Consider the following 60948-nt stretch of genomic DNA (forward strand, 5'->3'; position numbering starts at 1 on the left):
ATCACCTGTTTAAAAAATGAGCCATAACAGCAATGTTAGCACTAATAGTCAACTAGTTAAATAATATATTTGTTGGAGCAAATGTTAAAAATAATGTACAGTTATTGTGTCACTATTGCCTGCATTGAGAATTCAGTAACATGAAAATAACAGTGAAGCTTGACGAGTGAGCCACACAGATAGCATTAAACTGATAGCTTCAATACACCCAATGAGTTTCACATCAGGCTTATAAGTGTGTTCAATATGAGCATTAATAAGTAAGGGATGACTTCTAGTGTGCTGGTGGTTATGCCAGTTAGAGTCCCAACAGGGAAGGCAGGACTCTAACACCTTCTAACGAAAACCAGCAAGCCGAGGTGCATCGTACCAGACTTGGTATGACGTGCATGATCAGGTTTCCCCAGAGGTTGCTTTTAGTGTTGAGAATTACTCACGCTTACTATGGGGTTTTGACCCTTCAGAAACAAGTAAACATGAGCTGAGTAAAAACTACAACTAATATATGCATTTCATGTCTTACCTGTGATTCTCAAACCTGAATACACGCTAGAACATAACTGAATGCTTATGCATAGCTGCGCTCCGCATTCGTGGCTCTTGCAATGTGGCCACATTTATCCACTGGATTTTCACTATCAATTGTCTTTGTATTTTCTGTATAACAATAACAACATAAAAATGTGTCAGATTCTCAACATTTATATGATTTGAAACTACAGCAGCAAGACATGAAAATGACACTTGAGCTTCCTGCCGTGACATCACAGGAAAATGGCCACCCTCTGAATATGGTCCTTTGATTGTGGGGTGATCTCTTCTGTTTTAGCAGTTGTTTTGAGGATACAATATTCTTTCAAATACTTTGCATCTACAAATATATACCCTGTCACTGCAACACTTTTCAGGAAAGTCTCTGCACCAAAAAACAGAATAATACTAAATCTTATTATGGTAAAGTAATTATAAGGGTTTAATCTGTTGAGTGTATTAATTGGGTCTCCTTTATTTGTTCCTCTCTTTTCTATTAGGCAGTGTGAATGAACTTTAGGAACTCACTTTGCTGCAAAGTAGGAAATTCCTGATTAAGAAATAAAAAAACTGAACATTTGTAATACATGTTGTGAGGATTCATCTGAAAGAGGTCTGCTCTCTTTCATCTCCTTGAACTTGTGCCCAAAATAAACCGATTGCAGAAGGATTTAGAGCCATCACGAGTGTTGCTGAAAGCCACATATTAGCACTTATGGCTGGGTTACAAAAGCGCCCTGATTATGAGAAAAACATCTTCTAAAAACCTTAGAGAAGTATTAACATGCGATAGCAGCGACCCATTAATGAGCACAAGGTCACACAGAGTGCAGGAAGAAATAGAGACCTGTCATAATTTTCACTTCAAACGACATCCTCTGACACCTGTTCATTAACATGCACCTGCACACAACTCAAAAAACACACCAGCTCTGTTTCCAGGTGAGCAGCTGCTTAATCAGCTCTATCTTCAGATGTGTTGGTTCTGATCAGTGGGGGAATGAAACTTCTTGATATAACCGAGACCTTTAGGCAGTCCCTCCACCAGCTGGCCCCTGCCTACTGAATCACCCCCCTCCTCTTTCTTTCTTTCTCTGTCTCAGCAGCGAGCTGTGTGCAGCTACTGACCCTAATCCCAAACCACTGCTGTCACTTCTGCTTAGCCGCTGCCGCTGATTACTCTACGGGGGGACGCCATAAAAACCCACTTTCTCCATCTTCTCCAGCTCGACACATGCAGCAGGCTGCAGATGAAATGTGATATGGGGATTTCAAGAACATAGATTCTTTTTTTTCTTCTGCTGCTGCTGCCACTCTACCCTCACCTCCTCCTGAGCTGCGTTTGATGACAGCCTTTACAGCATCTGTGTGTGGAACAACAAATATAGTGTTCAGTCCACAGGTGTGGAATTGCTTCCTGTGTTTGTGTTGCTGTTTATTTTCAGTCTTTTCATTCACCTGTCTTTATTTCTCTCAGAGAAAGTCCTTTTACAAAATCAAGAGCAGAGAAATGAGAGAAAGGATGATGTGTACTAATATGTATCTATGTATGTGTAGATGTGTGGTTGAGCATGAAATGGTGTGGAAACTGATAATGGCTGGGGATAGGTGGGGTTGAGGAATGAGGGGTTAGTAGCTGTGGTAGTGGTATCAGAACTATATCAAAACCATCTCTGATAAGTGGAGCAAGATAATGTCCTTCAATACCGCAGCAGAGCTGATTTTATTACAGCACATTTATTTCTGTCAAATTCTACACAATAAAAGTCTCCATTTGTTAATTTGTTAAAACACCTTTATTCTTAAACAGCCAAGCCAGGAAATAGCATGTCTGCAGCGGTAGTAACTTAGCAGTTACATTAGGTAGATGTCTAAAAATGCAAACAGGAAAGAGGAGGAAAACTAAGATTCAGTTTAAAAAAACTTGCACTGAGAACTGAACACACAGGGACTTATGAAAACCTATTTGTCTGGTCTCAGGCACAGACATGAGTAGAGTACGGCATTGCAATCTTGCTATATGGGGTCAGCCAGTTAACCTGCAAACCAAATCAACAGTGTCCTTCTTATTGTTTAATAAAGTGTCCAGGTTGCTAATAGAAGGCATGTTACTATCAGTTATCAGTTTTGATGCATGTGTGCATTTAGCCTAATGGTTAAAGACTGATTTATACTTCTGCGTCAAATTAACGGCGTAGCCTACGCTGGAAGTCCCTGTAGCTCCCGTACCTATGCAGAGGCCTACTCACGTAGCTGACGTGCACCTCCTCCAAAATGTAACTACCCATAGAATCAACGCGGACCGCAAGCCCTGTGATTGGTCCGCTCGGTGGCATTGTGTTTCCCGTATTTACATCACTTTTGGGATCCCGGACATCGGCTGCACATCGGCCATGTATTTCATCTCCTCCTCTCTATTCTTCATGTAATCATGTCTGTATGATAAACAGCAACATGTATCAGCTGTAGATTAACATAACACGCTCTGAATCGCTGTGGTAAAGTAAACAAAGATCGTAGCAGGGCCGGAAGCAGGTGACCAGCTATCAGAGAGACCACACTGCCCTCAAGCGTTTTGCCGGAAAATAGCTGCTCAATACGGACACATCGACACACAAGTATGTGGTGCTCAAGTCCTCGTCAGCCCCTGCTGTGTAGGGGCGGCGCAGAAGTATAAATCAGCCTTAAGTTGTGTGCCCATATAGCAGGCGGCCCTGGTTTTCAGCCTCTGGACCCTCTCCCCTGTGCTGTTCCCCCACACTCTCCCAGTTTCCTGCTTTATCCACTATCCTCTCCTCTTTACCATAAAGGTGTATAAGCCCCCAAAATATAAATAGAAAAAGGAATCAGTTTTGATCCAATTGTAATAAATCACTCATTGTTCAGCATTTATCCTTTAATATAAAACAAACAAGAAAAGAATAAAATGCCCTCTTTGACAGTGGACTCAAGTTCAAAGACAACCAAAAAATAGCATGCGTAAAAAAAGTACCAAACCACTTTTGGCCTCTTCTAAGAAGTGTGCATTTTACTCAGAGTCTTTAAAGGGATTTCTTCCTTAAACATAATCAAACTATAAAGAGTTTGATGAATCTGGGAATCAAACAGATGAGGATCTACTCAGTAAACACTCAGAGCAGTTTACCACAGGACTCCTCCACTGAAAATCGTCATCTAGAGGAGCTCGACTCTGTGGACTCTGATTATCCCTAAGTTTGCTTCGTCTGAATCCATTACGTATACATCACTTGAGGCAGAGGATATAAGAAAATGTCTGTAAGTTTAATGGGAGGAATTGTCTGTTTGTGGGTGTGGTAGGAGTGTGTTGGTGTGTGTGCAGACTAAAAGAATATTCCCTTGATCTAATAAAGTATTTTATTATAATTGAAGTTGTCTAAAATGAATAATTCATATTTTTTGCTGCCAATTAGCTTAAGTAACATGGATTTGTTAGTTTTAAATGTTTTTTTCTTCTTCGACTCACACATTCTGCTGTGGTCGAATCACCGCAGATATCCAAAAACTCAAATACTTGCAGCTCACCTGCTTTTAATCAAATCTTAACTAACAAAACATCTTGGACTGTTATCGATAGCTGGCATTCCAAGTCAGAGCTACAGGAATAATCAATTGTGTTGGAAATGATAATTTATGCAAAAAAAAAGGGCCCGTTTTCACTCCAGAACATTTCTAGAACATTTCAGGACAAAAAGTTGTTACTTGTTAGTCGTTACTGACACATGTCCCTCACAGAAAGTGTCCCCTGTGTGATTAAAGTGAAAATAACAATGTGGTACTCACTAAGTTACTTTACAAGATGCCAAAATGGCGGGTGAAGCAGCAGAGTCTGACTATAATGGCAGACTTTTGTTTTCATATATAATTGGTACAAGTAATCGGACATATTCACCGTATCAAAAAGAGTGTTACTGTCCTGAATATTTTCTGCCTCACTCAGATGTCTTGCAGAACTGTTTCTTGGTGGCTCGCAGGGAAAAGTCTGAATACAGTTGGGGTAAAAATGTATCTCACGTATGCAGCTCATTCTAATGTTTAGGGAAATTTAACATGAGTGCACCAGCTGGATGTAACCTAAGTTGGTAGAATCTCTTATGTCAGACTTAGCTACCACAGAGTATTTTACTCCAACTAACACTGAGTGCATCAAGCCTCACTGAGAATGGTCATACCTGTGCCCAGTGTTATCAGGTGTGAATTTGCAAAGTGCTAATTTGGCTGAGTGTTTCCAAGTAACACACTTCTATCCACTCTCATCTGCTATGATAAAGAGGGTTTGCATATAGCACAAAGAACAACATATAATAGTGAAATCTGCAAACATATAGAGTTTTATGCAGAATATAACGCCTTATTACTACAAAACTAAACAACTCCCATACAAATAATCAGAAGCTTAGAACTATGGGAAAACCATCATCACAAAGCAGCAGTCACTGACATGTTTGTAGAGAGTTACCCCACTTTCACAGGATTGATCAGCATTGACAGTTCAGAGCTGACAGCCTCAATTACATGATGCTCTATAGAAGAGTTTAAGGAGCAGGACCACACCTCAACCTTACCTCTTTAGGCACTCTTATAAATTCAAACCTACCCAAATCGTCCCTTTTTTTGTCTCACATTCTGCACCCCTAACTTCCACCACCTTTTTTTCAATTTCTTCTTTAGATCTTTCGTCAGATCTCCTAATAAGCTTTGGCAAACTCAGAATCACTATTCCAATTAAATCAATAAATCATCAAACTGCATCCTGTTGATGGTGAGTTCCTTGATAAGGAAATAAACCTGAGAGCAATCAGCACCTGCAGAGCGAGGACAGCTCTGTGGTTCTGTCTGACACATGCTGTAGTTAAGGGGAGAGCTCTTTGATGAATTCAAATAGGGCTTACCAAACATAAGAAAGCCTTAAAGCAGCTCACTATCTGAATAGCATCCCCTCACTGATCACTATCTCTCATCTTTACACACTTTAATTAACCATCCTGGAGACAAGATGCTATGCTGCTGCATTTTTTTTTTAGTTTTGTGACAGTTACTTTTTCCCTTTGTTATTACCTTAAAGTCTGACTTTACAGACTTATGCCTGCTCCGTCATCAACCTAAAGTTACACCAAGGTGTAACAGAAACAGGGCCGAAGTCTACTCAACTTAACTCATTTGTATATATATAGCACCTTTCATACATTCAATCATGCAGACAAAAGTGCTTTACAAAAGAACAGAGAGACAAAATCAAATCAATGAAATAAATTCAGAGAAGTATCAGAAAAATAAAATTAAATCATACAAATACCAGAAAAATAAAGTAATATAAAAATAAAATATAATATGATAAGATAGAATAAAATAAAATAAATAAAAATAATGCTAAAACAATGGTCATAGTGGAAATAATGCAGCCCAGGGCTAAAAGGAAATAACTCCAAGTTAAAAGACAGATTAAAAAGGTAAGTCTTAAGTTTACTTTCAAAAACACCCAGAGAGCTCACAGTTTTAATGCCCAGAGGTAGAGAGTTCCACAGTTTTGGTGCATAAAAACAGAAAGCTCTTTGGCCGGTGCTTGTGAGGGACACATGAGGAACATTAAAAAGGGAAAAGGGATGCCTACCTGGTGCACAAGGTATAACTTTAAGTCTGTCATAACTTTCAGCTTAAAGTCAGATGTAAAGTTACACCCAAGCATATGCCCAGCTGGTGCACTGGAGTGCCTGTGTGAAAACAGCAGCAGTCTCTCTTTAACTCTGACTTTTGGTGCATCCAGAAGTTAAAGGGCTAGATAGTAGTTACTGAAAAGAAAACCTCTCATATAATGAAAATATTTGCGCTTGTTTTGTGATTCAGATTAGAAACTCTTTTTTATTCAGACACTGAATCAGAAAACAACCATAAAATTTTGGGTGATACATTTGAGTTCAATCTCTTGTCTTTCTTCACTCTGGCAGGAAATTCAAGGGATGTGATAAATCAGACCTGTCCGATCAGCTGCTGCACCTAAGCAACTGAAATCCAATAAGTGGCAGTATTGGCCAAATTACTTCCAATCAGACAGAGGTTTAAGGAGGAATAGAAGACTAATACAGAGTACCCGATTTATGTCTGATGTCTTCAGCAAGTTCAGAGGGAGTATGTAACAAAAAAGGGTTATCTATATCTTGGGCAGGAAGACTTTACATTTCAAAAGGCCTATAGCAACATGAAGTAAGAAGTTTGACATGTGGATGAGGATTGTGCTATAAAAATGCAACCAAATTGCATTATGGGACATACAATCTGTGGGCTTCAGTGTCTGGCTCACACTGGAGATAACCAGCTCAGTTGCTGCTGCATCAACTTTGACTGATCCTTTCTTCAATCTGTCTTTTTGCAAATTATTCAATGAATAATAGCTGGACAACCCTTTAAGAGTGTCCTTAAAACCACACTTGTGTCTCCAGGTGAGTCTGTGTGTGTGTGTGTGTGTGTGTGTGTGTGTGTGTGTGTGTGTGTGTGTGTCTGTCTGTCTGTCTGTCTGTCTGTCTGTCTGTCTGTCTGTCTGTCTGTCTGTCTGTCTGTCTGTCTGTCTGTCTGTCTGTCTGTCTGTCTGTCTGTCTGTCTGTCTGTCTGTCTGTGTGTGTGTGTGTGTGTGTGTGTGTGTGTGTGTGTGTGTGTGTGTGTGTGTGTGTGTGTGTGTGTGTGTGTGTGTGTGTGTGTGTGTGTGTGTGTGTGTGTGTGTGTGGTTCCAAGATTGAAATGTGAGAATGACATTAAAGTTTATTGCTTTCCTCCCACTGTGCAGTCATATTGCATTTTTCTGTTTCCCAGCAGAGCCCTGTGTTCTGCATGTTCAAAAACACCTGATTTGTTTAGTAAAAGCAGCTGTGAGTAGACCGCCCGGCATTATTCATGGACTGTTTTTGTTGCTGCAGGTCATGCTGCCGACTTCCTCAAGCCAGAATGTGTCAGAACTATGACTCATCTCTGTACTCTCTCTCTCACTGGAGGCCAAATGCATTCAAACTCCTGCTGAGGCTCACCTGGGGAAATAGGAGCCAGTTCTCTTCTTTGCACCTCCTTTATTCACTTCTGATGTGTGGTTCCACATCGCTCAAACCAGAGTCATTGATCAGGGGAGCAGCAGAAACTTGTTTAAGATGAAAAAGAGCCTTGCAGACGCTGGAGCTCTCCTGCTAAATATTTTTCAGCGTAGATGTCACGACTACAGCCACCACTGCAGCACATGAGGAAAGAGAGTAAAGAAGTAGAGTGGAAGAAAAAAATAAAAGGGGGGGGGGGGGGGGGGGGGGGGGTAAGATTGGGATTGCTGAAGGAAGTAGCTGAAATATACATCACAGCAGGCTGCTCTTTTGAGAACCTGCTGCAGTCTCGGGAGGTGCAGGGGTGGGAGAATTAAAACACACTCTTTAGTCACAGAGAGATGAAACTCAAACACTGCACGGTGAGAGATGGCAGGGATACAGCAGAGGAAGCTTTCTAAATGCAGCGGTGTATTAGGTAGCTGCATGAATTTCAATCACAGCTCTGAGTAAAAATTAATCAGGGACGTGGAGGGGCTCCTGACAATTCCGGCAAAAGTGAATAAGATGGTGGGAACGTCACAGTGCCATTTATTACAGGATCAGAGTTAGACAATAAGATAATCTACTGCCTGGAATGAGGCATTACGAGGAAAAAGCAACTCAAACCTTGAGAGCCACTACTCCTCCTGCTCACTCTTATATGCTCCAATGTTTCATATAAATAGCCTGTTTGTATTTGCAAGTATGCATGGCACCCAACATATTTAGATGATTATACCCAGGATTTTATTTTGTCTGATTTACATTTAACAATTTGAACCCTCTGTTTGTGCCATTTTTGTTAAAGCTACAACGCTCCTCCATCTCTTTCAATAGAGGAAATATGTTTCACCTGAAATACAAACAGGTGTCCACCAGGTGTCAGTAGAGGCTTTGGTAGCTGATTTACTGGTTGCAAAGATTTAAACAAAGACTGTGGATAAAAAGTGGATAGTCAATGAGTTCCCATCCATAGACCAGGGCTATTCAACTAGACTTGTTAAATATATGAAAAATATCTATAATGAAATAATTTCACAAGTACGACATATGAGGCCCCATTTGTAAACATTAAGATTTATATTCAACATTTATATTTATATTTAATATTTAGATTTTGTGACGTTTTGAAGCTAAATGTGGAGAAATGTTGCTGTTATTTTCGGTGTGCACAACTTTACAAACGGCGCCCCACAGATACACTCTAAACAGAGTTCAGTACGACAACTCACGTTCACCTAAGATAAAGTTTATTGCAGCATACAGTATTGTGTTTGGCGTATGGGCTCCGAACCTCATTACTCAGCATACATTATTTAAATTCAACATTTAGGAGCAATGAGATAGGACTAACCCCCTCGGAGCCAGCAGGTGGATGCCGGGGAGGAGGTGGGTACAAGTTTGCACACAGCACTGAGCAGGACAGCAGGAGCACTTGCAAAGCAGAGGCAGAGACGGGGAGACATGCAGCTTAAATAGACCGCCAAATGAGGATGTTGAGATAAGCTGATAGGGAGGATGATGATGTGTCAGTATGACTGAGGGCAGCTCGAGTTGTCAGCCTGAACTACCTTGCAGGCGGCGCTCCATTTCAGTACGACAACTCACGTTCACTTAAGATAAAGTTTATTGCTGCATACAGTATTGTGTTTGGCGTATGGGCTCCGAACCTCATTACTCAGCATACATTATTTAAATGCAAGGAACTAAAATGTGTAGACCTGGGTATGCCTCACCTTCAGGTCGTTTCCATAGTGCACCGTGGCTCTATGAGAAACATACTACCTAGTGACTATTATGTGTAGACCTGGGTATGCATCACCTTCAGGCCATTTCCATAGAGCACCGTGGTTCTATGAGAAACATACTACCTAGTGACTATTATGTGTAGACCTGGGTATGCATCACCTTCAGGCCATTTCCATAGAGCACCGTGGCTCTATGAGAAACATACTACCTAGTGACTTTTATGTGTAGACCTGGGTATGCTCACCTTCAGGCCGTTTCCATAGAGCACCCTGGCCCTATTAGAAACATACTACCTAGTGACTATTATGTTTAGACCTGGGTATGCCTCACCTCAGGCCATTCTTAAAGCAGAGTCCATATTAGAATATGCCAACTAGGTTACTGCAAGAGCCTTAATGAATAGTATTCAAACCCAGCAACCACCTGATATGCAATAAGCAACATATTCCGGCAAGCAATTTCTAGATTTCTTAGATTCAGGGGTTGCTAGAACTCATTAGCTTTTGCGCTGCCAGAATCTCTTTCTTATGAAATCTGACATATCCTCGGTACATGGATGATGACCATCACCCAAGTTATGTCAAGGTTGATGCAGGAAGAAGAAGAGCTGCAGTTGAGCGGCGCCACTTCTGGAGTGAGGTGAATAGCGATCCTGAGGCAGACCACATGTATGGCAAGATTGCGCAGCTTGGAGAAGAACCAGGATTTTGGCATTGGCTTGCAACCCTCGAGGACATTCAATGGAGCTGGCCCATAGTTGGGGCCAATGGTGCAGGAATTTCATCATGGAAGAGAAGGGACAAATACAGAGTTAGTCTTGCAATAAATCTGAGTACCTTGTCTATTTCAATTCCCCCGCTTATTTTACACTTATTGTCCACTTGATGGCGCAGTAGAGCAAATGGAGCACCATGAAGCTTCAGCCCATGAGTGAACCAATTGGATGGAAAGCCTCAATGCTTCAAGAAGCTTCATCTCGCCATCACGCTATGGAGATGTCTACTGGAAGAGGATTGAGGAAAGGCTGGCACAGAACGAAATAGAAATACCAGAAGAGTCATGGGCTTTAATAGTACTTTTGCTAGGTCAATTCTCATAATTTGGCCGAGTGCAAAAGATCCTGCAGGGGCTATACGATTCTCATGACCTAGAATATAGGCTGCCAGCAGAATGAAATTATTTAAAATGCATAGCCAGTGAGCCGATGCATAAGGCTGTTTATTAACGGTACTTCAGAGCGGCCTTATTGATTATTTCTACAGTTGCAGAATTGTCACGAAACACCACGATTGCTCCCTTGTCCAACTGGAGCCCCAAGCTGGCAAGCAACGACACGGTAGAGCTTGAATAGAGCTGTAGATTTGGATTCATTGAGAGACTGAATCTCTAAGGGACATTTATCTGCAACCACTCATTGCTGTAAACCCCCCAAAACCAACAGATGGGCAGCATCAGTGAAACCGGAGGGAATCTGAGGACTCAACAAATCATTATAGAAGAAGGAAACGCTTTTCCAGACGTTACACAGCATGGACCAGAACCGAAAATCTGAACGGCAGCCCTCATCCAAGACAACATGATCATTCAAATTCCCAACAGAATTAGCCAGAATTAGCAAGCCAGACAGAAAGACCTACCATGAGGTATGACACGCATTGCAATCAAGGTGACCTAGCAGGGACAACGCCCCTGCATCGTAACACTAGCAGTAGAGGAATAGGATCCGATAGCCTCTCAAATGTGAGAAAACCTATCAAGAGGTAGGAATGCCTGCATAAGCGCGCAGTAAGAGCAAAGACAAGAAACCCCGGTGTGCGGAAAGGCCTATGGTTTTTCTGGTGAAAGGAGGTACACCTAACTCCTGGACAGGACTTTTAACAAGGAGATGCTACGAGCCGGAGGAGTAGGAGAAAATCAACCGGCAAATCATCCAGGAGATGCAAGACAAAGGCAGTCTGCATAAGTTATAGAGAATCCAGCACAAGCTGCCAACAAGGTGTCGAAATGAGGACTACTGCAGCAGCCGAAGCCAATTCAACAGTAAAATAGAACCAAGACAGTCATTCGACGCCAAGAGATGCCGCTGGGACGTATGAAATGGCAGTACTTTGAAACATCTGTGATATCTGCCTTACCCATCCACGCGCCAACACCTGCTTTACCTGGGAGGGTAAATGACAGGTTGTGTGCTTCACCTACATTATCAACGGTACCACATGACAAGGAAAAGGCCCCGGAGGAATCAACTGTTTATACTTGGTATGGACGAATTGCGAGGGGCTGACAGATCCATGATAAGGTGTATTTTACGAGAATACTTCCTGGTAGCTACGCCGATGGGACTTACTCTGAAGATAGAAAAGGGGAGCTTGACAACAACCCATTATGTAGCCTTCACAACCCCCCTAGCCAGAGCTGGACTACAACCACTGGCTCTATGAGAGCTGATTGCACAGTCCTGGATACATGCGTCCCTTTGGAGCCAGCAAGACCCACTAGAAAACCTTGCACCAAACCGGCAATCATTATCGGTTATTTATTTATTTATTTATTTATTTATTTATTCATTTCCAGATAATGATAAAAGCAAATCACTCATCAGCTGGCTCAGTACTGCACAACAGAGCTACACCCGATTAATGCCATGGCCTGTCAATAAGAGCAAAGACAATTAATTCATACCAATATGCATCACATATGGAACAATATCAAGGAGACCGCTTTCACATCAATTGCAGTGAATTATCCTGGGTAAAGCAAAAGACGAAATTATACCTGCTAAGATCTGATTCCTAATTGAATCAGGGATCACCGCAGAAGGAGGCAGAAACAGAGGCAGTAGACGGAGCTGGACTGCATTTCCCAGGGTCCTTTGGGATGTGACGTCATGCGCAGAGGAGCAGGTACCGTCTATGGCAGGTACCAGAGTGACGCGGAAGTGGATGGCACCGGCATGTTGTGATCTATGGTTGTGATTGTAGACGTGGGACATCGCGTTGCTTCCATGGAATCCGTCCTGGCATTCATGGCAGAGCAGACCTCATCTCATGAAGAGCGGATACCAGCAGGAGTCCGTAGATTGACCGGGTCCGGAGGGCCCAGAACTTCCTCTAGGCGCGCTCGGAGCAACCGGCAGAGTGACGCTTCCTCGCCGGGTGTATACCTGTGGATGTAGCGACACAATGGACGGACCGAGGGAGATCAGTGGAACAGGAATGCTCCGCGAGTAGATCACCCCCAAAAATCTGGTGCACGCCACTCGGCAAGCTGTTGGATGGTCATGCGGGAGCTACAGCGTGTGCTCCGGCGAGCCACTCCATGCCAGAGGGAGCCCCACAGCTGGAGCCCGGTCTTTAAGAACAGAACCCCTTCTGCAGTCGAGGAATGAGACTCGATCCCCGAACGGAGACGGCAAACACGGCAACGTACACGAAGAAAAGTAAGACGCATATCGCAATCTAAAGATATTACAAGTTTGCACACAGCACTGAGCAGGACAGCAGGAGCACTTGCAAAGTAGAGGCAGAGACAGAGACGGGGAGACATGCAGCTTAAATAGACCGCCAAATGAGGATGTTGAGATCAGCTGATAGGGAGGATGATAACGTGTCAGTATGACTGAGGGCAGCTCGAGTTGTCAGCCTGAACTACCTTGCAGGCGGCGCTCCATTTGTTGATTTTCCAATGTATGGTAAATCTAGCAATGCTAATAGATGGCAGCCTCACACTTTCACTTTAGCCAAATGAAACAGAAGGTTTAGTTTATCAGGTACCAACAATTAAATCCTCTTTTGGTTATGATTTCTTAGATACATTTAACCTGCTTCGAGCGTAAGCAAGTCTTGTTGATTATACTCCTGCTCTACACCTCTGCAACACTGGTCTGCACTCTTATATTTTAAATCTTTGAGCCAATTCTGACATTGTACAATTGTTGTATAAATAAATATTTGTAACATAAATCCTCATGAAACACAACATCACATCTTTACAAAATAAAGGAAACAGGAATACTCACTGTTGTTATTTTATCATATTTACATGATGATCCTTGCTACTGAAAACTGTGCAGATGTGAGAACAAGTTTGCCTAAAAGAGGGATACACATTCAGATGATTCCTGAATAAGATGGCATAACTAACTACTTCAATACCCAGGTAAGAAAGTTTCATAGGTAGTGTGTTGGTCTACTGTATATGTGAGGGGTGGAAGGCTTCAGTGTAATGTTTCTGAAGCTGGCCTTCTTTGAGTGAGTGATATCATTGAGTACATCTGTTTAGTTTTTATTTTGTATCCACTCTTGGGGCTACTAATAAATCAGCTGGTTTGTGCTTCACCTCCAGAACCTCCATTTCAGAACTGCAAGCATATTTTTAATTGGAGCACTGTGTAATATGTTTATAATTCAATTTGTGCATCCCTGATGTCTCTACTTCTCTTTATGATCACGTCTCACTTCTGTGTGTGCACGTGGTACGACAGTCTCCTGCTCTTATTTGGGCGCTGGAGGGGCGTTCTGTGCAAATATGGAAAAACTTAGTTTCAAACTTATGAGGACGTGGCATTCACCGATTTAAGAACACAGGTGTAAAAACTTCTGAGGTTTAAGAACAGGTTCATGAAGCAGCAGTAAACTTCAGTGAGAAACCCTCTTAAGAACTGATTTAAGAAAAAAACGTAGATGTTGTTGAATGAGGCTTATTGTGTGGTAATAATATAGTATGGTATATCCATATTGATCCCATGTAAATGTTAAGATAAATATTTTGTACTGCATGGTACTAGCAGTATTTGTTGGTGAATAAACTGCACTAGTCAAGCTGTGTTTTGGTCATATTTTCGGAACATTGTTGACTAGATTATATTTGTATATGGTCCTGGACTTTAGAAGTAGTTAGGCCAGTCAAAAAAATATACAAACATATACAAATTTTGATTGCCATAGTCCTCATATGCATAGTGTATGTGAGGACATGTGAATCTGTCACGTTACAAATGAAACTGTCTCCTCTGTCTGTGCAAATGTTTGTATCTGTGAGTATTGGTAAAACGCCCGAGCTGCTCTGTATTCCCCGACTCCCTGCTGAGATGCTGCGGCTCTAGTCTGAGCTATGACTCATCATGGGCTCTCAGTGAGATCTCTGAGGTCAGACACAAAAGAATACAGGCAGACAGAGCGGCAGAGACACACCAAGAGAAACAGGCTTAACAAGAGCGTGAACACGAGTTTGAAATCCAGAGCCAGGTCGTAGAAACTCAACTAAAATAACTTTTGACATAAAATCCAACTAAAGAGGAAGATGAACATGCAGAGGGGAGGGAGAGACACACCAGCTGCTGAATCAAAGCTGCCTGACAAGGCAAAACCTAACTGCTTCAAATTCAGCTGTTTTTTGATACTCTACCTACAATGAATCATTTGTCCACCATTAAAGATCTGGACCATCCTACCTCCTTTAAGCATCACAGGCATTTGATGCAGAGTAAAGAGACGGACAGACCAGACAGCACACTATCACACAAAATGCATGTTATATAAACAAGCTCAGATCCTGCTTCCAATTTGAGCCCAATTACACGGTGCTCACAGGCCAAGGGGAGAAACACAGATCTTGGGGCAGATTAGGGATCACTGCAGCTCGCCCAGCACAGGGGGCTCTCAAAAAAGGCTAAACGCTGCAATTGTGCTGTGATCTCACAGACGGTTGTCGGGGGAGGGGGTAAAGGCAGGTGTGTGTGTTTGTTTGCATGTGAGTGTGTGCAGATGAAAAAAGTTTGTTCATGTTCTGCAGGTGCACCTGGCGATGAGCGGGGAGCTATGATTGATAAGGTTTTGTGCTAAACAGACTCATCTGATATCACTGTTGTGTTTGATTGTGTGTAACTGAACGGCTGAAGGCGAAGCGATAACCACAGCAGAGACAATGAAACCACTTCATCATCATTACATGCAGTAACCTGGTTATATCTACATTAGCTCTACATGATATGAGGAAACCTAAGATTTTTGCAGTGTAAGGCTGATAACATAACTCAACAGTTGAAGTGTTCCTATTAGCTTAAGACCTATATATAGTTGCCATATCTTTCAGGTATTTGATGTGTTTTACATTCCTCATATTGAAATAAGGTCCGCTGACAGGTGACAGTCTGGACAAGGCAACTCCAGAGTGAATTGAATTCTAGCCTTTAAATTTTTTTTTATTATCATCAGGTGAAAAACTAGATGAACAGCCCATCTTGTTATTGTGAACTGAGAAAGGAATACTTGTTATAAAAAGGAAAAAAAAACTTTCACGGTGTATCAAGTGCAGGTAATGTTGGCATTCTGGGGATTGAATTCATGCGAAACCAACTGGAATATAATCTAATCCTTTGGAATAAGACTTAAAGTATGAACCTCCTGCTGTTGTTAGTGTCAGTGTTGGATTTGATGTGTAAGAAATACAGAAATTAAAAGGATTATGTTTTCCAGGATGTAGCATCTAAATCCTTGCTTCAGGATCAGCAGGTAACTATCTTTACTGGCATAAAATCACTGCCTACAACAAGCTAATCTTTAACAGCACATTAGCTGACAAGCATTTAATGTCAGGATTACATTAGTAGCTTTTCCTTCTCTTCTCTAACATCTGCTGAGGTTAGTTTGTAGGCAGTTTTGTTCTCTTTAGGTTGACTGATGATTTCACTATTGTTATTCAATCTAAATAGTTGTAAATGACAAACTATTTTGACTTTGAGTAGGATATTTTCCTCTGTGGTGGACAAAAAACATTGCAATAACTTTCACATGTTGAAACCTAATGTTATGACAGCGGGTGTTTTCTCTCTCTTTTCTTTTACACAACATGCATGCAACAGGCGTCCAAGGTATGCCCAGTTCTACAGTTCCCCTCTAACAATAATTCAGAATATACTCGCAGCTGTTCATCTGAGTGGTTTTAGCAAGGCCAGCTTGAGGCACAGGTGACACAGGCATTTGCCTTGAGCACCAAGTTCTTGCACTGGCTTGAGCCCCAAATGTTTTGAGTTTAGCCTCGAACGTGATGTTAAATATAAATCCTCTGCCAGATTTTAAACTTCCCCTCCAACCTTCCCCTCTGCTCTTCTCATATTCACTGCTCTCACTCTCTCACTTGCCCAACACACTGCCCAACACAGGACAGAATCATGATGGGGTGTTCAGGTGCAGCTAGGAAAAGAAAGAACTCAAGTTATTCTACAAAAAGAGAAGGGAGGCTGGTAGTACATGTATGTAGTAACTACATCCCCTGATTTCTGACTCGGGTCTAGTTTATGCCTTTTAAAAAAGACCCCTTCGTGCCTTCCCACTACATTTTAGTTTGAGAGAATACAATCACAGTACTAACTCAATAAACTAGGTCTGTGATGGATTGTTGTTATTATGTTCTAGGACAATAAAGTTAGAGTTTATGATTTACACCTGCCATGGAGGTACATGAAACTATTAATCCATCATTAGGAATTATGTTGTAACTTAACTCCATGGCTGTGGGGAAGCATTGGTACTTGAAATAGTGAACCAAATCATGATCTCACCAAGGGCTCCAAAACTGCTAGAGGTGGACCTGGATTTATAGTTTTGTATTGTATTGTAGTGAATTTTAACATTATTTCACTTGACAACACAACAATAGAGAAGTAGAGACCACCTTTTCTGTACTATAAAACTATTAGGTTGAGGAAATGTGATGCATCATACATACATTAGTAATGGTAGAGGGAAGGCTTTCAGTTCCATTTGGCACCTACAAGCAGTGCTTAAAAATATGTTTAAAATAGCACTAGATAAAGTTATACTTTGCTAAAGTTTAACTAGTTCGTGAGTGGCTTTCTTAAAGTATTATTTGACTTGGTGGCTGATTGACGATTAAAATAATTCACTATCAAATAACGCGAAGACAAACATTAGGAGCCACTGTTAATGCTAAAATATCTTACTAAGACTCAGGGACAATTGTATTCCACCATTTGGCTTTCTTTGATCTTGATTTATATTAAAGCAGATTGATAGTAGCATCATTCACCAAAGAGACGCAAGGTTTATCTTAACTGCTCAAGTGTAACATCCAAACTAACAAAACTATTTTTGCAAAAATTACTCATATCTGTAGCAAATTAATATAAGCACCTTCTTAACACTGTGTTTGTTAGAGTGTTGACTCTTTGACATTCTTGCCTCTGAACAGACTAACGGTAATAATAAGCCTCTGTTTACTGATGTTAATGGACGACCAGCAATTAAAATGTATTTAAATATGACATAGCATTTTAATGAGAAACGACTTTAGAAATTAAACTGTAAAATAAAAGTCACACAAAGTGATGAAACCATATAATTTATGATTATTTAATATGGAGTAATGAAATTGTATCAATAAAAAACGCAATGATGGCCTTCTCTGTCAAATTGGCACAAATTAAGGAGTTATAACTCTTTAGTGTTGACAACTTTGTAATGCGACTTTTACTGTTCTACACAGTCGATTTATGCATTGAGTTAACATAAGCTGCATGAGTTTTAAAATGATCCAATCAAGAAATGTCTTAATGGAAGACATACTTGTAGCAAAGGAGGCCCCTTTTTTGTAATCTGTGTCATGTCGTGTGCCAACAGGTTGCTAAACCTCTGTATCTCCCCTAAAGAAAAACAAAAGAACAGTCATCAAACATTTCTCAAGGTAGCAGTCTATGTAGTGTGTTTATGACACAAAATGTCCCGTAAAGTCTTCTGCTCCTTCTCATCCTAATTTCACCTTTCAAAACAATGTGTAACAACCAGGAATTTGACCACTAGACTGTTAGTAGTGTGTAAATGTTGTCATTAATTAGGCTATGTTAGAACTTACACATGGCTAATGCAACCCAATGGATGGGCCAAGATGTGAGTGTAGCACATGGACCTTTACTGGGCGACAATCCATACTTAGCTCCGTCCATTCGTCCACTGGTAATAGTGGAAAATGTTACTATTGTGTTCTTTAAGCAATAACATCATGTTGACTTGAAATTAGTGCAAAATAAGTACCGGTCTATTCATTCATAAGTTTTGATAATGAAATGAATGATGGCTTACTTACCCTACTCTCTCGCAGCTTCAGTTTCAGGTCCTGGTGTTCTGCATGCTGCTAGCTCACTGTCACAGCGTCAGGGCTTACTGGAACACCTGAATGGATCCAAGGCGTCATTAATGAGATTAGCAACACCTGTGCTCAGTCAAATTATCTGCTGTGAAAAAGGTCTGTGTTGACAGTTCTGTGTTATTTGCACAGCAGCACTTGGCCCTCAGCTATGTGTTCTTCCTGGAGCCATTTTACTATCTCAAGTGATCCATGTTTGAACTGTCCTGTGATTTTAAAGACATGGTGAATATTTGAATCTTCAGGTAAGAGATCCTTACATTTGAAGATATTATTGCAAGTTTTAAACTAGCTTCAACATGTATACACATCATCCTAGAGTAAAGTCAAATGTTATTTCTGTCTTACTTTGAAGGGACCATTCAAGAGCTCCTGATGTATCCCCTGGGCGTCCTCAGACTACAGTTTACAGAGTGCTTTGCCTAAGAGGAAGTATATCTGTTATGAGGAGCTGGGGAGTGTGTTAAACATGGTGAGCTGAATGACTAGTGATTAAAAGGTTTGATTGAAATACAGTCTGCAGGGCATTGGTCCCACAGGTCCTGCTTGTCTATCACGAGCAGATCTGATTGACACAGATTGGGTCGTGAGAGGCGTGTAACATTAGTCTGAGCTAGCGCATTGCAGAGCAGTTATTCAGCACCTCATTCTTGACTTCTGTGCAGTTTTTGTTTTGCAAGATTTAATTTTAAATGTGTAAATTTGTTCTCAGTTGTATTAACACCCAGCAGCCAATAAATTAGGTGGGCAGAGTCATTTTCAAAGCAACCTGTCAGAATTGTAATTTAATAGTTTCCCCCTATTTAGTAAATGTCATCATGATTCATCTGATCTGAATCCCTAAGAAATGTTAACAGGATTAATTTACTCTGCAAGAATGGTGGTTTTGAAACCACATATCTAGAAAAAAATAGATACAAAAGAAGGTATTTTATTAATATATGTAAAGTTTTGTTTGTGTATTGTGAAATGTAAGCACACACAGCTGTAACACTCACTGCAACACTGTTGCAGCTGAGACTCACATGCACAGGACACTTGTAGGTCTTTGTAGTTAATTGTTCATGGTTTTTATTTTTTGTCTGTTGGAAATCTCTGAGTGATCTCAGGTAGTCTGGATATGAATATTACTTGAACTCACCAGCCATACATGACCACCCATGGCTTTGTAAAAAAATCATGAATTGTTACAATGACACCTATCAGTTAGGGTGGTTGGGTGTGTGTTGAGGTGTTGGAAGCTGGAAAAATGTGCAGGTGTAAAGATGTGAGCGACTTTGCAAGAGCCAAACGGTGATGCTATGGATGCCGACATTCTAGCTGTTGGAGCTAAAGGCATGCGCACAAGTCACCGGAACAGTCGCAGGACTGACATCACACCCGCAACGCTAACCAAAATACGTATTTAACTTGCCGATAAAACGTTGATGAGCCCTCAAGTGGCTACAGATCACAGCAGAACAGATTAATATGTTAAATTAAAGCAAACACTAATGGCTTTGGAAAGTTCAATGACTCCCATCAGACTTCCACCAGATCCTTGTACGGTCTGTCTCCGTGCTTTCTCGTCTGTAATCAGAGTCAGATAAGAGACGCAGTCAGATCGGGTGGAATTTTGCCATAATTCAAACTAAACTTCTGAAAAAAATCAGCATGAGAAGAACTAACTATCATGACTGAAACCGTGTTTGAGAAAAATGTAGGCTATCTGTATTTAATGTTTCATAATTTGACCCATGTTTCTTCTGGAATAACAGTGGAAGCAGGTTTAATGATGATAATAATTGTTTGAAGCACCTTTTGATTTTATTACAGCACTCTGTTTTGTTTTGTAGGACATAATTAGCGTGGCACATCTTGACGTGGCAATAGTTGCCCATTCTTCTTTACAAAAAAGCTCCAAATCCATCAGATAGTGAGGGCATCCCCTGTGCACAGCCCTCTTCAGATCACCCCACAGATACCAGACTGGATTCAGGTCTGGGCTCTGGCTGGGCCATTCCAAAACTTTAATCTTCTTCTGGTGAAGCCATGCTTTTGTTGATTTGGATGTGTGCTTTGGTTTGTTGTTACTTCCCTCCACCTTGACTAGGGCCCCGGTTCCAGCTGAAGAGAGCCATCCCCAAAGCATGATGCTGCATACACCATACTTCTCTGTGGGTATGGTGTTCTTTATGTGATGTGCAGTGTTGTTTTTATGACAAACATACCTTTTGGAATTATGGCCAAAAAGTTCAACCTTGGTTTCATCAGACCATAAAACATTTACCACATGCTTTTGGGAGACTTCATGTATGTTTTGGAAAACATTTGCAAGGCTTGGATGTTTTTCTTCATAAGAAAAGTCTTCCGTCTTGCAACCCTACCCATAGCCAAAACATATGAAGAATATGAAAGATGTTGTCACATGTAGTACACAGCCAGTACTAGTCAGAAATCCCTGCAGCTCCTTTAATGTTGCTGTAGGCCTCTTGGAAGCCTCCCTGACCAGTTTTCTTCTCTTCTTTTCATCAGTTTTGGAGGGATGTCCAGTTCTTTGTAATGTCACTGTTGTGCCATATTTTCTCCACTTGATGATGACTGTCTTCACTGTGTTCCATGGTATAACTAATGCCTTGGAATAGTATTTGTACCCTTCTCCTGACTGATATTTTTCAACAATGAGATCCTTCTGCTGCTTTGGAAGCTCTCTGTGGACCATGGCTTCTGCTGTAAGATGCAACTCAGGAAATGTCAGGAAAATCCTCCTAGAACAGCTGAACTACATTTGGGATTAATCAAAGTCACTTTAAATTATGACAGGCGTGTACTGACTACTATTTGTCTGGAGTTTGAATGTGATTGGTTAATTCTGAACACAGCCACATCCCCAGTTATAAGAGGGTGTGTACACTTATGCAACCACATAATTATTTTTTTTAAATTTTGTATTCTTCCCCCTAAAAGATTTAAAAAAAAAAAAAATCAATTGAATTGTTCACGTTATAGGTTACATTAAAGGTGGAAAAAGTTCTGACATGATTTATCTTGGCATCATTTCTTTATATCACAAAACATGGCATTTTGTTGAAGTTGTACATCTAATTTCCAAAATGCACCAGTAAAAACATCCAAAGAAGCATTTTCAGCAGAGAATTTTTGCAGTGCCTGTGGTGCTAAAAGTATGCTTTGATAATCATACTTAGAAGTCAGTGGTATGATTTTACTGTCTGAAACACTATCTACAATCTAAATCAATCAACCAATAAGTCAATCAATAAATCAATCCTGTAGTCTCCTCCATTCATTAAGTTGCTTGTAATTGCAGCTTTATAATTGACTCAAGCAGTCTCATTACAGCGATGAACCTTGATGTAATGAACATCTGTGTGTGTAACCTTAATACAAAGAATCATATGTTCAACATGCTTCATACACTAGAGGAGGATTATCAGTCAATTCTGATTGCAGCTGATGCCTCCTCAGTGCATCAACATGTGAGACGATCTCATTCCTCTCATGCTTTGCTGCACAGTTGCAGCTCTTCTGCACTGCAGTGGATGTGCTGGTGAAGTATGATTGCACACTGCCATCTTGTGGTGACTCAGAGCAGCACAGTCCTGCTGTGCTGGCTGAGTCAGGAGAACACGTCATGGTGAGACAAGGTTAAACGGTTTAAATTTGTGCTGTGACTGTTTACAGAATCATCTGGCTATAGAAATGTCTCAACATTTACTGTGCAAGACAAAAATCAGCCCTGTGGACATCCATCATGAGATTCATTAGACAGCCTGGAGACCCTAAAAGACAAGCAGGCAGAAGATCAGGCCTCAAAACCTTGTTGAAGGAAGATTCAGACCTTTACCTTTTTGTTACAGTAGTAATAGTGTAGTATGGAAGCTATAGAGTAAGTATAAGTCATAAGTGTTAGAGTCAGAATATACCAAGACTAGGAGGGCTCATTATACAGAATTGTGTTAATAAGAGATGCATTCATTGATACCAAATATCCATGCTGATTTGGTAAAGGTGGATTGCATGATAAACTAATTTTTCACCTTCTCAGTATGATGCTTCGCTGTATTTGAGGGGACACAACAAAAGAAAGTAATGGACATGAAATGATGTAACAGTGGGTGGCTAAGAAAAAACTTGAATGTGTCACAACTTTGGGTGAAACAAAGAAACAAAATCTGAAAATAATGTTTAATTAAATAGATATTGGTGCCTTTCACCGGCTATTTTGGAGATTATGTGAATAATACCTCATGATGACATTGATCAGAAGAACTGTTTTACAAGCTTACATGAAAAATGATCACAGTGATTCATTATAGGATCTAACTGTTCATTCTCCAATGACTCATCAGCCTCTATATATCCCTCCTTGAGGAATTATCTGAGAAGTGAAGAAAAGTCACAAGTCATATTGGCCCATATTTACCCCTTCATGCATGAATTATTAAATACAGAGCACTGTAAAATGTTAATTCGGTCTTCGAAGGTTTGCAAGGTGACGTTCTTTTCTTATGTTTTGTTTTTAATACTCATAATTTTGAGCAAGCTGCAAAGGCAACATGGTGCAACTCTTTAATGCAAGAATCAATATCTTTCTTTTTATGAATATACACAATAATTTGATATTTTTATGTCTTAACACACAAATTTTCAGTTAGTCATATGTCCAGCTGCCATAACAGCTCGACAGCATACATTTTATGAGATTAATATGGGAGAACATGGATCTAAGCTCTCCCTATATAACACACTGTATGAAACTGACACAATAAGCTGTACAACATAAATATACTGTATATTTTGATCAAAATAAACAAATTACAGTAAACATAAATCCGTTGATATACAGATCAGTCAATCCAAATCAAGTTTTTTCAAGAACAGCAAATTCTCAATATCAATATTTATTGTAATTGAAGTATCGCATTGTGGAGTGAGTTTGGGGGTGGGGACTTCTTCCCCTTTTTTTTAGTTTTTATTTATTCTTTTTATTTACTACCATTATTATTTTTAGTAACAGCACTTTTAATAAAGGTTCTTTACAAATAGTCTGATTGATTGATATGCAACAGATGTAATGTGCAGAGTAAAACAGGTCCAAGTACATGAAATTATACTCTATTATAATTAGAGTCCAGTGCTTGAGAACAACCAAAGTCTCACATTTTACCATTTACAAGGCTGTATTTCTGACCTACATCTCCCAACACACACGCCTTTTATCAATTCACAGCCTGCTTTCGAAAGGTCTTCTCAATTCTCTGTCAATAATCTCAGTGACTTTAGACATTTATCTGAGTGCTGGGATCGTAATTACTCGCAGCCTCTCCTCCTGCTGCAGCGTCTGTTGGATTAGACCTTCATTGATATTCCTTGAACTGTGAGGAAAAATGATTGTGCACATTATTTATCATTCCTGCATGACTTTTCTGCAAAGATGAGTGCTGTCTTGATCTCACTCCTGCTGATAGTTTATCCTTAAATCTTTCTGCCTGAGATCTGTTTAGTTGATGTGATAACTTGCTTTGCTCCTGCAAACCAGAATTAGACTAGTTGTCCTGCAGGGAGAGACAAAGTCTGCTTGTGACTGATTCATCTGTGTTGCTATAAGTCAAATATAAATCAAGGGGGAAAAAACAGGGGAATATACAACTTTAGCTTTAGCCATCACCTATGTTATCTGCATTTACAGACAACCAAAGTCACAGGTGCAAGAAAGGAAACATGTTTTATTTTTATTTTTTTAATTTCTAACAAGTTATGTGCAATGATGCAGAAAGGACAGTGTTTGTTCACAAATGGAACAGACATAGAGAACACTTTCTTCTGCTATCTTCAACACATTCAGCAGCCAGAACAGCTCTTCACATGTAGAATGGTTAAATTCAGATTAAATGCTTGATGTATGTACAAACTTGTCTGAACCGGAACACTTTATTTAGCCTCAGTGAAAGCAAAGAGACAGAATCTAAAATTGATTGATTTAAAAAAAACCAAACTGCATCTGTACACAAAGCTTACATTTCAGAAATGAAGCCTCCCTTTATTGCTACATGGGGGGGGGGGGTAGTTTAATTTTTACGATATATATATATATAGCAAACCATCAATTAACCTGAAAAAGGATTAAAACATGACATCAGCAGAGGTTGGAAAGAAGAAAAGCTTGTAACTTAAATCTGACATAAAATGCTTGTCAGCTGATATGCTGTTAAAGATGAGCTTGTTCTAGGCAGTGAATATACAGTTACCAGCTGATTATGAAGGAAGGATTTAAAGGGTACATCCTGGAGAAGTGTAGTAAAATAACTCCTGGAAGACCGCCTGTTGGTGCTAGTTCAATAATAGTTACTAAGGTCTTTAGAGTCCAGAACTAAAATACAATGCCTCGAACTTTATCATGTACAACTTTCCAACCTGCAGATTGCTGGTGGGCCTTATTTTCATTTACTGTTTCTTAAGTCTCACCTATTCATTTATGCTTATTTATTAAGCACCCAATTAGAAGATTTTCCTCACTTAATGGCAGATTCAGCTTTTACCAGCAATCAACCAATAGCTAAACTTCTCTTTCTAAAGAGCAGTTTTGTTTAAACCCCACCTATGGATGTCTGGGGGCTCAAACCCTGGCTCACTCTCACATGTTTTCTGAGAAATTCAGATCATCCCTTGAACTGAGACCTATCAAGCCATTATTTTGACGCCCATTTAAAAACATATTTCAGGCCAGAACACATTAATGATTCCCTTTGACAGATTTTGTGACAGTTGTTGCCAAAAAGGTCAGCAAGAATGTGCTCCAAACTTCCAAGACTCTTGATTCATCTGGTTCCTGTTATTTAGCTCACAGGACTGACACAAAATGTTGTTGAATGTTTGTTTAAGTTTATGTTGAACATGTTTGTCATTGTAAAAGTTATAAAACAAAATTATTTGGCACTGCCTTAGTGGAGCTCAATTAAATATAATTGGATAAAGAAATTAAAGTTAAGGTTAAGCTTTCATACATACAAACACACACAAACAGCGTAGCTGTAGCTGTGTACCAAGAGGGTTGAAGTAACGCGGGTCTGTGAGCAGCCGTGTATATTCAGCCAACATGTAAACATTAGATAAACGAGGTGGAGAGCTGAGGCACATCCACTTCCAGAGGGGGTGTGGTCAGAGAGAAAACCGACCATTCTGAGGAGGGCTGAAGAAGAGGGTTTTTCAGGCATGCCAAAATCTGATTTCAAAGTGTTTTTATGAGCATAAACTTTAAAGACATGTTTGGGGACCTCTTAGACCAATATATTTTGATGGAAAAAAGCGTAATATGTCACCTTTAAAGAGTGACCAGCAGAGTCAGGCTCAGCGGTCTGTGCCTCACAACTTTTCCCGCAGGCTGAGAGCTCAATTACCGTACTGTAGCTAGTAGGAGTGCAAACTCATTATAGTGAAAACAAACTGAACAAAAAGAGCGACACAGAAACTGCACGTTGTTGACATCACTGATCACAAGACAGTTTAAACTTTTTTTTTAAATCTCTGAGAGATCTTCAAATACAGAGTGTGTCTTTATACCGGTGCGATTTTTCCAGAGTTTACGGTAGTGTCAATTTCGTTAACGAAAATTATGACGAAATATGTTCATCAGCGACTATTTTTTCATGACGAAAACGAGACTAAGACGCGCTAAACTGCATCACTGATAATAAAAACTAAGACGAAAATATGTTTTGACTTCGTTGACGAGACGATGATGAGACGAAAACATTAGTAGCGGATCGTTGGACATTCAAAATCCATGTTTCCCTCGCTGTGTGTCTAATTTCTAAAGATAAAAATGATGACTTCCTGTGACAGGCTAAGTTATTATCTGAGGGGCTCAGTGTTAGCTTGATCACTACCTGCAGCAGGTGTGCTGTGTGAACCAGCTCTCCTCACCTCCATGCATCTGTCTCATCTTCATTGAGGATTTTTATCCCAGGTGTGCATTATTGACAAAGACACAACCGGGGGACGTCTGTTTAATATTTGACGTTGTTGCCGATATAACCATAAAAAGCTCCTGTCTACAGCTTGATTTACTCCAGTTTGGCGATACAGCAGACACATTTAGTAAGTTTTGATCAACTACTATTCATCAAAGATGCAGATGCATTTCAGAGTGTCGTGAACTGACTGTCCAGTGCCTCTGTCGCTGTGAGGTGCATTCAGGGACCCTTATATTGTGTCCATGGCATTTTTATTTGAATCAAGAGAATCAAAATATCTTCATAGTGGTCACATCAAGAATGTTTTCTTTTTACTTTTTAGCAGGCTAAATCATTTAACTTAAGATATTACACAAAAGTGTTAAAAGAGTGAAATATTGACTATTTAAACACTTGGTAACCCTGATACTGATATCTGATTGACTACATGAATTATTTTAAAGAGAGAAAATGTTTTGGCAAAAATCAAAGACTAAAATCTGACTTAAACTAGACTAACACTTTTTGAGTTTTTGCCAACTAAAACTAGACTAAAATGTTTTGAGTTTTCGTCGACTAAAACTAGACTAAGACTAAAAAGGGCTGAAAAGACTGAAATGTGACTAAAACTAACAGGCATTTTCATCTAAAGAGTAAATCTAAAATAGCCACCAAAATTAACACTAGTTTACGGTAACTCAAATAAACATATTTATTTGAAGGTGACATTTGCTTTGTTTTATATCAACCACTTAGCAGGATGAATATCATGATGAAGCATGTATATTTTGAGTTTTAGTTGAGTTGAGAAACATTTGTGGTCATTTTTGTCATTCAGTTCTATTTAGGTCAATGTATGCACTGATCCTCTGATTATTATTATTGTTATTATTATTTAATTATTTCAGTAAGGCAGCTTCCAGATTCATTTGCTAGCTATTGTTTTTTTCTTAGCTCATTTTATATTTTTTGTGAAAAGAAAAAGCTGAGATGAGAGTTGCCCATCATTGTTACTTGGTTGCACTTATAAAGTGAAGTGCTGTACATCTGTGGTTGCATTATTCTATAATCAATTTGCAGTACTTTTTAAGCATTTAAGAGATTATTTTATTGATAACCATAGAATACATGTCTTTCAATGCAGACCTCTACTAAGAGGAACATATTAGACTATTTAGGAACTAAATTAGGAACTAAATTTAGACTGTCATACCAGCTTGATCATCACTGGAAATGTCCTGGAAAAGTATCTCTGGAAAAGAGTGGGAACCCTGAATGTTGTAATTTGTAATAATGACAGAGAAACATAATTTCACAAATATAATAATAAGAAAAATTAGAATATCTGTGTGTTTTTTTTATTGGTGAAATATCAGAATTGCCATCATTACAAGCATGCTCCTTCTCCATCAGGAGACTCTGCTGCTGTCATCACACAGACCCTCTTTGCCAAAGTATGTGGCTCACTCCATACCAACAACCCATGCATGCCATCTATCGGCCATATTGTCACAGATGTCTGCTCTGTTCTTCATCCCAAGGGTCGTGCTGCTGCTCTCCCTTCCTTGGCTTTGGAAGGGCAGGGAGCTGTCAGAACAGAGCCATATCACAAAATATCATTTATCCCATGCAAATAATAATTATCTTTGACGTGAATGGTCCTGATTGAGTATTAACCACAATCATCATATTTATTTCATGACAACCAAATCTAAAAATGTAAAAGCTTCATGACAGTAAAATTAATGTATCAGATGATGTATTGTTTTTTATACTTTTTGAGCTTTTTTTCGTTTACTTTCTTTTTAACAACGATCCATATAATGGATCCTCAACTGGTGGGAGCACTTCTTTTCTTTTTTCTCTTCTTTGGAGCGTTTCACACATCTGGAGACCCGTTCAGCCACGGCTCCATTGTTTACTCCCGGGAACAGCTGATAGCGCTGTGCCAGCCCAGGTTATTCCCAGAGGAGAAACATGACATCCCCCCGGAACTTCGGAGGAGGAAAAGAGGATGCAGAGCCGGAGTGAAGTGTCAGGAGAAGAAAAGACGGTACAAACCCTGCGTACCGTCTCTAATTATGGGGAACGTGAGGTCCCTCTCTAATAAGATGGAGGAGCTGGAGGCGCTCACCCGGCTGCAGAGGGAGTATCGGGAGTGCAGAATGATGCACTTTACGGAGACGTGGCTACACGATCTTGCATCCGACTCCCTCGTAACTTTGGACGGTTTCCATCTCGTCAGAGCGGACCGGAGCGTGAGAGACGGCGGTAAGAAGAAGGGAGGGATAGCGATGTATGTGAATGAGAGAAGGTGCAACCCTGGGCACATCAGTGTTAAAGAGCAGCGCTGCACTAAAGATGTCAAACTTTTAGCGGTCAGCACTCGGCCATATTATCAACCGAGGGAGTTTTCACAGGTCATTGTGATTACTGTCTACATCCCCCCGTCGGCTGATGCTGCTGCAGCCTGTGAACACATCCACAGTGTGGTCTCCCAGCTGCAAACATCGCATCCCCAGCCCCTCATCCTCATCTCTGGAGACTTTAATCATGCCACTCTGTCTGCCACGCTGCCCACATTCACACAGTATGTGGACTGCTACACAAGGGACAATACAATTTTGGACTTACTGTATGCAAACACCAAGAATGCATACAGCTCTTCACCCCTCCCCCCACTGGGCCGCTCAGACCACAACCTGGTGAGACTGCAGCCCATTTACATACCTATGGTGAAGAAACAACCCCCCACCATCAGGTATGTAAAGAAGTGGTCTAAGGAGGCCACTGAAGCGCTGCAGGACTGCTTTGAAACCACAGACTGGGAAGTTCTGTGTGACCCACATGGAGAGGACATCGACAGTCTGACCCACTGCATCACGGACTACATAAACTTTTATGTTGAGAACACTGTATCCACCAGGAAGGTACGGTGTTACTCCAACAACAAACCCTGGGGGACTCCTGAGCTGAAAGCCCTGCTGCTGGAGAAGAAGAGGGTTTTTAGAGCTGGGGGCAGAGAGGAGCTGAGGAGGTTTCAGAAAGAGCTCAAGAAGAAGATCAGGGAGGGAAAAGCCCACTACAGGACGAGGATATAGGAACAGTTACAGCAGAACAACGCGAGGGAGGTCTGGAGAGGCCTGAAAAACATCTCAGGCCACAGCAAAGACCATGGCAGGAGCTCTGAAGCTGGGGACCAGGAGAGGGCCAATGAACTGAATCTGTTTTTTAATAGGTTTGATTCTGGCCCTACTCCCTCCCCCACCCATCTGAGCACCCACCAGCCAGTGCTCCAGTCATGCCACCCCCCCTCTATGTGAATTGCCATGGTGCATTCAGGCACTGTCTCGGTAGACAGGGGGAAAGGGCCTGAAATTGGTGAATTGATCAGTGATCAGATCAGATGTTGATGGTTTGCAATTGAAAACATTCAGGGCATTGTTTCATGATTGCCTAACCATTTTAAATTGGTGAGGACAGCTAAGCACCAGTTGCTGTTGTAATGTGCAGAATGTGGTTTGTCATTTTCTTGCCGAAATATGTAAGGTCTTCCGTAAGAAAGGGTATTGTTTGGATAGCAGCATATGTTGCTCCAAAACCTGTCTAGATCCCCATAAAACGCCACCTAAACAAAACAAAACTGAATGCGTCATTCCGACACCAATGACTGCCAAAATTTGTATCATTTCACGGTTGATGTTCCACTTCAATTCCATTTATGTAATTTTTGTCACATTTACCATAAAACGTTTTAAAGCAAATTTTTTAAAAAGATGTTGGCTCACATAGCACCTGTGAATGAGATAAAATGACTATAAATAGGCTCCACCCAAAGGTCAGATGGGTAGGTAAAGGCCCCATATAATGTTTTTTTTAGCTGTTTACTACATGTCTTAGTGGTCTTATAACATTGTTTCGAGTTAAGTTGGAAAAAACATCATAAATCCTGCCTCTGCAGCCTCTCATTACCTCATTATCCTTGCACTAATCTGAGAAGGCAGCAATATTATACAGCTAGACTGTGCTGATTGGCTGCTTAAGTATAGTCTGAAGGGGGAGGATGCAGACTTGCAAAGGCAGAAAAACAACAAAATTGACAAGCGCTTTAGAAGAACTACGCTTGTCCCAAGCCAAATGTTTCTTCTTGTTTAAACAGCAATGGAGGCCACAGACGCTGACCACTCTTTAATACTGCCTGTAATTTCTACCGTTTCATAATGTGTAACATTTTTATATATCTAACATTTGTATTGTGTCTTTATTTATCTTTTTTATTTTTACTTATTTAAACATGTTATGGATTGTACTTATGTCTGGGTTGCTGCAAAAAACGAATTTCCCCCCGGGGATCAATCAAGTAATATCTTATCTTATTACAAAGTAGAAAGTGGAGGAGTGGGAATGGCATACCTATGTAAAACACTCCTGTTGTCACGTCAGCACAAATCCATATTGCCTCATAAAAGCTTTGTTTTCGAAGTAGCTAAGCTACAGAAACAATGCAGATTATTATTTGCTTCAACATTTTCAAGGGTGCTAGGCTGGAGGATGACTAGAGTATATGTATAGACAAGGAAAAATTGTGTTCTTAATTATTTGGGAACATCAAGGAGTTGAAAAACAAAATAGTTTTTTGGTTTCCCAAACCCTGAAGTTATTTTTAATTTTTTTCTTCTATGCTATTATACGTAATATACTTTGATTTTTGTCCAACTACTCAATATTAAACTAAGTTATCTGAAAAGTTTGCATGAGTTGGATACACTCTTTAGCTACCCGATCTGCTCCAGCCAGAGACACTACATCATCCAACCACTGAGCACTGTGAAGAAGTACATGTTCAATGTCACCGCCACATTAAGACACTAGATACACAGAGATACGGTCAGGAGAAAGATACAGACAAGATAAACACATGGAGGCGGAATGATGAGGCAGTCAACTTTAATGAAAGATGTCACTCAGAGCTCTGACAGAATGTTGATCAGAGTAAACAATCAGCATGTTTCAAAATATATCACATTATTTGATCTACAGATCATCATAGTCAATATTCAAAACCATTCAAGAGACCATAGATTATACCCCTAGCAGTAGATATGAAATCTACACATATATGAAACCCTTCATCAAAACTTAACAACACACCTGAAGTATTCCCAAACTTATTCAACCATAAAAAAACATGAGAGAAGAGGATACAGTGTTAAAGACTGCACCTTCTGTTTCCAGAAAACATTGCACCACCATGTTTACCCTGCTTAACATTTCATATCTTGACACAGATTGTTTGTCTTATTCTTCAAAAATCTGAATAAAGCTGATTGACACAAATTAAATACCATAAAATGAATCAGTGTTTCTATGACACATTCATTTGTTTGGCTTCAGGAACTTAAAGCCAAACAGATTCTAGCTTTAGCTCAAAAACTAAAATTGGCATGCTGATTGCAATACTTGGAGTATAGACACACTGAAATAATAGAACTGTTAACAATATAGAGTCACCAAAATAACACAGCAAACCAAATGTATAAAGCATTGCATGACAACTATATACTAATTTAATAAACATTGTTTGTTAGCTTAGCATAATCATATATGTCCCACTGATTATAAACTGTGTAAATATAAACTGTGAAATATAATTCAGAAATAAATCAAAAATGTATATTTACAAAAGTACCATCTTTTCCTGTCTTACTGGTGCAGCCTGATCAAAAAAAACCCAACAACTTTGAAGCTAGTTACTGGGACTGTGTGGACTTTATGTTTACAGTGAGAAGGATTCAAGATTTGATTATCTTTAAAAGTCTGTATCTGGACCAAATTGATCCAATCTGGTCTTTATTTGAAAAGCCAGCCAGAAAGATGGATCACCTGATCCTTTAATAGAAAAAAAGTGGATTTCCAAAGAATTCTGATTAAGATTAAACCTTTGGAACAATTTAGTCTATCATGGTTTCTGAAAAATGGTGTTACAAACTGGTTTGAGTCTAGAGATGAGGGAGAGCAACATAAATGCAAGCGTTTTAAGGCAAACAGGTCATTTGTTGTTTAGGAACCCCTAAATCGCAATTACTCAAATTTGTAAGCATTTGCCTATGAATAACGGAACTCAGAAAACTGGACTCCGATTAAGCCGAGTTGGTGGAGCAGGTGCTCCTTGTACAGAGGCTAATATAAAATCATAACAGTAGTGATCTGTGGATGAATTTTCATTTGGGGGCTTTATTCCAGTGTGTTCCAAAAAGAGTGCAAATTTTGGAGCTTACAAATAAAAAAAACAAAGCAACACCAGGTTAATCTCTTAATGATGGGCTGTTTTCTGTAAGGTGTGAGAAATAAACTCCAGGAGATCTCCATGAAAAAAAAATATCTGTGCACTTTGGTTCTGATGTGTTGAATCAAATACAGACACTACGGCACATAATATTCCAAAAGAGAATATAACGTTTTGGTACACAGCGCTAATATTTAAAACATTTTAGCAGAGTACTGTTGTGGGCTCTTATCCTAAAGCTTCATGTGTGATATTCTTGTGACAGTTTATAGTCCCAGTATGATGCTTTAAAGTCTTAGTTCAAGATTGATAGTGATTAAATTAAATGGTCAATTTAAACACACTGTTGCTTGGTATCAGATGGAGATGTAATATCTTTTTACTTAGTGTCACTTTATTTCTTAGTTACTCTCCTCTCTTCCTGACTCTCGAATATGCAAATCACAGTTTAAAACTTCCAAACCGTCAGGCTAAGTGAAGCACTTCACAGCACAGGTGATGTTCAAAACTTTGGACATCATCCATCACATTACATTCTGAGTTTAGAACAAGCTATGACACATTTGATTAAAACTGTGTGGTTAGCCCGAGTAAAACAGACTTTGGATTTTCAGTGTAATTTGTCGATCTCTAGTGTTAAAGAAATAAGTCAGTGTAATACAGAATATAGTTTCAGTTGAAGAACCTTGAACCTATAACCTATCGTCTTAAGCCAAACTCCTATCCTTGCTCATGAGCAAAATTAGAATTCACTGCAAGACACATCCTTGTTTCTTTCTTCTTTCTACTGCAACTATCCAAACAAGTCCAACCACTCCTCCAACCACTGCTCCCACTCCGAGTCCTCCTGCGATGCTGATCGGGGACGCAACAAAGTGAGACATTACTCCACCCACAGCTGCTCCGGCAACACTAGAGCCATTCACCGACAAAGTGATTCTTCTCCTTAGTGCCTGTTCCTCTACATAGACGTTTCCTTTATTTTTCTTCACCATGTCCTGGATTTTCTCCAAAAGCTCACTGACCTGAGACTGATTATTCTCACTGTGAAGAAAGTGGCATCTCCCCTGGCAATCATCATTGACAAACTTTTTGAGTTTGCCATTTTCTTTGCCAATGAACTGCTCTATGGTCATTTCACCAAGTTCTCCTCCTGTGAAAACAACCATCGTGTTCTGATTTACACTTTCAACAAAGGTGGTCTTGAAGAGCTCCACCATGCTCTGTGATTCCGTTGTGAACTTCCCCAGAGGTAGCACAAGCAGGAACACATGGGGAGCAACCTTTGACACAATATTGTTGATCTCTTGCATCACTTCCTTGTTTGGTTTGCTTGGGTCACACAGACCTGGAGTGCGGAGGACGACTATTTTCTGTCCTTTGGTGATTATTTGACACTTTTCTGTGTCAGGGTTGTACATTTTGTCCTTCTCAGTTGCAGAGTTCTTAATTTTTGAACTTCTCAGAAGGATGTTCATGACTGAAGATTCCGCATCGTGGGGTTCAACCTTCCCAATGAGCACGATCCTCAGCTCTGAAGTGTCTGTGGGGAAATGAAAGACAGACATTTGAAAAAGAAACCACAACTTTAAAGGTCAAAATAATATTTTAGAAGAAAAAGCCTTTGTATGATTGTACAACGAACAAGGAAATGAAGAAATGCTTCATGTTAAATATACATACATTTAAAGTACATTAAGTATATTACACGGTATAAACTGTATAGTGCATGGTAAAGTATGCATCTTGCATCAGAAAAAATAAACAACACAAAATCTTACTGCTATGGTAAAAATAGTATAACAGTAAGGCCAGAGGTGGGTAGTAACGAGTTACATTTACTCCGTTACATGTACTTGAGTAGTTTTTTCAAAAAATTGTACTTCTGAGAGTTTTTGTTTTGCAGAGTACTTTTTACTCCTACTCAAGTACATTTGTGTTAAAAAATATGTACTTTTACTTCGTTACATTGGGCTGTCCAGTCGCTACTTTTACCGTTCCTTTTTTTCTTCATTTTATATGTTTTATACTCAGCCGATCTCTCATGCAGCTCCTTCTGATCCAGAGCTATAAATAGCCTCAACACTGAATGAACGGAGAAGTAGCTCCGCCCCCTCCTCCACCTACAGCTGGGGAGAGATGCTGCGTTATACCTGCGTCCCCTTTGGAGGAACATGTTTACCCTGTACCCAACATCCGGACTCTCTCATAACTTCTAAATGACGAGGAGAAACAGTCACATTATGCGCTGCTTACTTTGTTCTATACGGTGGAAATCTTGAGCTTATAGAACAATTAAATCTTAAAAAGCATGTCATGGTGAGTAATCAGTTAGGTAAGCTAATGATCATACTGGTTAACATTAAATCTTAAAAACATGTTATAGTTAGTTATCAGTTAGGTAAGCTAATGATCATACTAGTTAATATTAAATCTTAAAAACATGTTATAGTGAGTTATCAGTTAGGTAAGCTAATGATCATACTAGTTAATATTAAATCTTAAAAACATGTTAGAAATGTTGGACAGTAATCTAAACTAACCTATAAGAGCAGGAAGGTAGCATGCTAATAAAAACAGCTGCTTCTGAAGCTCAACAGTCACCTCAGAGAGATTCTTCAGGACTGAGTTCATGGCCTTTTTAAACACTTCCAAGTTGTTTTAGTATTTTCAAGTTAGGTTTTTAAGTAAGATGTACTGAAAATAAGTTAAAGGTTAAAAAAGAAAGTTTGGAAGGCATAGATATATTGTTTTATTGTAATGTTGGAGTATTAATGTTCTGGAGTTCTGATCACATCTCAGACACAGTTTGAAGTTTCAGCTTGTTTTAAAAAATGAAAGCGGGTATATTAGTTTGTGCACAGTGCAGCTCCTCTTTCTTTAATGTTTGAAAGTAAACCATGCCTAACAGCATTCATTTTGGCATTTTCCTATTTATGTCACTTTATTAAAGGATTCACATTGTTATTAGCATTTCCAATACAGTACAATTTTATATATGACACTACTCACAAGTTACTCACTACTTGAGTAGTTTTTGTTTAGGTACTTATTTACTCTTACTCAAGTACTCATTTCTATGAGTACTCTTACTTCTACTTGAGTAACATCATTAGAAAGTAACAGTACTTTTACCTTAGTACTGTTTCGGTTTACTCTACCCACCTCTGAGTAAGGCACACTCCACAGTCACTACAGGGCCTCATGTTACAGGTTACATGGGAGTATACAGTAGATAAATATCTAATGTATGTTAAAACGTTTTCTAGAGGTCTTAGAGTAAAAACAAAGAAGGCATTAAAACATGTGATAAGTGCAATCAGTGAGATAACTGATGATGATTTCTTTGAATGCATTTAATATTTCCATCACTATAATGTTGAGCTGGTAAGGTTGGAACTGAGATAAGTCTGAAGCACTTTGTTACTTGTAAGCTCCACCACACTACTTCAATTGAAAAAACAAAATATTTATTTGTATTCTCTACCCTCTGGAGGCTACAGTCAAGTGTTGATTTCAGATGACTTGTATTATTTATTCAAACTTTTAATGTTCAGATATGTTAAGTTTCAATTATTGGCTTCTTTGCAGACTTTTTATTTCAGTGAAATAACATAAAAGGATTTTAGGAGGCAGCCAGAAGGTGAAAGCGTGGGCTCTCATCACAGTGTTTAGGTAGTTAGTAGTTATTAAGGGCTAATGTGGAGAAACTCAAACATAGAGGACGATGATTTACTTTGCTGCATTGGCCGTTTTACATCCGAACGGACCAACATGATGTGTGGGATTCCCCAAGACTCAATATCTGGTCCTTTTCTAACTGAAATGCTTTCATTTTGCAATATTTTGATAATTATAGCTTAAAAATATAAAAACCAGCATTAAAAATATACACTGTAATGTACTAACAAATCAAACACCTCTGAGGTTGGAATTAGTTTGTCAATCTATATAAATGGGTTAAAAAATAAAATACATCAAGAATATAACTATTAATTGTGAGGCTTTTTTTCTCCCATAGGAGATAAACCCAAACAATAACCTGATGATTGGAACAAAAGTTATACTCGCAGCATCTGCATCTGTCCATCTTACTCTTGAAAGTTTGGTGATGTCTTGTCACTGTGAAGGTCTTGTCACTGTGCAGGTCTTGTCACTGTGCAGGTCTTGTCACTGTGCAGGTCTTGTCACTGTGAAGGTCTTGTCACTGTGAAGGTCTTGTCACTGTGAAGGTCTTGTCTGTCTTCTGATGTCCATCCCATGGATATTTATTATAGCCTGCTTCCAGCTCCCTCCCCTTAAATACACACCAGCTGTTAATAACCAAAATCTCACTAATCACAGATGAGAAATAAAATGTGAGTGCAACAAACCTAGGGGGATGAGCATGAGTAAATAGGCAATTGTTTTTGGTAACTGAGAACCAAAAACATCATTCATACAGCACATGTAGTCTATAGTGTCATAGGGTGTAGGCTCATGTTATCACATCCTGTTTCAGGTATGTTTTTATTTTTTGTAATGCAAAGACGGACAAAGACACAAGTACAATAATATAGAATAATGTGTGTTCAGAGAAGTAAAAAAAAGTTCTTGAAAGTGAAGCACAGTGAAAGATGAGACTTGAATCATGGAAATGAGTGTTTGCTCATTAGGCTGTGTTGGAAATTATAATTGGTAAGAACTTCACATGAAGCTTCCTAACTCAAGTGTAGTGAGTTGAATGAGATTATTCTAATACCTAAAAGAGTTTCAAAAATTAAAGGATCCAAACTCCATTAGTAAATCAAATAATTCCTTTTCTTAAAAAAAGTAAAACAGTTGACATGATGCTTTCATTCTTTGTTGTTTGTCTTTTCTTCTTTACTGTATCTGTACATTTCTTCTTTGTTGCTGCAGCCCAACCAGGTTCAGGTTGCAGTGGCAACTGCCTTGTTGACGATCAGGATGCCTTCCCAGAGCGGACAAGATTTGTCATCCCCCTAGCGTGTCCTGAGTCTCTAAAGGCTTCTGTTACTTGCTCATGCGCCCAAAAGACAAAAAAAATCCACTTCAGGTATTTTTGGATCAAGCAGCGCCTCTATTCTTGGTGCTGTTCACTTGTCTGAGGTCAAATCCTTATCTCCAAGGAACCCCCCTCCTCCTTTTGCCTTAGTGAAAGTTAATAACCGTTGTCAAGGGGTTTTGACAATCAGAATCAAGCCTCTTACACAGCCGGAAGATCAGTAAGAGAGCTGGGTAATAATGTGTCTTAATGACTCCTTAAAACAACTTATTTATGCTGAGCCTACTACAACTTTCCATTGTGGACTGAGGATGGACAAAGGGGGATCAAAATTGTAGCAGTAGAACTAGAAACAATGTTTTGTTACACAGGCATAAGTGGAACAATAAATGTTCCGTGCCATTCATATGAAAAGACAAAAATGGTGTCTTGACTTGTTTAAATGGTTAACATTTTAAGCTTCTACCAAAGCAGACACAGAGGTCTTTTTATAGTTCATTGACTTCAACCCATGTACACAAAAAATACACACCCTTAGTTAATAAAGATTATTGCTTGCTTTGCCAGGGCTATGTTATCTGCAACCTGGTCTGTTGGCCGATAACCTTTTCTGCCACGGATGCCACCTGTTCAGTGGCCAACTGTCTCTCCAGCAGTCACCAACCTCTTATTGGCGGCACCTGATTTGCTCCTCCATTTCATTTAAGTCTGACCGATGTCTCTTCGGATCTTTGCAATCCATTGTCTGAATTTTTTTTATATTTAATGTGTATACACAAGGGAATTACATTGTCCTTTTGATGGTGGTGTTTGAGCTTCCCAACCTGAATGTGACATTAGAGGACAATTGCAGCTGTGTGCATACAGTGACTTGGGACTGGGCCTTAATGTGGACTTCAGGAACTTTCTGCTATACTCAGGGATTAAAGCAAAAAAAAATAATTTGACTGAAAAATGTTTTGACACCAAATCATACTACCCGACCATCAACCCACCATGCCACACATGTAAGAGCCTTTTTTTCCTGCCTATCGGTCACTTCCCAAAGGTTTTCACCTAAAAAGGAGTATACCGTGTACATGCCTTTAGCCATAGGACATGTACACAGTATACTGTCCTCTAATACAGGGGTTCCCAAACTTTTCAGCCTGTGACCCCCAAAATATAGGTGCCAAAGACTCGGGACCCCACTGTCCCTCAAAGTGATTTAATGTGGCTTCATTTAGCTGGTCTGCAGAAAGTGACCCTGCCTACCTATATGAGCATGTGGCTGTGTTTCCTGTGCTGTTATGAATTACCTGCTGCTACTGATGCTTTTGGTAATTCACTGTTCACTAAACTTAGGAGTCATCTGGCAAAAAGAAAGGCAGAAAACTCATTGTACTTTATATTTTCAAGCTTTTATTTCAAGTTTAGCTACTATTTTTGTCCATATTTTTTACTATAATGGGTAAAATGTACTATTTTCAGATAACTTACAAAAAAAAAAAACATTCTGGAAGACATCTCACGACCCCCCATTTGTGTCTCGTGACCCCGGAGGGGGGTCCCGACTCACACTTTGTGAACCCCTGCTCTAATAGTGTAAAGTGTTTGGCAGGGAGGAGGTGTGCTGCAGAGCACGGACAGCGGCTTTGTGTGCATCCTCTGACTGATGGCGCATTAGGACTGCACCACGTACCGACAGGCTGTCCATTCTCCCCCACTTCATTTAACCAAGCCCATCTCTTTTATATCCAAGCCCATCTCCACTTAGTTTAGACAGTTTTGTCAATGGTCAAAACGTCGGAGCCTTCTACAACAAACAAGGCGTCCATGCTGGCATACTAAATTAGCTTAACCTGAAAAACACTCAAAGTACTAAGAACTGGATCTAAGAACTGGAAACACCCTCGAGGGCAGTAGAGACTTTGTCGGTCCAACTGCTGTCAAAATTCAAATAAAAAGAAGCCGGCCGCTGACTACGGCTACAGAATAAGGCAGACACGGCCGCTTCTGTCGAGTCCTCATAAACTTATTTTTATCACAAATTCATCCAAAAAAATCACGAAGCCATAAAAGATAAGAAGATGTAAAGGTTAGCTTGCGCTATACGCTATTGGGTACTATAACTCTTCTTCAACATTAACTTCAGAGACTCAATAATGAATAAAAACGTACTGTAGGAGCCGCTCTCAGAGTACCCCTCATCTGTCCTCGTTTAGTAATATATTTCCACAGATAATGTTAGACCATTCCACCCGTGTTAAATTTCACCAGGTTCTGATGATCTTGCAAATAAGCATTCTCGCACCCGGGCCGGCCCATCGCACATTGACACATGACCCGCCCTGCTCTGTCTCTGATTGGTTGAAACAATGGCTCTGGCTAGCTGTATTTGTTGAAAGCAGTGCAGTTCAATAGGATAGCCTTAATGGGACCACAACAAAGCACACATGGAGTTTTTTCCTCTCTCATTTTCCAAATGACAGAAATCCATCATGGCGACGGAGAACTTTAATCCATGTATACTTTTTGTCTTTTAGATCTTATTTTCTGCCCATGTTTTAAATACTTTGACAAGTTGCAGTGTACTAATGAAACCAAAACCAAAAATCCTGAGACAACATAAACAATGCTGCAGTAGTCACCATGTAATGTTCACAAGATAACCAAGATGGTGGGCAAAGCATAGTCTGACTCTATGATGTATGATTTGCCTTCATATCAATGCATGTAAATAGACATCACAGTATCAACAGATAAGTGGAAAATATTGATGAGTCAATTCTGAGCCCGTCTTATACTTCTCTTTTCTGTACATCAACTTGGTAGTGTTTCTAATGTCTGACTGCTATGACTGCCAGCTTGCATGTGTACCTGCAATTTTGAACTATGCAGCAAGGGTGTGTGGTTTAAAAGACTCCAAAAATGTAGACACTATTCAGAATAGAGCTGAACAGTGCTCCCTCAGGGTTAGTAGATCTGCTCCGATCCAAGGTGCTATGGGCTAGGTCCCATTGAAATCATATGAGGAATCTGCTAATCAAAATAGAAGAGGACAAAATAAAAGAGAAACTATGTATTTGGAACAAAACAACTCTCCAAGGGAAAGAGAGCATTGCTCAGTTCTTGAGGTGGTGGAAATGTTGCATATCCACAGGATTGATCTGGGCTGTAATGTTAACTCTGTGAAAGATAAGCTCTTGCTGGAATTTGAAAAAAAAACGTTTGAAAATGGTCTGTCCAAACCAAACAAAGACTATGACACAGCTTTCAAGACATGACAAGGTAAGTGAGAAATTAAAATTAAAAACAATTAGCGAGCAATTAGCATGCTAGTCGCTAGAATAAGAAAAAACACAGTAAGACACAATTTAAGCCTACCTTCCTCCTTGATGGTAATATCCACTCTACAAACTCATGATAATCCCATTAGTTTGTTTCAGATTTCTTAATCAGGACATCTCTCCATTATAAAGGGGCTTACATTACTCCAACCGTGGTGAGAAATGTACACCCCTCAGCTAAGCCTTGGTTAAGAAACATACATTTCAAAATCATCACTCCAGTATGGTTTCCACACCATGTTTTCTCTCAAAACGCACAAAGGAGTCACATTATATTAAAATATATGTGCTACCAAGATGTCAAAGATTTAGTAAATTTAGTGTTGCAGCAGCCCCTCCAGCTGTGCTGCTCAAAGCACGGTTGCCAGGTCTCATTCAAAACCTACCTCTGAGGTTTCTTATTGCATTAAAACCATTAAAACTATCTAAACTTTAAGACATTTTTCTCAGTTTCACTATTTGTGTATTTACTGCACTTTGCCTTTGTAGGGCTGTACAACTTCTGCATGCTGAAATGCACTTCACACCATCCTTCTTGCAGCTGTATGGTTGCTGCAGTCCCTGTTAATATTACAGCTTGTCGGTTGGATTATCTCCTTTAGGAACCATTGGATGTACTGTTTGAACTGGCTCATAACTGTGAACTCCTTCCATCCATCCATCATCTCTGGGGTCTGGCATCAAGTCCTGGGTTTGGAGATTGGCACAGATGCCATGCAGCTACAACTACAGAGTTCAACTGGTTGAGGTATACCGACAGCATATCAAAAACTCCTGCTGTGAGCTATAGATTTGACAACAAGGGCAAAGTTCATGGAAAACACTTAAAAAAGAGTAAGCTCATCCATCTCTTCTCTTCAGCATTCGGGGGACATCAGATCACCGTGGAGCAGTGTGACAATGATGCTGACGCTCTGATGGAGAGGGCGGCATTTTCTGCTGCAACAGGCGACTATGATGAAGTTAGTGAAATAATCTGTTATATCTCTAACAGAGGTGGCAGGTTAGCATAGGAATTTGTACAGCAAATACAAGTGGCACCAAACATTTTTTTTGCAGGATCTTGCATCAGATCATTTTATCATGCAGCGTTCAGCCTCAACAAAGGTTTTGGTGTTCCCCCAAGTTGTTTTGCACAACCATTTTATTTGATTGTTTTCACTTTATGTATTGGATTTTAAACAGTATGGACATGGTTATAATAATTACAGGTATAATTAGGTAAAGTGAAACACTCTGACACAAACAGAGTATAAATGGAAAAGACCTAAAGAAAACAAACAAATTAAATAAATGAAATAATTTGAAACTGCTGTTTGTATTCAAATGCCTCTAATAATGCCTTGGTCCTTAAATAGTTAGATTTAAAGAGACAACAACCTTTTTTTTTTTTTTTTTTTTTATACTTTATTTTTATGAACAGGCATAGTTACACAGCACAGCTCAGTGAAACAGAAACAATAGGTCATCTATACATCTTAGTTATAATAGTGGAAATACAGTCAGTTCATACAGTAATGGCTTATTAATCCCTCAATGCTACGTACACAGTCTATTTTTCCCAGTAATGCAAACCTTTTTCTGCTCTAAGGTTTAGTGAGTAAGTCATTCTTTCCATATGTTCAATACTAGACACGATTTCTATCCATTCAGTCTCTGTTGGAGGATTGGGTTGCAGCCACTTTCGTGTCACGGCCTTTTTGCTGGCTGCTAATAAAATCTTTATCAAGTATTTATCCTTAACTGAGAGGTGGGCTGCGATGTTACCTAGATAAATTGATGAGAATGAGCAGTCAATCCCTGCTCCAAAAATGTTTTGTAATGCCTTAATTACTCCCCCCCAATATGACTTGATTTTTGGGCAATTCCAAAATATGTGAAAGTGGTCTGCCAGCTGTTCTCCACACTTCCTCCAACACAGACCGTTTCCAGCCTTAGCTGTTTGTATACATTTTGTTTTTGGGGTTACAAAATACCTTAATACATTACGCCAACAGAAATCCCTCCAAAGACCTGAGCTGGTGGAAGTGGACTGCACAGAACAGACATTTAGCCAATCCTCCTCAGAAATAACAAGTCCAGATTCTTTCTCCCACTTTAATCTAACCTTGTTTGTTGTGTGTGTCTTAGTGGATTGAATCCTTGAGTGTAAAACTGAGACTAGCTTCCTTGTGCCCTTGCCTTTGTACATATCAACAAAGATATCAACAAGGTCAGAGTCAGATTTCTCTAAAGGTTTAACCTCCTTATTGAAATAAGCTCTAATTTGCAGGTACCGGAAGAAGTCAACTTTTTCTAGTCCATATAAATCAGATATTTTTTTAAAGCTGTCCAGCTGACCGTTAGAGGATATTGAGCAGTAAGAGGTAATACCAGCCTTACACCAATGTTTAAACCTCCCGTCAGTCATTGCTGGTTTAAAGTCTGGGTCAAAAGCAATCCATCTTAGCTGTCTAGTTTGTCTCTGAAATAGTGCTGATCTACATTCTTTAAACCAGGTTCTTAGAGAAACCTTTGTCCATTGATTTAAAGAGTCAAAATGCTTCTCAAACTGTTTTTTATTGCCCAGTATGGATTGTAGTGGGATATCTAACTGTGATATTTCCAGGTCTTTCCATTTTGCTGTATACGCTGGGTTACAGCAGCATGCTAGAGGTCTCAGTTGAGCTGCTTTGTAGTAGTCTGTGAAGGATGGCAGTGATCTACCTCCTTTCTTTTTGTCAAGTTGTAGAGTTTTGAATTGAATTCTTGGTTGTTTACCACTCCATATAAATCTTGAAATCCATTTATCCCATTCATTAAACTGTTTTGGGCTGACTTCAACTGGCAAGGACTGGAACAAGTATAAGAGTCTGGGGAGCACGTTCATTTTTATTCTCTCAATCCTGTGATGCATGTCTAGGGGCAGATGGAACCATCTGTCAATATCTGATTTGATACTTTGATTTATGGGTCCATAATTGCTATCATATATTTTTGATAAATCCTTAGGAATGTAGATTCCTAGGTATTTAAAGACTGTCGAGTCCCATTTGAATTTAAATCTTTGCAGTATACATTTCGGGGGATTATAATTAATGCTTAAAATGTGGGTTTTTTGTACATTTAGTTTATATCCAGAATAAGTTCCAAACTCTTTTAGTGAGGACATCAGTTTGGGGATGCTAACCTCAGGTTCCGTAACAAAAAGTAACACGTCGTCCGCATATAAACATATTTTTTGTTCTAAGCCCCTAAGGTTTATACCTTTTATCATGTGATCCTCTCTGATTGATTGTGCTAGGGGCTCGATAAACAAAGCAAAAAGGGCGGGACTGAGGGGGCAGCCTTGACGACAACCTCTCTCCAGGTTAATAATGTGGGAGAGGTGTCCGTTAATTTTTATCCTAGCATTCAGTGAAGAGTAAAGGGTTTTAATACAATTAATAAAGTTATCTCTGAATCCAAATCTACTCAGTGCCAAGTATAAGTACTCCCACCGCACAGCATCAAACGCTTTTTCAGCATCCAAACTCATCACTACAGCGGTTCTGTTCTCTTTGCACACATAATCCAATACATTTAGCACCCGTCTAATATTGTCTTGTGTCTGTCGATCGCGTACAAAGCCTGTCTGGTCTTCATCCACCAGCTCGGGCACCAGGCACTCTATTCTTTTATCCAGTATTGAGGCGTATAACTTGTAATCTATGTTTAGTACCGAAATTGGCCTATACGAACTACATTCTTTTAAATCTTTACCCTCCTTGGGATAATGGATATTATTGCATCCCTCCATGTTATTGGTGGGGCACCTCCTTTGAGTGTGTGGTTAAAACAGTGGAGAAGCATGGGCATTAATTGAATTTTGAAGGCCTTATACCATTCGGCTGGGAAGCCGTCTGTTCCGGGCGCTTTATTAGCTTTTAATCTAGAAATTGCCTTTTCTATTTCCTCTGCTGAAATGTCTTTCATTAAGGCATTGTTCTGTTCTTTACCTAAAGAGGGTAAGTCCAAGGACTCTAGAAAAGTATTTATTTCCTGGTGGCCACTTGACTTTGGATCCTTATAGAGTTCTCTATAGTAATTTTCAAAAGTGCATTGGATATCCTCTAAGTTGTGACAAACTCTTTTAGTCTTTGGGTCTCTAATTTCAAAAATGGCCCTCTCTGCCTGTTGTTTCCTCAACCTCCATCCCAGAAGTTTCAGAGCTCGTGGGCCATTTTCATAGAATCGCTGCTTTGCAAATTTGGCTTTTTTCTCTAATTCTTCTTCTAATATTTTGTTTATTTCCCTTCTAACCTTGCTTATTTGATTTAAAGTATGGGGATTCTTCCCTACTATGTGTTCCTTCTCCAGGACCTTTAAGTCATCTTGTAAGTCAGACAGTTTTTTACCTCTTTCTCTTTTTCTATGCGAAGTAAAAGCTATAAGCTTCCCTCTAATGACTGATTTTGCAGCATCCCATAGGACACTTGGTGACACTTCCCCATTATTGTTATTGTCTAAGTAATCTTTAATTTCCTTTTGAACAAACTCCTTACATGTTTTGTCATTCAGTATACTCGTGTTGAGCCGCCAGAGTGTGTTTTTCCTTCTTACATCTAGATGCAGGGTCAGGTAAACAGCTGAGTGGTCAGAGATGTCTCTGACTCCTATCGTACATTCTTTGAGTCTATGTCTGTCTGAGATAAAAGTGAAAAAATAGTCTAATCTTGAATGTACATGACGGCTCATTGAGTAGAATGTAAATTGTTTTTTCTTAGGATGGAAATCTCTCCATACATCAATCATTCCCAGTTCCATCAACATTTTTTTTGTTAGTCTGGCATTAGAAGCAAGTTTTTTGGAATTGTTTGAAGAGTCAAGATGAGGTTGAAGCTGCATGTTCCAGTCTCCACCACATATTAAAACTCCAGAGGCCTCTGAAGCTATCAAATGAAATATTTCCCTCATACATGAATTGTCCTGGCCTGGAGGTAAATACACATTCACAAGTGTGACCTTTTTCTGGTCAAGGAGACCTCTAACTAATATATAGCGACCTTCTTTGTCACTAAATTCAGCCTCCACTCTAAAGTTTACTCTGTTAGGAATTAGTATAGCTACCCCTCTCTTTCTCCCACCCTTGTAGGAGGAATAAAAAGTGTTTTTGAAACCCATTTTCTTAAACTTCTCATGTTCAGCACAGTTAAGGTGAGTCTCCTGCCAGAATATTACATGCAGCTTCTCCCTCTTCATTTTTGCAATGACTTTTCCTCTCTTAATTGGACTGTGTAAACCGTACATTAAGGGTAATCACCTTATATTCCTGACATTGCATTTTATCACATTAATATAAGTTGATGAGTTAATTGTTGTCGATGACCAAACCTGAGCATTTTTTGAACCATAAAACGAACACACGAACACATTAAGTAACTTAAAACAGTACATAAAAAAGACGAAATAGACCTCCATTTTTAAGTAAAATGTTACTTAAAGATAGGGGGGAGTAGTCTAGTTAGACACCAGAGCCCCCCTCTAGTGCAACATGTGATACCTCCTTTCAAAGGTTGTATTTTGTGCACTACTGACAAACCAAACATTAAGCCCCTATTTGTCGGTCGCTATATTCTCTGTATCAACAAGGGGAGATTCTTTAAATTTGTGAACTTTAGGAGCAGGCAACCCTCATACCTCATAGTCCAAGAGTCAGTGAAAGTAGAAATCCTTAAAGAAATCCTTTCAGGTGCGAGTCGTTTTTTTTAACTCCGACCATCACAGTCTATCTGGCCGTTGAAAGCCCCGTAGCTTCTCTTTGATCCACTCGTGCCGCGTCTGCCCGTTGGTCTTACGCGATGCTCGCTGCCAGGCAGCTCCGTGTCGTTTCTCCGCGGTTCCCAGCTGAGCAGGTTTCTCCCAGTCGACCTGGTAGCCCCTCTTCCTTAGATCCTCTGCTGCATCAGCTGGGGTTTCGTAGGTCACTGGCCCGGACTCAAAGAAGACACGCAGTTTAGCTGGTGGTGGCGTCTGGAACCGTATTCCTTTATCCCGAAGCATCCTCCTGATCTGCGCATACGCCTTCCTCTTAGCGAGCGTTTCAGCTGGGTAGTCATGATCGAAATAAATCCTCCGTTGGCCGAGGAAAATCTCCTTCTTCTTCCATGCTTAGTGTAGGACCAGTTCTTTGGTCCTAAACTCCTGAAAGTATACAATCACTGAGCTGGTTTGCGCGTCTTGGGGGGGTTTCGGGCCGAGAGCTCTGTGGCACCGCTGTATTCCGAGTTCAATTTCGGCGAGGGGCTCCAACTCTTTTCTGATAAACTCGGTGACAAACTGTTGGATGTTATTACTTTCGATCCCCTCGGGGAAGCCGTACATGCGGATATTATTACGCCTCAAGCGTGCCACCAGGTCAGTCAGCTTCCGCTGCAGACTTTCCTGTACTTGTAGTGACTGACTTAGTGCCTCGTTGCAATCCGCTGACCACTCTTCAATTTCGGCAATTCGACCCTCGGCCTCACCCACTCTCTCTGTTGTAGCTTTAAGGTCGGTTACCACTTCACCTAGCTTCTGTTGAATTACGTCTCTGAAATCAGCAAGTTCCTTTTTCAAATCATCTCGGAGTCTGCTCCCGAATTCACCGAATTGAGACTTCATCTCCATTGTTAGTGTCTTTATAGCTTCGCGGATAGTGGCAAAGCCATCTTCCTCAATTACCGTTAGCTCAGTATTTTGCCCGGGTCCGGCATTAGGCTCTCCATGTTCCTCGGTCATGGCCTCTTCGGTCGTCGCAACGTCGTTCTTTTCTGCTTTCGTTGATTGCCTTCCCTTCTTCCTTCTTGTGTTTTTCCCCTCCATAATTAGTTGTAATAAATTTACAGAGTATTTTTCGATTAAACTGGGGGATAAACTCCGACCGACTGGGAGGGATTTTTTATGCAGCCATTCGCGTCAGCACCCTCCAAGAGACAACAACCTTGTAATAGTGAAGGGGGTATTTGTCCATAAATACAATTAATGGAGGGCATCATTAAAAGACATATTTTAAGAAAGTGATGCTCTTGGTGCGTCTTTATAAACTGTAAACATGGCTGCTAAAAACAAACCACAGACACACACACTACTCAGAGCACAGGAAGGTAGGTGCTCAGGAGCTGCTGCACCTCCTAATCACGAGGGGAGGAACACAGAATGTTTAAATAATTCACTATTAAATACCTTCTGAAATTTTGTTAGTAAAATTACTCCAGCATATAACAGAATTTGTCCGAAAACACATGGAAAAATGAATTTAAAACAGTGAAAATATAACCGTTTTCTGATGTGACAACAGTCATCAGGTCAGCTCAAGGGGCAAAGGGTCAGTGCAAGTCAACCTATCTTGGGAGACTTTGGCTGAAGTAAGACTTGAACATTGTTGCAGAAACTAATATTAGATTGTTTCTTTTCTGAAAGTGTGTAAGCGGTTGTTCTCGACACTAAAGTGGCTGAAAACATGGTTATTGAGTACTATGGCTCAAAAGGACTAACACACAGGGCTGTACTGCATGTCTGTCAGGATATTTTGGACAGGTTGGACAATAATCTTTGTGCAGCACACAGAGGAACGAAAGGCCACTTTTGGCATCTTCTATTGAAGTAAGTTACCCATAATTTTGATACTTTTGTTCTTAAACATGTTTTTGTTAATACTTTAGGCTATAACTGAATGTTGCAAAACTTAATTGTGGCACATAGCCAAACATAACAACATTCGAACCATAAATAGTGAATGGCCTTAGAATAGCTTAGTTCTTCAGCGATTAAGACAGCGTACTGTAAAAAAGAAAAGACTGAACATAAGAACCTGATGGACTGTCGATTATTTAACTGGTGTATATTTATTATAAGGTACGGCTTGTATGTAGTGTTTGTGAAAGCTGCCACAGACCTCCACATTTTGTTTCTTCATGTGAAGTCTTTGTTCCTTTTCATATGAAGGGAGTTATGTTGATCTCGTTTGAAAGTCGTTTGCAATATTAAAGTGATTACATTTTTAACTTTATTTTGAAGATATATTTGATATGATTTTGGCGATCGTTTACTGTCATTGTAATTAAAAGTAACTCAAAAGTGTTGAAGGTGTGCAAGTGTGTGCGCATGCACAGTCATACACGCATGCATCTGTTCCGTGCCGCACCCCTTTAACGAAAACATTTTCCCACATGCATTGCTTAGGGAGGCTTTCTGGCACACTCTTAATAGGCTACCTTTTATCAACCAGATGCTAGCCAGTGAGCTAACATTTTTAAGGGTCAGCTCCTTCAAACAAAGACGTCTCTGTGCCGGATGACATTTGAAGACCGCTAAAGTCCAATTTAATGTGAGGGAAATTTATGATTACAAAACAGAACTTTGATCCACGACACCATATTCCTAAGATAGAGCTGTTATTAAAGTTAACATCTTTATTACATGTCACAAAGTTAATGATTAACATTAGGATGCTAACCTTGGAAGACAAGGCCACGGTTATGTCAGACAATACCATCTAAAACAGCACCGAACAACCAGACTTCTATATAGTCATAAAGGTAACCCTTCAGGAAGTGCTCAGTGTTCTGTAGGGTTTTATAATTGAATGTCAACTGAATATCACCATCTTGCTGTGAAACAAATCTACATACGGGTACAATTAAAATAACCTGAACCTGAAATATACATTGGCATAAGAGAGTTACCTACCAGGGGTGATTTTAGACTCAGCCCCTAGGGAGATGTGATATGGAGAGGTTCTTGCAAGTGTATGAACCTACAGCTAAACCTCTCATTCACTGAACATTTATTTTCCTACATATGATATTTCTATTCACAACAATAATACAAAATAACATATTTTGCACCAAAAAATATTTACGAAATTGAAAGATAGATTATGCTTTTTTTTTTGCAAAGGTAATGAAAAGTACTATTATTATAGTTATTTTAATGTATTTCATAAAAAGTATGATTCTGTCTTTTTAGCACTTTGTATTTCTTTTTGTAGAAAATATAATATAAACTTACTTTGCTGAGGTGCAAGTTTCCTGCTTTGTCTTCTTATTTAACTTTTCTTATATTTATTATTTATTATTCGAAATCATATTGTGTCATGTCATGTAAAAAAATACAAAGCCTATAGTAAGTTATCATTTGTGATTATCAAACACCAAGACAGTTATGGACAACTTTAAAATAAGTGGTTGTTAGATGTAATTTAGTGATACCTTCAACAGTGAACCATGGTTAGAGAAAAAAAAAAAAAATCAAATATCATTATCAGAAGTTCAGTAAAATAACTTGGAATTAGTTTGTCAGTCTATATAAATGGGTTAAAAAATAAAATACATCAAGAATATAACTATTAATTGTGAGGCTTTTTTTCTCCCATAGGAGATAAACCCAAACAGTAACCTGACGATTGGAACCAAGATGTTCAAAATTTATACTCACAGCATCTGCATCTGTCCATCTTACTCTTGAAAGTTTGGTGGTCTTGTCACTGTGAAGGTCTGGTCACTGTGCAGGTCTTGTTACTGTGCAGGTCTTGTCACTGTGCAGGTCTTGTTACTGTGCAGGTCTTGTCACTGTGCAGGTCTTGTCTGTCTTCTGATGTCCATCCCATGGATATTTATTATAGCCTGCTTCCAGCTCCCTCCCCTTAAATACACACCAGCTGTTAATAACCAAAATCTCACCAATCACAGATGAGAAATAAAATGTGAGTGCAACAAACCTAGGGGGATGAGCATGAGTAAATAGGCAATTGTTTTTGGTAACTGAGAACCAAAAACATCATTCATACAGCACATGTAGTCTATAGTGTCATAGGGTGTAGGCTCATGTTATCACATCCTGTTTCAGGTATGTTTTTATTTTTTGTAATGCAAAGACGGACAAAGACACAAGTACAATAATATAGAATAATGTGTGTTCAGAGAAGTAAAAAAAAGTTCTTGAAAGTGAAGCACAGTGAAAGATGAGACTTGAATCACGGAAATGAGTGTTTGCTCATTAGGCTGTGTTGGAAATTATAATTGGTAAGAACTTCACATGAAGCTTCCTAACTCAAGTGTAGTGAGTTGAATGAGATTATTCTAATACCTAAAAGAGTTTCAAAAATTAAAGGATCCAAACTCCATTAGTAAATCAAATAATTCCTTTTCTTAAAAAAAGTAAAACAGTTGACATGATGCTTTCATTCTTTGTTGTTTGTCTTTTCTTCTTTACTGTATCTGTACATTTCTTCTTTGTTGCTGCAGCCCAACCAGGTTCAGGTTGCAGTGGCAACTGCCTTGTTGACGATCAGGATGCCTTCCCAGAGCGGACAAGATTTGTCATCCCCCTAGCGTGTCCTGAGTCTCTAAAGGCTTCTGTTACTTGCTCATGCGCCCAAAAGACAAAAAAAATCCACTTCAGGTATTTTTGGATCAAGCAGCACCTCTATTCTTGGTGCTGTTCACTTGTCTGAGGTCAAATCCTTATCTCCAAGGAACCCCCCCCTCCTTTTGCCTTAGTGAAAGTTAATAACCGTTGTCAAGGGGTTTTGACAATCAGAATCAAGCCTCTTACACAGCCGGAAGATCAGTAAGAGAGCTGGGTAATAATGTGTCTTAATGACTCCTTAAAACAACTTATTTATGCTGAGCCTACTACAACTTTCCATTGTGGACTGAGGATGGACAAAGGGGGATCAAAATTGTAGCAGTAGAACTAGAAACAATGTTTTGTTACACAGGCACAAGTGGAACAATAAATGTTCCGTGCCATTCATATGAAAAGACAAAAATGGTGTCTTGACTTGTTTAAATGGTTAACATTTTAAGCTTCTACCAAAGCAGACACAGAGGTCTTTTTATAGTTCATTGACTTCAACCCATGTACACAAAAAATACACACCCTTAGTTAATAAAGATTATTGCTTGCTTTGCCAGGGCTATGTTATCTGCAACCTGGTCTGTTGGCCGATAACCTTTTCTGCCACGGATGCCACCTGTTCAGTGGCCAACTGTCTCTCCAGCAGTCACCAACCTCTTATTGGCGGCACCTGATTTGCTCCTCCATTTCATTTAAGTCTGACCGATGTCTCTTCGGATCTTTGCAATCCATTGTCTGAATTTTTTTTATATTTAATGTGTATACACAAGGGAATTACATTGTCCTTTTGATGGTGGTGTTTGAGCTTCCCAACCTGAATGTGACATTAGAGGACAATTGCAGCTGTGTGCATATAGTGACTTGGGACTGGGCCTTAATGTGGGCTACAGGAACTTTCTGCTATACTCAGGGATTAAAGCAAAAAAAAATAATTTGACTGAAAAATGTTTTGACACCAAATCATACTACCCGACCATCAACCCACCATGCCACACATGTAAGAGCCTTTTTTTCCTGCCTATCGGTCACTTCCCAAAGGTTTTCACCTAAAAAGGAGTATACCGTGTACATGCCTTTAGCCATAGGACATGTACACAGTATACTGTCCTCTAATACAGGGGTTCCCAAACTTTTCAGCCTGTGACCCCCAAAATATAGGTGCCAAAGACTCGGGACCCCACTGTCCCTCAAAGTGATTTAATGTGGCTTCATTTAGCTGGTCTGCAGAAAGTGACCCTACCTACCTATATGAGCATGTGGCTGTGTTTCCTGTGCTGTTATGAATTACCTGCTGCTACTGATGCTTTTGGTAATTCACTGTTCACTAAACTTAGGAGTCATCTGGCAAAAAGAAAGGCAGAAAACTCATTGTACTTTATATTTTCAAGCTTTTATTTCAAGTTTAGCTACTATTTTTGTCCATATTTTTTACTATAATGGGTAAAATGTACTATTTTCAGATAACTTACAAAAAAAAAAACATTCTGGAAGACATCTCACGACCCCCCATTTGTGTCTCGTGATCCCGGAGGGGGGTCCCGACTCACACTTTGTGAACCCCTGCTCTAATAGTGTAAAGTGTTTGGCAGGGAGGAGGTGTGCTGCAGAGCACGGACAGCGGCTTTGTGTGCATCCTCTAACTGATGGCGCATTAGGACTGCACCACGTACCGACAGGCTGTCCATTCTCCCCCACTTCATTTAACCAAGCCCATCTCTTTTATATCCAAGCCCATCTCCACTTAGTTTTGACAGTTTTGTCAATGGTCAAAACGTCGGAGCCTTCTACAACAAACAAGGCGTCCATGCTGGCATACTAAATTAGCTTAACCTGAAAAACACTCAAAGTACTAAGAACTGGATCTAAGAACTGGAAACACCCTCGAGGGCAGTAGAGACTTTGTCGGTCCAACTGCTGTCAAAATTCAAATAAAAAGAAGCCGGCCGCTGACTACGGCTACAGAATAAGGCAGACACGGCCGCTTCTGTCGAGTCCTCATAAACTTATTTTTTATCACAAATTCATCCAAAAAAATCACGAAGCCATAAAAGATAAGAAGATGTAAAGGTTAGCTTGCGCTATACGCTATTGGGTACTATAACTCTTCTTCAACATTAACTTCAGAGACTCAATAATGAATAAAAACGTACTGTAGGAGCCGCTCTCAGAGTACCCCTCATCTGTCCTCGTTTAGTAATATATTTCCACAGATAACGTTAGACCATTCCACCCGTGTTAAATTTCACCAGGTTCTGATGATCTTGCAAATAAGCATTCTCGCACCCGGGCCGGCCCATCGCACATTGACACATGACCCGCCCTGCTCTGTCTCTGATTGGTTGAAACAATGGCTCTGGCTAGCTGTATTTGTTGAAAGCAGTGCAGTTCAATAGGATAGCCTTAATGGGACCACAACAAAGCACACATGGAGTTTTTTCCTCTCTCATTTTCCAAATGACAGAAATCCATTATGGCGACGGAGAACTTTAATCCATGTATACTTTTTGTCTTTTAGATCTTATTTTCTGCCCATGTTTTAAATACTTTGACAAGTTGCAGTGTACTAATGAAACCAAAACCAAAAATCCTGAGACAACATAAACAATGCTGCAGTAGTCACCATGTAATGTTCACAAGATAACCAAGATGGTGGGCAAAGCATAGTCTGACTCTATGATGTATGATTTGCCTTCATATCAATGCATGTAAATAGACATCACAGTATCAACAGATAAGTGGAAAATAACGTGATGGGAACAGAAAAGAGATTAAAGAAGCTTCATTGCACTGGTCACATGACATATATGTCTTCACCCTGTCCACTAGCTTGCAGTGAATGTTCCTGACTTTTACCTGTTGTTGTCACATCAGCTCACTCGGACAGCCTGTGGAAATTTTACAAGAGGGCTTGCAGGGCCAAAAATATTGATGAGTCAATTCTGAGCCCGTCTTATACTTGTCTTTTCTGTACATCAACTTGGTGTTAAAATTAAAAACAATTAGCAAGCAATTAGCATGCTAGTCGCTAGAATAAGAAAAAACACAGTAAGACACAATTTAAGCCTACCTTCCTCCTTGATGGTAATATCCACTCTACAAACTCATGATAATCCCATTAGTTTGTTTCAGATTTCTTAATCAGGACATCTCTCCATTATAAAGGGGCTTACATTACTCCAACCGTGGTGAGAAATGTACACCCCTCAGCTAAGCCTTGGTTAAGAAACATACATTTCAAAATCATCACTCCAGTATGGTTTCCACACCATGTTTTCTCTCAAAACGCACAAAGGAGTCACATTATATTAAAATATATGTGCTACCAAGATGTCAAAGATTTAGTAAATTTAGTGTTGCAGCAGCCCCTCCAGCTGTGCTGCTCAAAGCACGGTTGCCAGGTCTCATTCAAAACCTACCTCTGAGGTTTCTTATTGCATTAAAACCATTAAAACTATCTAAACTTTAAGACATTTTTCTCAGTTTCACTATTTGTGTATTTACTGCACTTTGCCTTTGTAGGGCTGTACAACTTCTGCATGCTGAAATGCACTTCACACCATCCTTCTTGCAGCTGTATGGTTGCTGCAGTCCCTGTTAATATTACAGCTTGTCGGTTGGATTATCTCCTTTAGGAACCATTGGATGTACTGTTTGAACTGGCTCATAACTGTGAACTCCTTCCATCCATCCATCATCTCTGGGGTCTGGCATCAAGTCCTGGGTTTGGAGATTGGCACAGATGCTATGCAGCTACAACTACAGAGTTCAACTGGTTGAGGTATACCGACTTTTACTCAGAGATTCAAATTAAAAAATGCTGCTTCCTCAATGACAAGAAGGCCCGACCACATCCAGCATATCAAAAACTCCTGCTGTGAGCTATAGATTTGACAACAAGGGCAAAGTTCATGGAAAACACTTATAAAAGAGTAAGATCATCCACCTCTTCTCTTCAGCATTCGGGGGACATCAGATCACCGTGGAGCAGTGTGACAATGATGCTGACGCTCTGATGGAGAGGGCGGCATTTGCTGCTGCAACAGGCGACTATGATGAAGTTAGTGAAATATTCTGTTATATCTCTAACAGAGGTGTCAGGTTAGCATAGGAATTTGTACAGCAAATACAAGTGGCACCAAACATTTTTTTTGCAGGATCTTGCATCAGATCATTTTATCACGCAGCGTTCAGCTTCAACAAAGGTTTTGGTGTTCCCCCAAGTTGTTTTGCACAACCATTTTATTTGATTGTTTTCACTTTATGTATTGGATTTTAAACAGTAAGGACATGGTTATAATAATTACAGGTGTAATTAGGTAAAGTGAAACACTCTGACACAAACAGAGTATGAATGGAAAAGACCTAAAGAAAACAAACAAATTAAATAAATGAAATAATTTGAAACTGCTGTTTGTATTCAAATGCCTCTAATAATGCCTTGGTCCTTAAATAGTTAGATTTAAAGAGACAACAACCTTGTAATAGTGAAGGGGGTATTCGTCCATAAATACAATTAATGGAGGGCATCATTAAAAGACATATTTTAAGAAAGTGATGCTCTTGGTGCGTCTTTATAAATTGTAAACATGGCTGCTAAAAACAAACCACAGACACACACACTACTCAGAGCACAGGAAGGTAGGTGCTCAGGAGCTGCTGCACCTCCTAATCACGAGGGGAGGAACACAGAATGTTTAAATAATTCACTATTAAATACCTTCTGAAATTTTGTTAGTAAAATTACTCCAGCATATAACAGAATTTGTCCGAAAACACATGGAAAAATGAATTTAAAACAGTGAAAATATAACCGTTTTCTGATGTGACAACAGTCATCAGGTCAGCTCAAGGGGCAAAGGGTCAGTGCAAGTCAACCTATCTTGGGAGACTTTGGCTGAAGTAAGACTTGAACATTGTTGCAGAAACTAATATTAGATTGTTTCTTTTCTGAAAGTGTGTAAGCGGTTGTTCTCGACACTAAAGTGGCTGAAAACATGGTTATTGAGTACTATGGCTCAAAAGGACTAACACACAGGGCTGTACTGCATGTCTGTCAGGATATTTTGGACAGGTTGGACAATAATCTTTGTGCAGCACACAGAGGAACGAAAGGCCACTTTTGGCATCTTCTATTGAAGTAAGTTACCCATAATTTTGATACTTTTGTTCTTAAACATGTTTTTGTTAATACTTTAGGCTATAACTGAATGTTGCAAAACTTAATTGTGGCACATAGCCAAACATAACAACATTCGAACCATAAATAGTGAATGGCCTTAGAATAGCTTAGTTCTTCAGCGATTAAGACAGCGTACTGTAAAAAAGAAAAGACTGAACATAAGAACCTGATGGACTGTCGATTATTTAACTGGTGTATATTTATTATAAGGTACGGCTTGTATGTAGTGTTTGTGAAAGCTGCCACAGACCTCCACATTTTGTTTCTTCATGTGAAGTCTTTGTTCCTTTTCATATGAAGGGAGTTATGTTGATCTCGTTTGAAAGTCGTTTGCAATATTAAAGTGATTACATTTTTAACTTTATTTTGAAGATATATTTGATATGATTTTGGCGATCGTTTACTGTCATTGTAATTAAAAGTAACTCAAAAGTGTTGAAGGTGTGCAAGTGTGTGCGCATGCACAGTCATACACGCATGCATCTGTTCCGTGCCGCACCCCTTTCACGAAAACATTTTCCCACACGCATTGCTTAGGGAGGCTTTCTGGCACACTCTTAATAGGCTACCTTTTATCAACCAGATGCTAGCCAGTGAGCTAACATTTTTAAGGGTCAGCTCCTTCAAACAAAGACGTCTCTGTGCCGGATGACATTTGAAGACCGCTAAAGTCCAATTTAATGTGAGGGAAATTTATGATTACAAAACAGAACTTTGATCCACGACACCATATTCCTAAGATAGAGCTGTTATTAAAGTTAACATCTTTATTACATGTCACAAAGTTAATGATTAACATTAGGTAGCCTGGGGTAGCTTTCCATTAGTCACAACAAAAAGACACTATGCTGTTAGTTAGAAAGAGGGACCCTGCCCTCGGATCAGTCTAATCATGTTTTATCACAGCAACCAGAGAGGTTTAGAGAAAAAACCTTTTGCATTTACAGTGAGGGGACAACAGTATGACTGTGAAATTGAAACAAACACCACACTGCCTAGCAGGATCCCAAGTACCTCAAAAAGAGCAATCATTAGTGTTAATTTTGATTAGCATGTCTGTCAGTTGATGGCTAGCATGTACATAGGAACTGATTCAAACTGATGCAATCACCTTTTTTCTTTTGACCTAACTGAGACATATTTTAACTTTGATCGTTCAACAATGCTAACTTAGTGTTTCAACTGTTGCACATCCAATCCTCTCAAAAATGTGGATGTGTGGAGGATCCTGACACATAATATTTAGGAGATAACAAAGCTGTTTTTATCTGCAGATAAAACAGAGATCAAACACTGAATTTTTTTTTTAATCAAGAAATGTCCTTACTTTGAAGCATGCTAACCTTGGAAGACAAGGCCACGGTTATGTCAGACAATACCATCTAAAACAGCACCGAACAACCAGACTTCTATATAGTCATAAGGTAACCCTTCAGGAAGTGCTCAGTGTTTTGTAGGGTTTTATAATTGAATGTCAACTGAATATCACCATCTTGCTATGAAACAAATCTACATACGGGTACAATTAAAATAACCTGAACCTGAAATATACATTGGCATAAGAGAGTTACCTACCAGGGGTGATTTTAGACTCAGCCCCTAGGGAGATGTGATATGGAGAGGTTCTTGCAAGTGTTGGAACCTACAGCTAAACCTCTCATTCACTGAACATTTATTTTCCTACATATGAGATTTCTATTCACAACAATAATACAAAATAACATATTTTGCACCAAAAAATATTTACGAAATTGAAAGATAGATTATGCTGTTCTTTGCAAAGGTAATGAAAAGTACTATTATTATAAGTAAAAGAGGAGCTATGGGAGAATCAACACTGGATAAAAAAACTGATTGTATAAGTTGCTGTAATACAGTCACTAACCATATTCTATCATTCTGGATTTGTTCATTATTGAAACATTTTCATTATGTAAACTATGTCTGTTCTTTTCTCACCATTTAAAAACATGTCTGTTAAATGTTTTGAGTTTTTTAAACCTCTGAGTTTTTCTGAGAGAATGGATTTTCCTCTACATTATGACAAGTCTCTTAGAATTGAGTGTTTAGCTCCTGTTACCTTTGAAAACAAATGTCAGCCCACTCACTCACTGTCATAAGATGCACACAGGTCTGAGCACTACCTGTTAATATTAAACAGGATGCTGTATTATTGCAGGTCATGACACACGTTAGCTAGAACCACCTGAATAAGGGAAGGTTAATATCTAGATGCTGCACAAGTATGTATAATCTGTGATATTTGATGCTTCCACATTTTAGTGGCTTCCTGTCCTGTTGAAAGCTTGTGCAACCCACTGCTTCCTGTCGCTCTCGTATTTGTCTGTGCATACAGTCCGATCATGACTTTTGGGTTAAACCAAACCAACTGAGAGACAGAGGGGGGTTGCCTTTTTCCTGTATGGATTTGGTAGAGTAATATGTTTAACTTTATTGATGTATCAATATTTAATTTATCAAATTGATATCTAGAATATAAGATTAACAGGTTTAAAAACTCCATGCTGAATTAAGAAATTTGTTTGTGCTTATGACCCTGTAATTATTTTTTAAGGGGTGCTGGGATGACAGATGGGATGAAATTTAGGGCAGCTTCAGCACCCCTAAAGAGGGTCAGTGGTGGATAAAGTACACAGTGCATACATTTCATGTCTGTTTCTGTTTTTTTAACTTTCACTATGATAATGTTTTGGTGTTTTCTTACCGCTGAGCGAGACATGAGCTGAAGTAGGGCAAAACACAAATGATGTGCTGAGGACCGGTTTCGAATCAGTCACAATCATATGGTCGCGAATTAGCGGCACTTGTGCATGTGAGCGGGGGCGTCGTTTGGGAGGAGCTCCGACGGGAGGGGGGAAAGGGGTTAGACCATGTTTGTGTCAAACTCAAGGCCCTCGGGCCGAATCCGGCCCGCGGTGGCATTATCTTTGGCCCGCGAGATAATATGAAATTATTTATAGAGCTGGCCTGACGGTATTTTGCACGCACCACCAAAACTACAAGTCCCACAATGCACTGCATGTCAATCGAGGGCCCGCCCGCATGCGAGGGCCCGCATGCGAGGGCCCGCATGCGAGGGCCCGCATGCGAGGGCCCGCATGCGAGGGCCCGCATGCGAGGGCCCGCATGCGAGGGCCCGCATGCGAGGGCCCGCATGCGAGGGCCCGCATGCGAGGGCCCGCATGCGAGGGCCCGCATGCGAGGGCCCGCATGCGAGGGCCGTTACCTGACTCCGCTCATCATCAGCCTTATGAAGCTAGTCACCTGCAGTCAACTTTCAGCTATCCCTCTCCCCAAAAATGGCCAAACAAAAGGTGGACTTTGAAAACAGGGGGGTTCAAGACAGGTGGGAGGCAGAGTATATGCATGTGCGTAACAGAGGAACTTTTGGGATTAAGATCAATGCATGGCACAACTACGGGGAAAGATCTCTTTGAAGAGGTATCCAGATGTGTAAATGAAATGAGGCTGCCTTTGGATAAACGTGTGGGACTGACGACGGATGGAGCGCCCGCGAAGTGCAGGCAAAAGAGTGGATTAGTGCGGGAGGAAAACAGCGCAGGTGAGCTGACAGTTTATCACTGCATCATACATCAGGAATCATTGTGTGGCAAAGCCTTGAAAATGGACCATGTGATGAGCACCATAACACGAGCAGTTAACTTCATAAGAGCCAAAGGTTTAAATCAGCGCCAGTTCAAGTCTTTTCTGGAGGAGCACGGTTCAGAATATGGTGACTTGCCCCATCACACAGAGGTGCGATGGCTAAGCCAAGGAAAAGTGCTGAAAATGTGTTTCGAGTGGCGTGAGGAGATCTGTCAGTTCATGGAGAGCAAAGGGAAAGACACAACAGAGCTCAGAACTCACATGCGCTCAACCTGCAACTTCAGGGGCGGGGCCATGTGATCACAGACATGTACGCTGCAGTGAGGGCTGTTAAAACCAAGCTGCGCCTGTGGGAGACGCAGATGCTGCAAGAAAACTTGAGCCATTTTCCGTGCTGCCAAACTACCTGTGTGAACAACTGTTTTCTTTGATGAAGTTAAACAAAACATCTCACAGGAGTCGTCTTACTGATGAACACCTTCACTCAATCCTGAGGATTTCCTCAGCTCAGAGCCTGACCCCAAACATTGATGAACTTGCATCCAAGATGAGATGCTGAGTATCTGGCTTAGACTAGTGTGCATCACATAGCAGCAGACTGAGCTTTAATGTTTCCTTTTTGCACTTTTTCTCACTATCACAGGGCAATTTTGTTTTTTCTTTGCAGATTTTTTTTGCTAATGTTGTTTGCCT

General features: G+C 39.8%; 3 long non-coding RNA genes across 4 annotated transcripts; 2 read left to right on the forward strand and 1 right to left on the reverse strand.

Moving 5' to 3' along the window:
* The first annotated feature begins 12001 nt into the window (after nucleotides 1-12001).
* LOC117811058 lies at nucleotides 12002-14176 on the forward strand. Its single transcript, XR_004630923.1, has 2 exons — nucleotides 12002-12795; nucleotides 13429-14176. It is a non-coding gene; the product is annotated as an uncharacterized LOC117811058 (long non-coding RNA).
* Nucleotides 14177-17741: 3565 nt separating this feature from the next.
* LOC117811057 lies at nucleotides 17742-18571 on the reverse strand. Its single transcript, XR_004630922.1, has 3 exons — nucleotides 18459-18571; nucleotides 18228-18325; nucleotides 17742-18018 (listed from the first exon to the last, which is right to left on the reverse strand). It is a non-coding gene; the product is annotated as an uncharacterized LOC117811057 (long non-coding RNA).
* Nucleotides 18493-55170, forward strand: LOC117811056. 2 transcript variants are annotated; one of them, XR_004630920.1, is made up of 5 exons: nucleotides 18493-18763; nucleotides 18874-18990; nucleotides 41693-41838; nucleotides 41952-42052; nucleotides 55082-55170. It is a non-coding gene; the product is annotated as an uncharacterized LOC117811056 (long non-coding RNA). The 2 variants fall into 2 exon arrangements; XR_004630921.1 differs by lacking the exons at nucleotides 41693-41838; nucleotides 41952-42052; nucleotides 55082-55170 and adding an exon at nucleotides 27884-28170 and having other exon boundaries at nucleotides 18532-18763.
* Nucleotides 55171-60948: the final 5778 nt, after the last annotated feature.

This window comes from Notolabrus celidotus, chromosome 4 (assembly GCF_009762535.1).
Source record: "Notolabrus celidotus isolate fNotCel1 chromosome 4, fNotCel1.pri, whole genome shotgun sequence".
Taxonomy (NCBI): Eukaryota; Metazoa; Chordata; class Actinopteri; order Labriformes; family Labridae; genus Notolabrus; species Notolabrus celidotus.